The sequence below is a fragment of the Prinia subflava genome, chromosome 11, assembly GCF_021018805.1.
Source record: "Prinia subflava isolate CZ2003 ecotype Zambia chromosome 11, Cam_Psub_1.2, whole genome shotgun sequence".
Lineage (NCBI taxonomy): Eukaryota > Metazoa > Chordata > Aves > Passeriformes > Cisticolidae > Prinia > Prinia subflava.
Window position 1 is genome coordinate 13,892,531 of NC_086257.1, and position 60,948 is coordinate 13,953,478.

The 60,948-nt window shown below is 38.1% G+C and overlaps 1 protein-coding gene across 4 annotated transcripts; it reads right to left on the reverse strand.

Moving 5' to 3' along the window:
• Positions 1-10,525: 10,525 nt before the first annotated feature.
• On the reverse strand, positions 10,526-60,094 carry OPA1 (OPA1 mitochondrial dynamin like GTPase). Of its 4 annotated transcripts, XM_063408036.1 has the most exons (31): positions 59,937-60,094; positions 56,714-57,032; positions 56,314-56,410; positions 54,962-55,069; positions 53,682-53,735; positions 52,758-52,825; positions 47,990-48,088; positions 43,909-43,962; positions 43,555-43,659; positions 42,542-42,628; positions 41,565-41,678; positions 41,170-41,250; positions 40,728-40,802; positions 40,336-40,407; positions 40,104-40,203; positions 39,453-39,583; positions 38,864-38,936; positions 38,700-38,772; positions 37,823-37,938; positions 37,159-37,223; positions 36,491-36,567; positions 36,097-36,262; positions 35,429-35,581; positions 34,722-34,830; positions 34,003-34,082; positions 32,740-32,880; positions 31,306-31,422; positions 29,938-30,031; positions 29,509-29,619; positions 13,445-13,522; positions 10,526-12,923 (listed from the first exon to the last, which is right to left on the reverse strand). In XM_063408036.1, the coding sequence occupies exons 1-30, from the start codon at positions 59,963-59,965 to the stop codon at positions 13,458-13,460; spliced, it is 3,033 nt and encodes a 1,010-aa protein (XP_063264106.1). In that variant the 5' UTR covers positions 59,966-60,094; the 3' UTR covers positions 10,526-12,923; positions 13,445-13,457. The 4 variants fall into 4 exon arrangements, with proteins under 4 accessions (XP_063264106.1, XP_063264107.1, XP_063264108.1 ...); XM_063408037.1 differs by lacking the exon at positions 53,682-53,735; XM_063408038.1 differs by lacking the exon at positions 47,990-48,088.
• Between the last annotated feature and the right edge of the window lie 854 nt (positions 60,095-60,948).

The following is a 60,948-nucleotide window of genomic DNA, read 5'->3' on the forward strand; positions in this document are numbered from 1 at the left end:
CACAGCATATTTCAACCAGGAGGCATTTCCAGAGAAAAAGTCTGTAGCAAAGCAATAGTTTTAGAATTCTGACAAGCAAAAAAGCCACCCTTGTACTTCTTGTCAGCCACATGGGTTTGCACAATTAAAGCACAATAGTTTCTTCCAGGGCTTTGTTGAGCCTGGAACAGCCCTATGTGAGTGTGCACTGTGGCATACCATGCCCATTCTCTGCTCTCTGTGGGTCTGTCTGCCCAAGGCAGCTCCTCTGCTCCATGCAAACCTCTTTCTCCCTAAATATTGGAACAAAGTTGTAATTTGCTGAGTTTGAGTAGTGTTTCTAATAATGCTTAGGATTAGGTGTTAGTAAACTCCAGAAAAAACCCAGTTCAGGTCACAGTGAATTTTTTGTTCAGGTGAGTATTTCCTTAAATCAGAATGCACTTTTCATATTAGCATTTATTCTAAAATTATCAAGCCAAATGAACCTGACAAATTCTGGGAAAACTCTCCTACTGTATATGAACAAACATTTTGAGAGATAAAAGGCCTTATTCAGGGATTATTTTCATCCTAAAATCAACTGTGCAGGTAAAAACTGGTACAGCAAAAAGTTCTAGGCTCAATGCTTACAATACACTCTGAATATGGCTTAATGCACATTTCCACTTTTTCTGAGGTGGAGTTGATGGAGGCTACTTAAAGATTGCTTTGCTCTTTTCCATTATAAATTCTGATTAGCAGGGGCTGAAAGAACCATTACCAACATGTAACTGTTCAAAATAAAATTTCTTCTGCTGGTTGGTTGGTTCCAGTTGATTCCTTTGCTGTTGTTGAATATAGAGTAGAAAGGCTGAGAATCTCTGGAGCTTCTTTCCTTAGGAACTGGACTCCAGGAAGTCTAGTTCTCAAATATCTTCTTAACTAAAAATTTGCCTTTTTGGGGTTAAGACATAGTTTTGTATAATTTTGAGGAATACATTTGAAGACAACAGTTTCTGAAGGAGCAGAGTTAATGAACTGACACCACTCCACAGGGGTACTCCCCTGTCATACACATATATGGAGTTTTTGAAGGCGGGCACAACCCAACCTGTGAAATAAATAAGACAAGTATTTCAAATGGCAATATAAAATGTTCTTGCCTTTGTTTAATACAGAACCAGCTGTCCATCTGTACAGGAATGGTAGTTTGTTACGGCGTCATAAGTCCAACTGCAAAGCCTCAGCAGGGTGGAGAGCTGCTGCCAGCTGTATTTGGCCAGATGAGTTCCTGCCGGGAGGGAAGCTGGACGATGCTGCCTCACACAGAATCCAACTTATTCATCAGAAGGCTGCCATTCCCCTTCCCACATGAACTCTCTACTGTCTTTACTGAAGTATCAGGCTGCCCTTTCTCCCTCTGCTTCCTTCACCCACAAGCTCTGGCTGAGCCTTTCTGGGAAACTGCTTCCTTCAGAAGGGAAGCCAAGATCTGCAAGTTAGTTGCCTCATTACTAGCATAGAATGCAGATAGGTGTATGCCATCTAAAAGCAAAAATCACATAAGCTGAGCGTATTGCATTAAAATGAGCTTTAAACTTGTGAAAAACTCAGGCACCAGAACTGGGTAGTAGCTGGGAAATCAGTTTCTGCTGTATCAAGCTTTGGCTGGCTCTGCCAGAACTGCAGCCACTTCTGCCATCCACATTTGCAGGTGGCCACAAAAATACTGCAGCTTTATGGGATGGTCAGACTCATCTCTCTCACAGGGCTGACGGCTGCTTTCTTTGTCTACTTCACAGCTATTGGTGGGGGGAAAAAAGTACTTGCTTTTGCAAAAGCAAGAAACAGGTCTGACTTCTCCCTCCTAGCTGGGATTTCAGTCAAGGCAGCACAGTGAAGGCCTTGTTCTTTCCTGAAAGTTCAAGACAGTTTTGTTTAAGGGAAATAGAGGCTTCACCAGCTGCTTTTTGGTAAAAGGAGCCTTATAGACAATAGGTGAATCATACGCAAAAGCAGTCACTTGACATCGGCCACAAAAGCTTCCAACCTCATGATCAACGAACCTCTGAACTAATATAGGAAGAATTACGATGGCATTTTCCTGGAGCGTGCAGCTTTGTCTCTCGCTTGTTGCTGGGAACACAATCACAATCCCATAGCTCATTCCCTTCACTCAGCTCTGAGTGACCCAAGATGAGCCTGAAACGTAAAATGGTCATAGGACTTGTCCTGTCTCAGCAGCTGGTAGTGAAATCCATGCTGGCCTCTTTCTTTTTTCTGTGGCCATTAATTTCTTTTTAGCATGTGATTGCATTAACCTCAAAGGCAAAGCTGTTGTTTTCTTTCTGAGGCAGAAAGGAATAGGAAGCACCAGTAGATCAACCCCAAAAGGCAATAAACAGCATATTCTGTCACTATCTATATCTCCATCAAGGATATAAAAAGCTGTGGATTAATTTTTTAATACTTCTATGGAGGGCACCAATCCTCCAAGCTGGTTGGCACCAGTCTAGAGAGCAGGATACAACTGGTTGTAAAAGCTCTTTCTAGCAGATTCACTTCCAATCACTGTTTGGGCTAATGTTTCATATGTAATATTGTAACTACAGATGTGCAGCTACACACTTTTCAAACAGATTCAGTGTGATATAGGCTACCATTATAGCTTGCAAGCTGGTCTAAATAAAGATTCCATGCACTTCACACGCAAAACAAACAAGGTGAAAGTGAAGATGTGAAGCAAAGGAAAGGCAGATCTGTTTTAATCTTCACCCTTGACCTAAATATGAAACAAATAACAAAGCTGTAGGAAAAAAACATAACCATTGTCAATGACACCATTCTTATGGGGCATGTCCCCACGGAATCACACTCAGCTGAATCACTCCAGTCTGATCCACAGGGGTCACTCACAGCACAAACGAGTGAACCTCAGATGCTGCCAAAGCAGAAGGGAGAGACCATGGATTGATGCTGTGGGTGCTGGGACACAAATCACCCTGGACTTTCACAGGAGTCATGGAGAGGTTTAATTTGGGAAAGAAGAAGGGAGAGGCAAGGAGCAGTGCTCTGCTCAGGTAACAGGATGTGTATGACAGATTTTTTTCAGCTGCATTTTGGCTCATTACTCTTTTGTCTCTTCTGACATGCTCTCCTGGAAAAGAAAGAATTGACAATGGACTTGCAACATAGCATTTCCTTTCCAGTGGGGCTAGTGTTAACTGTACCAATCCAGAGTGATTTTTTTTTCTGTCAAGTATTACTTTTCAGATTCTTGAAGCCTAGTCTGGGCTCCTCAACATAGACCTGCAATATAATAAAGGAGGGTGGTACAGATAGCTTTCAAAAAGAGAAAAGAGCTCCTTCAACAGCAGTCATGCTGTCACTCGCCAGTGTTTTCAGGAAGAGCGTGGATTGTTTCAATATCAGTTTGAAGTAACCATGGCAGAGACAGATGTTTGGTTTTAGAGAGCCGGCAGTAAGTTTATATTGTCAGAGCAAACACTTGGGACTCCAGAGCACAACATCCCTTCTTGTTTACCAAGTGTGTTATGCCAGAATCAGATGTGAAGATGCACTTCATGGTAACAAAAGAGGACAATGCTTTTATCCTACAATTGTCAACAGTGTTACAGTGCTGAAGACTTTAGTTCAATATTTGCCAAGCAGTAAAATGAGCAATGCCTGTCAGTTTGTTGACCTAGATGCATCAGTTACCAGAAAAACTATATTGAGCAGATAGGAGTTCAGTTTCAATTATTTGGGACCAAATTCCAGCCACAGAACTATTAGTTGCATTCAAATTAACAGAAAAAACTGTTGAAGTATTGTTCGGATGCTGTCATGGGGATACAACAAATGAACACCCCTTAGGCTGAGACACTTTGAGAGCAAGTTTGTAACAACAGTTTTGTCAGATCCAGGCATACAGCTCCTCCAGACTGAACTTCCAAGAGGGATTTAAAATGATGTAGCCATCCTTCCTGGAAAGACTGAAAACCTTAAAAAACCTGTTACTTTTGCCTTAATGCAGAATAACCACCATGGCTTCATGGAGAGATGTCCTGCAAGCATTAGGCTACAGCAAATGTTGACATGAGGGTACATTTTCACCAAACCATAATTCTGCAATCATCTGCCTCAGCAGAGCCAGTAAGGCTTGAGCTGACTATCCCTGCTGGGAGGCTGATGGGCCTGGAAAAGTGCCTGTCATATATCAGGGCACATATAGGGAGGATTTGTACTCCAGTTTCACCGAGTCCTGGAAAAGTGGCACAGGCCTGAGGCTGACAGCAGTCCAAATATCTAGTGCTTGCATTCCCTGCAACACCTCCCACTGCCAAATCACTGATCTATAGCTGCAATCCATGTACAAGAGGGTCACAAACCAGCAGAATGGGCTGACACTTTCCTGCAGAGAAAAAGCACGCAACAATCCTTAGTTAAAGCAAAGATCTAGCATGGTCTCCTCTGTTTACCGCAGGCACTGTTTCAGGCTTCAAAGGGATGACAACACTTACACTTCAGCTAAAGAGCTGACAATCATCCCTACCCCACCAGGCTGAACATGCAACTTCACGCCTGCAGGTAAAAGCTGTCAGAATCAGGACAGGATCAGCATTTGTGAGACTCCCTCTTCACCTACATCACAGTGAGACAAATTTACAAAAACTTGATGGATGAAATCTGCTATAGAATATGCCTCTGTGCTGCACTCGAGACAAGCTGGCAAAATACTTTTGCCCATCTTGCCCAAGGAGTGTCCCTTTCACAGAGCATCCCCTGCCACTCACTGGCCTGGAACAGTGTCCTGCATCAGTCACACACTGCAACTTCTTCCAGCTTCCAACACACGGGGTGTTTACTGACTAGCAAGCACACCAAAACAGGCATGACAAATACCCAGTATATTAAAGGCAGAGGCCCACAGTTGGCTCCAACCCATGCTTTTCTAAGACAATGCACATATGTCACAGAGATTCCTCTCCAGCTTATCCAAGCTCTCAGAAAGGCTTTTCATTAAGTTTTAAAAGAGGCCTTGGATGCTAAGATACCATTCTGCTTTCTTAAGTAATGTCACAAGACTTCTGGTTTGGCCACACAGTTGCTTTTTAGAAATGAAAAGGAGATTCCGTGCTTCTGCTTGGGACAAGTGGCAAAACCACTGCAATCTTTTTTTATAAAGAATGGAGGCAAAAAAAAAGAGGAGAAAAAAAGGATCAGGAACTGAGTTCAGTCACTCTGGGAACTCAGCCTTTATGTACTGTTTACCAAAAGGATGAGCTGGGGAAAGGGGTGAGGGGCAATAGTGTGCATTAGGTCTCACCTGCTGATTCTCAGGAGTCATGAATATTCTCATAATCCCCATCTCTTGGCCCAACAGGCTACAGGCCCTTTCATCAGAGATCTTGATTTCAGTGAGGATCTGGGAGCTGCTCTAAGCTTCAGCAAGTGGTATTAATATTCCCTTGTTTCCAATGAAAACAGCCTCTTGCCATGAACTCACTCTCCAATGTTCCTTCTCTGTCACTCATCTACTAATGGCATTTGTCTTTCAGACTAGATTAGATAAATTCTGTTTTAGGCTAGGCAGAGATCAGTCAGAAAGTCACGATTTCTGAGGCAGTCAGCATGTTTTGTTTTTTTCTTGCATAATTATGCATATGTAATGTGTTGAGATACAGGTATATTTATAAAATGTGATACACGCCTGTAGCTGAAACCAAGACAGCAAAAACAAAAGTGAAAAGGGATATGAGCAGTAGTAGGCTGAGAAATTCTACCATATATTTTCAAGACAGATTATTGTAAGCACCTGATCTGACTTTTAGCATCTCACAGGCCAGAGAATGTCACCTGGTGAGGGTGTAATTTGCATGCCCACAGGGCAGAGAAGGACAGGGAAGGAGGTTGTGCTGGCAGGGAAATCAAACAGGGTGTGCAAAACCATCCAGAAATTAACCTCACCAGAAAACCTATGGCTAGCTGTTCTTCCATAAGCTTTATGGAATTCAGATTTTTCAGGCACTGGGCAGTGGAAAATTATTTTCTTTTTCTGTCAAGGGATGTGCTATTTCCTCCAGCTGAAGGAATGGACTTTGCATAAACTGACAGTAGAAAAAAGAACAGTTTTAAAGGGATGCCCTTATTCTCCTTATAGCAAGAGTTTCCAGTGGTAACAAGTCTTGGATAATAAAAGAAACACTGAATAGCTTAAAAATTGTTTTCTTGCAAAAAGCTCTAATTTATCAGAACTTCCACATAAAATACTAACCTTCTGACCATTGGTGAGAGCAGAGCTACAATAAGAACAAAAGGGATAACATCGTCTTCCTTGTTATTGTTGTTGGATCAAAAAAAATTAGTTATTTGTATGTATTTTTGAAGGGCCTTATACAGGTAATATTCCTGCTGGTCTTGCTTGTGAGATAGTAAGAAAGGCCTACACAAAGCTATACATCTGCAATACTGGAATCTTGTGAAACATGAAATGTTCTAGCAAGAAATCCAGGAAGGGGGGCAGAGAAGCTATTCTATTTGGATTAAAAATTTAGTCCATAATTAGTCCCAAATTACAAAATACGTTTGCACATGCAAATAACTTTCAATTTAGGTGGGTTTGGGATTACAACTTTTAGATGAACTCATTGTCCCCCTGAGATATATAAACATAGCACAGAGGAATCACAAATGAAGCATGAGCAGAGTTTGTTTTGGGGATGCCACAAATCTGTGCAGGATGTGGAAGTTTGCTTTTCAAACTTAATACTACTTACTCCATAACATGTCATTATTATTAGTCTATAACTGTATGCAGAAAACATGTTATTATGCATAGGCATCTGTGATAGGTAACATCCTTTATGCTTGCACTTTCAAGCTAGTCTACCAAGAGAAAATCATCAGTATCTACATTTTTTAAGGCAATGTGGGGTATGACCAGTCTCATTCATCCATTTTATGCCTGTGTCTTTTGTTTGGCCAAACTTTGTTTGGCCTGATCTTACAGATTTGTCCCAAAGTCTGTTTTGGCCTTCAGCAAAGGATACTTGCAACACAAAGTGATGGGTGCAGATGATAAACAGGCCTCTCACCAGGTTTGTGCTGGGCTAGGCAGATGGAGACTCGAACTGGACACTTCAGACATGGCAAACTTACCGTGTACAATTAAGACTTGGAGAGAGCAGTAATTTTGCAGGGCCAGAAGCTGTGCTTCAATGACATTGTGGGTCCCTTCCAACACAGGATAAACTATGATTCTATAATTTGTGTTCTGTTTGAAACCTTTGGAATCCATTACTCAGGAGGTATGAACAGTCCTCCAAACATTATGACATTGACAGTGCAGAACACAAATTTATGACTCTGCAGGACAGCTGTAGAGGTATTCCCACCTCACGTTTTGTTACTGGTCACATTCCTCTGGTCTTCTTTCTATAAACATATCTTCAAGGATGCAGAGCTCAGGAAACTCTGGTGTGAAAAGTCTCACTGCTCCCAAGATTCAGTCCTGGCACGGAGGAAAGCTTTGCCTTCCTTACCATCAAAGACATGATCCAAGATCCATCCCTAAAACAAACCTGATTTTGTTCAAGAAGTGCTGCCCAATTTCAGACATCAGTCTAAAATACTCCTATGAAAGCCACTGGTGTTTGGTGTGTGCTGTAGTCAGCTTTTGCCTCAGCCTCACCTCCTTTCCAACTAAAACACATAACACCAGGCTGTTCAAAGGTCATTCTTTGTTTGCTTCTTGACTGCTCTTAAGACAGATGTTCCAAGGCACAACAGAGGATATAAACACGTGCATACTGGGGGAAAAAAAGGTGTCCAGGTGTTTAAGCAATGCCAAATGTGAAAGAATTCCAATTCACTGCCTTCTCCTTTAATCTGGCAATTCCAAGGGACCAAGCGTGTCACGACTTGTACCCAGCGCACTTTCCGCTCGGGTGAGTTCAGACAAGGTCTGCATTAACTCCCCAACCTGCGAGAAAATTATTTGAAACAAAAGGTTCAGATATGTCCTTTTCCCTCCAACAAGCCTGGAAACAAATGGTACAGGAACAAGGTCAGAAAGGAATCATCCGCCTACCATACCACTGAATTCATTTACCTACCTCAGAGCCCATTCAAGGAAAGGGGTGGGATGGGGAACAAGGAATGATATAAAGCAGAATGAAGCTCTGGGGTCGCTCGCTACATTACAAGATTTGACAGGCCTTTGCCAGCCTTCAGCTTCTTTGTGTCTTTAGCATAATAGAGAAACACAAACTGAGCAGCCTGTGATCTGGGGGTTGCACTATTAGATGGAGCAAACCCTTTGCAAATGCTAATAGTATTGTAGCATCCTGTCAGGCAGCAACACAAAAAAGGATGTTGATTTTCACATGAACCAGAACAGAGTCATTGTAAGGAAGGCTGCAATAAATGTTCTATCTCTAAACATCAAAAGCTACAGGCAATTGGCTTGTGGACATGAGGCAAACACTGCTTCCAGTGTTCCTAGATATAGGGGACATACTGTTACCTTAATACTTATTTCATGAGGCTGGCAAAGAGAGGGCAGTTGCTTGAAACGGCAGTGAAAATGGTCTTCAGTTATGATTTCTGTAGTGGAATCATATCTAGATCTAAAGAGGCTTTTGTTGTGCAATTTACTGTTTTCCAGCAGTCTGGAAGAGATGATCCTTTATGAAACATGAACGTGCAGATTCAGTCCAAGGTAGAGTTAGTATCACTTCCAGATTTTAAGGTTGGTAGTAACAGAGCACAAAGATGCTTGTCCTCTGCAGCTCTAACAATGTGGCAGCTGTCAGTCCTGTCCAGTAATGCTCACACAGGTGCTTCCTGAAAAAGTCTCTAAAATGTTATAGCGGATGTAACACTCAAGCTTCTATTCTAAAACCTACATAAAACACCCTTTTAATTCAAACTTCACATCTTCCCCTATATTAGTAATGGTATAAGGCAAGGCGTTACTGCACCACACACCTTCAAAAAGTTTGTTGTTGTCCTTTGGGTAAAAACCTGAACAAAGCTCACCTTGCTGGTTGTCACTACCCATGGATAGTTTAGAAAGCCATTTTAAAGTCATATTGGGAAAACACCATTGCTCTGGAAGTCCTCTTGGAGCCTACAGACTCCCAAGAGCAGGAAATAAACAGACTTCTATTAGCGTTCTGCAACACAAACACAACAAACGTTTGCAGCTATGTGCAATAAACTGCCTTTCAGCAGATAGGACTAGAAATATTTCTGGAACTGGCATTGGAAGAGCACCTAAAGCCAATTCCAAGAAACTTGAAAGAGTCAATTTCAGAACTGTTTCTAGAACAATTTGTGAGAGGTTTGCTCTAGAACTCTTTCACCAGTGCTTTCAGAACTACCTCCTGGATCACTACTAGTCAAAACTAAATCATGTCTCTGACTTTCAACACTTCTTACAGAACAAAAGCCTGGATAATTTCACCTTCTGATGTGCTGAAGCACTGAGGTGATGGCAGATGCAAGAAAGATTTGTTTACACAGAAATACGCATGGGTTTTCCATTCCAGCACCACAGTATAAACATCCATTACAATCTCTGTACCATTTCTACTTCTTCCCATCCTTTCTATATAGTATTTTATATTAAAAAATTCCTGGCAACAGCCATATGCTGTGAAAGATCTGTGATAACAGCCATCTAGAAGTCACAGCACTTGTGACACTACAGCTTTAGGCGTTATCTGACTGTGTAGGACCTATCTTGCAAAGGTTTTACAATGCATTTCATTTATCTTACTGAATAAAAACTAGCAAGTGACTGATCATGGTCTATAAAGATTACTCCAAGGGAAGATGGATTACTGAAGTAATTAAAAATTAGAACAGGATCCAAGAATTTTAAACTGACATTTTAAAAGAAAAAAAGTTCCTTGGATATGTTTTTTTCAGATAGCCATGAATGTTAAGTTCTTGTGAGGGTATCCCCACAGACCTCTCCAGTACCAAATCCCACTGAGAACAAAGAGTTCTGGCTGATTCAAGGAGTCCTGGATGAGGCTTAGAGATTGCAACGTTTTGACATTTCAAGTAATGAAATCTCTTGCATCTTTTTCAATACACTTGTTAAGAATTACTAAGCTACATTTAAGATACATAAAGATTTGCTAAAACTTTAGCCTTTTGAACTATGTCATGACTCAGCTTATGTTCAAAAATATACTCAGCAAAGAACCAGATTCATGTGGCTTTGATGGTGAAAGAGCACACCAGTGCATTTGAAATAACCAAGAACTTCATTGATGTATTCACCCTCTATGTTTGGTTTTTACACTTCTAAACATTTCCACCATTTTAATTTCTCTCATAGTGTGATAACTTAGGATGAGGTTACTAGTAACCACTGAGAAGGAATAATTCTTGGCATTTGAAAAGACACCATTTGTATCTTTTTCATGAAAAAGTGTCAGAATACCTCTTGGCCATTAGTATTTAAACCCTGGCCCATAAATTTTATAAAAACCAGAAATAACTTAGCATATCTACACAATAGTAATGAACATACTTTGGAAATGAAGTATCCATTTATGAAACAACAACGTTATGAAACATAATTCCAGTCCCTAAGCTCAAAAAGTTACAGAAATTACAGATTACTCATTGCTCCTTACAATAAATTGCCATATCCAGAACCTGAAGGTAGCCTATGGAATACAGAAAAATATAGTGAACTGCTGCAAAGCAGTTTGGAATAACATACTCTTCAGTACCACATGCATTTTAGGCAGTTCAAACAATTGTTTTCTGTCTCAAAACTGTTGCAATATTCAGCACATCGTTCTTACGCTGCTTGACATAAGATCTTTGTCTAAATGCCTTACATAAATGGAACATTAATTTATATACTAAAGATAACAGTTGCTACAGACACCACTAACCTGGTGCTGACACAGCTATTCTGAATCAGACATTTTGATATTATTAACATATACTGCTATCATTAAAGTACACTTGTTCACAGCTTAAAAAAATGAGAAAAAGAAGGTCAAAGTGACTTCTTAGTTAGGTGCAAAAGCACCGTGTTCAAAACCCACATTTTATTTTTCCTTCAGTTACATTTTTATTCAATAAATACCTAGTTTCCATGGAATACATCATGCTAAGTCTTAGATGAGCAGCACAGAGAAGTTGGAACTAAACCCATAGGAACATCACACTAAAAGAAATTAACACTGGGCCACTGGATGCGATATTCTGCAACATTTACATTACACAGAAGTTTCAAACAGTGATCTCTAGGTAAATGCAAAAGTTCTTGTTTGTTTCTTCGTTTGGTTTTTTTTACAAAGTATAGATTTATTTCACTTGCTATACACAAAGGTGTCTGCCTTCAAAATTGTGCAAACTTACATTTCTGAAGATATCTTCAGAGGATGGTCATGACAAGCCATTTTTTCATTTTTCAGTTCTCCAACACTCATTTTCAGGAATTAAACAGAAAATCTCCAAACATTCAATTAGATCGCCCTGTAATGTTTAACTTTTCAACATAATTTTAAGCTCTATGCTAGCTTTTTGTCCACGTGGCTGAATATTTTATGTCCAAACATTTGGGGAACATCTTTTCAAACTTTGTGTTGTTTCCTCTGGGGCAAAGCAAAATAGTATCTGTTGGAAACATTCAGATTCCTCTCTTTTCATTTCTACATATCAAAATCAATTGCCTTCTCACAATGGAAAATAAATCTAGGTCAGTTTTTCAAGGTACATAATCAGACAACTGCAACACAAACTGTTTCAGGCCTAACACCTTCTTCCACACAAGTATTCAGAAGTGTACCCAGATCATTTGTGGCAAATTGTTGGCAGAGAAATGTGGTGGTGATTAACCACCAGGCACCTATGATAGAGAGCTTGTATCATGCTTAAATTTCTCAGAAGTAACATTTCTACAGCAAAACTGAAAGGTAGTTTTCAGTGCCTTACTGATTTTACTGAATTACAGACATGAAGTGGGTGCGGAAGGACCTTGTGCATAACATACTTATAGAAGTGATTTTGGTCTTACAGTAGCTATTAGTAAAAATTAAATTAATTACATTTTTCCTTTTTTAGTTAGGAAGTTGGAGAAGTTTTAAATGTACATTCTATCTTTTTACATTTCACATGTATTCCACCAGGTTATTCTGCACCTATGGTAAAACGTGGAGTTAACAGGGAAATCTGAGTCTGTGCAATCCCAGAAATGAAATGTAATCGGCTGACATTCAAGAGTAACAACATATATCAGGAAAGAACAGGTATGAGGAGCAGCTGCTGACATCATCTCCTGAGCCTAAACCTTTTAGGGTGTCATTGAATAGCAGTCTGTGCTTTCAGTTGAAAGAACTATGAGAATTGTTTGGCTGACATCTCTCAATAGTTTAGGAATTTAACTAATTCCACCACTTCCTCTCAGGTTCTCAATACAATGCTTTTAAATCTGTACCAAGTGATCAGCAAATGCTTCAACACAGAGCATAACAAATAAAAATGGCATTACTTAGAAGGGCATTTTAATGTACATACAAATACTAAAACATTATGCCAAACTCCCAGCATCATCTGCAGGCAAGAAAATGACAACAGATAAAATCATTTTATGAATCTGATCCAGCTCTACCATACAACACACATATTAAAAATAAAAAACTTTTTTCCCTTTCAGGAAAAAAACCCTTAAATGTACAACTTCAGCAAGCTCCCAAGCTATCTCATTAATACACAAATCAGATTCTTCTGTGCATGTAGCTTCAAAAATTAAACGAGCAGGTGGATTTTAACTGAACTCTTCAATCCCTCAAGACATTATTTTCTTTCTCCTTCAACATTTCAGGATGCTCCCCAAGAGACAGGAAAGACAATGGGACACAAAAGCCATTTCAATTCAGTCCTTGTGCAAGGTATCCTGGAGAAGGCTGCATTCTTATGTAAAGTTGCTGTTGAAACAGAATGATAATTATTTTAAAATATGTACAAATGCATGATGACATTTGGGATTATGGATTTGAGAATTAATAGAGATGAGATTTGGAAATTACCTGCATGCAAATATTATTGCTAACAGTAAACAGTGTATTTAAGAAAAACAAAAGAACCAAAATGCTTTCATAGAAAAGTGTTCCACTAATTTTGATTCCAGCTAGTTATGCTTTCTTCTCTTAATACAGATAAAGATATTGAACTGAGAGTCATCAAATAGCCTACAGTGATCCACAATACTTAAATAACTGGTCAGTAATTGTATTTTTACTAAGTTTCATATCTGCTTGTAGTGTAAAAGCAGCAAGTATCATTCTTCAGATCAGAAGCAAGAAGCAGCAGCAGCCAGACAATTGAATAAAATGAACAGGAATTTTCACAAAGTCTTTATGAAAACATGCATTTAAATGAGAAGGATAATTTTACATAGAGCAATGAGATAACTGTAGCAATCTCTTTATGATCAAAACATGATTACCTGCTGGAACAATCTACTTTTCTTGATGGAGGGCTTCTATGAAGGCTTCAAGTTTCTCCTGGATTTCCCGAACTTTTTCTGGTGGAAATAAAAAGATCCTTGTTCAAATACCTATTACTATTAAGTACCTGAAGACAGGTACTGAAAAAAAAAAACCCTCCACATAAAAACAATGAACAAAAACATGCAAATACACAAAAATTAATGCTAATGTAATCAATATTACCCTAAGCATTTTTTTCTCAATTACAGAGGTTTACAACATTTTTCTAAATCAGAAAAATACGGAACCCTATCCTGTTTGAAGAACTCCTACAGATACATTTTATGATTGTCCTGCTAATTTAATAATTCAAAAATTTCCTGAAAGAATCCAATACTAGAAATGTATTTCAAAAAACTGAAATTTCCATCTGATCACACACAGCAGAGCTACTGTATACTTGTTACATGCAGGGAGTTGTTAGGTTTTAAATAATGCCCACTAGCCCCTTTCTTCTTTAACCAAATGTCCTTATTCTCCACAGCAAGTGTAACAAACACCACTAATCATTCTAAATAAAGTTGAAAGCTTGTGCCCTTTCACCCAGGAGAATTTCAGGGAGCCACATGTCAGTATTCAAGACACCTCTTCCAAAGGGCACACACGATGTTAAGAATGTTTAGAACTTGCATTCTATTTTCTTCCATTTCAGTAGAAACCAGATGGATGTGCAAGAATCTCATTTTATATAAAATCTCAATCTGGGAGTTCACTTCCCTACCAAAACACAACTTGACCACAAATACAAATAGTTATTAGGAATAAAAAGGCAAAATTGATTGTGAAAAATTCAGGGGTTTAGGCATTTTCCCACTTTTTTCTCAATTCCATATGACACTTGTCATCATATAACCTATTTGATTTATTAAACTGCTTATGAAGCAAGATTTAGAACACAGTTGGAACCCAAAGCCTGTGAGATTTCCTACTTCTCTCTCACCACATCCTCATTTGAAGCTCCTTCTGTGTGTGATCGCAGGCATGAAAAACACACACTTCAGAAATACGAAAGAACAGGGGGAGAGCAATAGGATAGACAAAATTAAGTTACATGAGCATAAACACAGACAAATATTTTTTCCAAGCTAAAAATAGTACTGGATTAAAACCATATGTTCCCTTCTCTGAGATACAGGGTTTGTGTTTTAAAAAAAAATTTTATGTTTTCTTCTCTTTATCAATACCATATGTTATCAACTTTGCTGAGTTGAAGTTCCAGCAGAACAAAAAGAAAAATAAAACAATCAGCTTTAAATGGTATATGTAAGCATAAGCAGTAAAAATGACCCACAAAGAGAACACTAATGTAGCTACGGGAACTGCAAGTTTAATCTAACAAGATGACAATACCACAAACAAACATAAAATCCATTTTAGAGTAATAGTAATAATAACAACTGTATGAACTCCTGCAGTCCTGTTCTAACAGAAGTAGAGAACTTTAGTTAGCATTTGAAATAATGCTGCATGGGTATGAAGAAACCTCAGCTTCTATCTTTATCTTGCAATTCTTAGGTGATGAAGGGTAAGCCACTGACACTTTCACACTGTAGAGTGCCGTTCCTCAGGGGTGCTTATCTACAAACAGAAGTACAGTGAAGTTGAATCACACTCCAAATCCTAAAGAAAACACCAAAGAAGCTCCTTGAATTTCAGCCTCTTTTTTTTTTTTAAGTACTTTAATATTAAATTAGGATTACAGTCAGTGTGAGGGCAAAAGCTGTACCTTGGAAATGTTCTACTATTTTGGACAGAATTAACATATTTTCTGACAACACCAAGCTGGATGGTGCTTTGACCAACCTGGTCAAGTGGAAGGTGCCCCTGACCTCAGCAGGGAAGTGGGAATGAGATGATCTTTACTGTCCCTTCCAATCAAAAATATTCCATAATGATTCTGGGTTTAGAAATTATTGATCCTGGACCCTGCTCTCCAAAATGAACAGCAGTTGCCTGTGATAACTGGGGATGAGATCTCATGACCCAGATGATCTCTTTATGTTGTGCTTTCAGTGGTACCTTTTTTCCTAGTTGCAACTTTTTCCCAAATGTGTTCTTTTTATTGATCAAGCCATTAGACCCAGGGAAAGCAGGCAGATTTAGCAGTATTAAATGCAAGTATTTTCCTTTCTCAACCTCTTGCTAATGAAATATTCCAGCTCTGAAAATTAATAGCATCAGCAAAAACCTGTAATTATTATTTTACCCTTAAAAAAAGGTTTGTGCCAACAAATCTATTCTAATTTTCTGATTAAGGCATATTAAAATAACAGGATAGCAAATATGTATTCCACCAGAATATACTGGATCAGCTGTGTTTGCTCAGAGAACATAGTATACTAAAATTGACTGCATAGTATGAGCACTTTATTAGTTTTTATACTTGGACTGAATTGAAATGATTACTTAACTGTAATAATTATAAGGTCTTGAGGTAATTTAATACTTTGAAATAATATGCTGGCTATTCTTAAAAAAGAACAGCTACATTGAGTGCCAAATAGCTGCAATTATTCATGCTATGCCCTGCATTTTTAGCCCTAGTAAAGGTTTTTGCAGCAGCAGATCCCAGGCAACCTGTAACACTCTCCTGCAAGTCCATTCTGTACAGCACAGAGAAGCAGTCTGCTCAATTGGTTCACTTTTGAAATAGGCTGAGGGCAGAGTTATGCATTTACACAACACTCATCTTCATAAACGAGTAAATGGAAGTGCTGGGTAGAATTCTAATAGAGGAATGCAATTGCAGGCCCTGCAGCTCTGGGGCAGCTGGCTGCAGTTTCATCAGCACTGTGTGACTTCCTTCATGTGTGGAACAACCACTCACTCTCACAATTCAAGAATCAGATGCCACCTAACTTTAGGGGAGTTCTTTCCTCTGTGAAATGCACAAGCTCTGTCCCCACATTTGTAAGGTTTTGACTGACACTTAGATCAAACTATCAGGCGTTTGCACTGTAAATTTCAGTACAATCTGTTTTGAGGAAGGTTTATCAACATGCCAAACACAGCAAATCATCTGGGTTTCAGGTAAGAATACTTATTGCAGCAGTAAATTTAGGGGTAGACAAAAAGTGACCTGTTGCTCTATGTCTTGTGATACTGTGTTTTTCCATGGATAAGTAAAACACAGATTAAAAGTGTTCAGCTTGCTAGCAAATTATTTCTGTAACTGGTTGAACTACCCAAGCTCTTTTATACAATGCTCCCATGTCACAAAAGGGACTTTACAAAGTGCTACACTCTTATTATAAGGTACCATATAAGTTTTAATGCACATATTGCTTACACTGGATTCTTGAAAGATTATGTGCTCTTTGCTAGCTCTAATGCAGACCTGAATTTACAAATAAGCAGTTCTTCCAGCACCCATTAAACACTGATCAAAAATCAAATTAAATCAATGAAGAATAACTGTAACTAAACCCTTGTTTCCATCTTAGAACAGTAAAATTCACAGGCCTAGCAGCCATGAATGGTTATTCTATTTCCCATTTACCCCATGTTTACCTAAAAGATAAGCTGGTTCATACATCAACTCATTATGCCTCTTGATCTGGTCATGAATATTCCCATAATCCTCCCTCCACATCCCATAAAACTTCACTGTCAGAATGAGGAAATTCTTTATTCAGATGTCTTGAGATTCTTATTCATGCTCAGTCTCTCCTTATCTCCATATGAAATGATATTGCTACCCACTCATTTTCTTTTCATTAATCCCGTGATCCCAAATCTAAAAGGCTCAAACCAGACTAATTGAACTGTAATGAGGATTTGGAATACACTATGAATGCAGAAAGACACAGGCACAGATAAAGTTTGCTTTTCCTAGTATCATAAGCTGGTCAGAAGGGAACTCCCTGAAACATTCAGTCTTACAAGAAAGGTTTGCTTTCTGATTTCTGCCTGAGATACCCAAGCTTAGCTAGCAATAAACAGTGCTAAAATGAAACAGCTGAAGCAAGTTATCAAGCAAATCTCCTGAGGTAAGGCCAAATAATCCCAAATAATATCAAACACAAATTACAAAAACAAAGTATATTACTGATTTATTCTAAACACACTCCTAGAGGCAAGAAAAGGTTTTATTGTATTTCCCAGCTGTGTTAATTGATTTACTAAGAGATGTGGCCTTTGTCCACAAAACCTGTCTTGCTTATAGTTCTAAATTTATTTTGAGACATTCAAATACATCTTTACCTGTAAAGAACCAATGATGGAAGCACAGAATTTTAAAGATGTTCATGTCTGTCTGTGCCAGAGTACATGAGTACTTTGGGCCAATCAAAAAGTTTTCCTTTCCCAATTACAAATGTGGACATATGATATCAAATTTCAATTGCAGCAACAAAACAAATTTTAAAAACTTTTTGGACATAAATCCATCTTTATTTTGTACTTTGATGAAACCTACAGTTTGAAATGACCACAAAAAATGTGTTAATATCTTATTATAAATCCTCCTGTTGTACATTAAAGTGACTTCTATCTCCAACTAATGTTTACATGGCTTTGATATTTGAAAGCTCATGGTTGTTGCTCCTTTGCTCTGGATTGTGTTTAGACTTGAGTTCTCCCCTTCCCCCTTTTTCCTTTTTTTTCCTCATCTTCCTGCCTTTTTTAATCCCTTCCTTGCCTATAAACATTCTCACTGCTTGCTGTGCTACTTCTATGTTATGGTTAGTTAACCACAGAGGCAGAAATTCGGAATTTACTGCTGTGAATGCATCATCTTTCCTCTAGTAAAAAGGAAAGTCCTGTCAGTCAGAATTCATCACAAAGCCCAAAAACATGCCATTAAAACTAGAGATGTCAATCCAAAGTTTTCTATTGAAAGCTGATTTTTACCTTAGGGCTACCTAAGACACAAACTCCACAGTTGTATACAAGCCCTGTGAACAGTCAGGTGGAGAAGAGGGGGTTGGGAATCATCTCTTTGGAGTTCAGCCTTTTGTGCCACATTCCATGATTTCCTAAGGGCCTTGCAAAAGGCCTATGCAAAAGCTTTACTTCTTGTTAAAATGGTATGAGACAGCACACTCCCAGGCACTCCAAATAATGCCCTGGAAAGCAGACTTTCCAGCCACAGTTACCTGCAGCAACATGCTTACTCATGCTTTGTGCAAACACTGCCATAATAATTCCCTGATCACTGCAAGGTCATGTGCTGCTGAATTTTAGAAAATCCTTTCAAACTACCTATCACATTTTTTGCCAGTTTCCTCTTGCTCACACACCACGTTTTCCTCTGGGTAAGGCTGAGAGGAAAGTTAAAGTTTAAAGGGGGGGGGAAGGAAAAAAAGGCAAAACCACCCAGGCTGCCCTTAAAGAGACAGAACATCATTTGTCAGCTGCAAAGACAGATTTATAAGTAGAGGGCCCCCTCTGTTCCTTTAAGGCTGCAAAACAGATGGGAAGTGAATGGACAGTCAAAGGGTCAAGAAAACACATGGGAGGTGCTGCTTGTATGCTGTATGTATGTTCCCAGCAAAAGAAAGAGGTCAAGATTGTAACTGCATGGCTGGGTGCTGGAAAGGCCTTTTCTTTAAGCTGTTACAAAGACAAACGCTGTTCTTCATCCTGCTGTCAAACCACTATAAATATTGTTTGTCAAGAGAGTTTCAGCAGCTAAAAGTTTTTTTTTAAAAAAAGGCTGAGCAGGAGGATGAATCATGTGAATGATTCTTAAACAATTAGCTCATTAGTGTAATAAAAGCACTGCAGAATCCTGAAAAGTTTAAATGGAATTTATAATAGTTCATATAGTAAATCCATGAATCATTAAGACTCTACAGCTTTTAAAATGCAAGCTTGCAGAATGTAACTGGCATGGTCATCAGTTACCAGGAGTTAGACTGAATGAAGATGCCAACTGATGCTACACTGTAGTAGCTGTCCTTCAATGTTATGTTCCTTATATGTGTTGCAGTCTATCACGACATTTGAATCTGCATCCAGTTTTATCTCCTTTTGCATGGCCATAACAGGAGAAAACATCAAGGAGCCTTTTTACCAGCAAGATACAGTTTTGTTTTCCCTGTTGTAGGCAACTGCACATCTTAAACAGGAACAGATCACCTCCAAATTGTACATTTAGCCTGATGTAGAAGCATAACAAAATTAAGAAAAAGATCTTATGAAAAAACCCCAAGTCACAGCTGCAATCACTGAAGTTACTCTGTTGCAAGTATCACTATCATATTAATTATTAATCCCTTCACAGCACACCTGAGTAAAGCTGTCAGCTGCCTGTATGAAACAGTATTACCTTTATTTCAAACTAAAGATAACCAGGCAGCAGCAGAAGACAGCTTGTCTGAAAACAGTTACTTTTGCAAGCTACTGAGCACAGCAACAATATTTTAGCATTACTACCAAAATGATCTTTAGCCCCAGAAATGGGAAGTATGTATTGTGCTGTTGAAATAGTAGATTACTAATCAATATCTTGATCTATAGCTGCTCCAGATTCACTGGCAAGAACTCTCAGTTTAACAGAACAGTTCTGGCCACACGTTTGCCCCTGTTTGGTGGAACAGAAGAGAAGCTGTCTGTGCTTCTTGGAACAATCCCTGGGGCTCCTCAGGCTAGTAAGCATGAAATCCTTCTGTCTCTGGCAGAGCATTTCAGACCTGAGCTATGGGGCTGAAGTAAAACTGTCAATTATACAGACTACTGACTTTATGCAACAGACATTTCCATGAGCTATTCATCAGTCCTGCTTGTCTACAGAAAGGAAACCAAATATTACCAAACTGTGATGTGACGTCACAAAGTATTTCTACACTGTCATTGAGTCTAGCCTAACGTACCAGTGATCATTACCCTGTGTTAAGTTGCAAGTTTATGAGAGTCACAAGGTCTGCAATATCAAGGCAAGACTTGGGCATCTTTCAGTCCTCTGTCTCCATCTCAGATTTTTTAATTAAAACTGCTCTAATAACTCAGTCTTTCAACAGAACTTAGCTGTGTTTTTTACTGGACAGCTGGAGGGAGCTTAGTAGAAGAATGACAAGGCAACCTAATAAAACAAACTCATACTTTCAATCAGACTTAGGGATATAGGAAGATTGAACTTCCAAATCAAAACTGATAAACTAGAATGAATGAGAATGTGGTGATGCTCATTATTTTGTGTGCAAACAGTGAAATGCATGGAGGCAAACCAGAAATACTACCCAATGATTCATCCAGTGATGTAACAGAAGATTAACTTTTCCTTATGCAGAAAGGACATACACAGCGATGAAGATACACTACTTATGTAAAGGCTACTGTAACTTTAAGTCTATAAAACTATAGAAAGACTTGAACATAAAAAATAACTGATATATGTTGTTTCTCCACCCAAAAGAAAGCATACTCAGTAATTAGTTAGATAATGAAATAATATGTCATCAGGACTATTTAAGTTAAAGGCTCTCTAGAATATGGCAGAAAATGAAATGGTGATTAGATGAATTTTTAGATCATAAAATGTTTAATAGTCAAAAACTTAAGTCACCATATCCAAATGGTTCTATTATTTTTTCTTTGCTATCATTCCTATGGGCAAAGTGGAGCCTACTACAATTGACAATGTGCAACATACATGACACTGACCTCTCCAGCTTTTGGAAATGGGAATGTTACATTCCACAGCTCCACACTACTTTAGAACAAAAGCATATATTGACCCATGTACAAGCCTGTAATTTATACCAATAGTAAATATCTCCATGATAAGTAAATCTCTGCATGATAAGTACTTAAATTTTGATTAATAAGTACCTCACAAGGTACTTATTTAAAAAGAAAATAGCATCCAATTAGATATATTGATCCTTGCATCATTCAGAAAATTTTAGCAAAAAAATAAATTCAGCAGACACCACAATGACCCTCAAGTACAAGAGACATGGGTCTAGAGTAAGATTAATAGGCATTAAACATGTCATTATTCATGTAGCAGTTTATCACTATTTTTCAATGTCAACTTTAAGTGATAGGCTTCTTTTAGTCAGTGACAAATGTGGTGAACTTTGTAAGGATCCATTTTAGGACCTGGACATCAGTGCCTAACTCTTCATCAATAACCAAGAAATCACAGCAGACAGGCTTTGGTCATCTGGGATTCTTAAGTTAAGTAAACCATCACTCCATCACAGGATGTCTACAAGTGATGTATGTTCTCCCTTGAGGATTACTTCCCTCTGTGAGATGATGCAGCTTTCTAAAGCACTTTCTGCCATGACACAAAGCAGGAACTACCTTATCTGCACTTTGACACACAGACCATCCTACACATTCCTCTGGTTTTTATTCATTAGTTTCATGCTGCTGCCCAAAACTCAAGAGGAAAAAAAAAAAAAAAGAATCTGAACACTTGAACATTTAACTAGTGTCTTTCACATCAAAGCATACTTGTTTGGGTCGATTTCTTAAATTATCTACATGGAATTAAAAACATGACAGTCATGCAAAAAGAATTAATTTGCATTCTGACAGGAAGTTTGCAAGTCTATTGTGAGATACTGCTTTGGTTCAAAATTAGGGGAAATTGAAGACACGACCATACAGACTGACTCCAAGCACAGTCCCCCAGCTGCCTGCACCATGGAGCACCAGGAGCTGCACAGAGCTCAGAGGGAGCACAGGAGTCACGCTGCCACCAGCACACTGGTGACACCAGCACAAGCTTGAACTCATTAAGAAACAGACAGCCCACATTCTGTGACTGATTGAGATCTGGGCAGAAATGAATGTGCTCTAAATGACAAGCAGCTTCTGATAAGATACAGGCCATGCTAACGTCCTCAGGGAAGCTGCTGGCAGGGGACTGTGGAGATAGCAGCTACCCTGCAAATGCTTAGCAGAAGTTGGAGATGTGTTTGGTGATTCCCAGAGGGAAATGTCTGCTCTGCATCTGTCTGGGTAGAAGGCCACACCATCTTCCTGGTATAATACTCTGCCAGCCCAGGGTGAGATGAGTGAGTGCTCCTCACGGCTATGACCAGGACCATATGAAAGGAGAATGAGAGGAAAGCGAGACTGCTGACACCTCTGGAATTGTCTTACAACTACAAAGTAACTGTATTTTTACTTAAGTAGCTTCTAAAACTCCAGTATTTAGGCACTGAGAAGAAATAAGAGCACAAAATAACACTAATTCTTCAGATTCTAATAAAATTACTCCTCCATTTGCATTTCCTAAGATGCTTTCCTCCTTCCTATATCTGTCTTTGAGCAGCAGGGGTGACATTTGGGTAATACCATCAAATATCTTGAAAATTATACCTTCTTTCTGTATCTTGTAAACACTGAAAACCACACTGGTTTTGATTTAAGGACTACTAACCACTGGCTTTTGAGCTATTTTGTCTGCCTATAGTTTCTGTGGGAAAATTACCTATGATCTGCTTATCTCAGAGATCTTTCCCCCTACAGCTGAGCTTTGCCCCTATGAAACACCATGACCTTTTAAAAAAAAGTTAAAGCTCATAATAGAAGAGCAAATGGAAGCAAAGGCTTTAGAAAGCCAAGTCAAAGCCTGATTTTAAGGAGCACATGTAATCAACAATGTCATGAAAGATAGAGGTCAAATCAAAACCCAATTGGCAGTCATCTGAAGGAACTGAAATTTAATTAGGCTACAGTAATGACCACAGTATAGATTACTTTTACACAACATTTTTGTTCTGCAGCTAACAGCAATGAAAGAAAAAATGTAACCACAGAGCAAGTAATTATATGCAAAGTACTCTTCACAGACTTTATCCCCAACTTTGCATAAATGCATAACAAAAAAGGGGACTCACTTGGATTAAAACCAGTTTGTTACATAGAAAAGACACAACAGAACCCACTCAGCTTAGCCAGATCACAGGAACTCCAGGTCCTGAGTCAGCAACTTGCATACGGAAGTGCCAACCTTAGCTTTCTAACTCCATTAAAATGGCAAGTTTATTATATGCCTATATGATATTAAATCATTCATGCTCCAAGTTGGCAAATGGCTTACATTCAACAAGAGAAAAAGTAAATAAAAAATTTAATGCTGTGACTTCAAAGCAATGACTTTAGATATTAAACTTGAAAGTATTTTACTGTAACTCTGGTTTGTTTAGTTTTTATGTTTTAGTCTTTACAAGACAATAATTAAGTTCTGCAAACTATTACATTTCATAGCTTACAAACATATGACAGAATTGAAACAAATGACCCTAAGCTGCATTTTCTTCATGTGAGGGCCTACTCCTGAAATGTTTCAAAAGCTTTTGTGCAGAACGAAGTCTCAGCTAGCCCATGACACCTGTACAGGTGTCAGCATTACTCACAAATGAACTTGGAGGCTGATCCATTCACATTCATACCCAGCAATTTCAGGATCGAGTTTCCACAGGCATTCCCACCTCCTGCCAATGACTCTCCCGTGCACATGGTTTTACTTATAATTTGGTGAAGAACTGAGTTTTCTTTTCCAGCTTGTGAGGACACAGGATATTGGATGAATAGTATGCTGACCTAGGAAAGATGCTTTGTATGTACTATGTTTTGTTTATCTGTGGCTTTGCAACATTCATAGTTTTGCTGTCCAAAAGGACTAAAAGGAGAAGAAATAAATGAAGACAGGACATATGTATTTCTTTTGGGTCTGTGAGATTTCAAGTCTAGTGAATTGAATGGCAAAGCTCCTGCTGCCTGCCTGAAGCTTGGATTCACTTAAAGCATTCAAAATCTACGTGCACCACCTAGCACACTCTAGATGCTACTGCAATAGAGAGAAATGGCACTTAGCTTTAGGGTAAGACACTGGAAGATCCACTTCCTTTCTGATTAAAGGATTCAGTTCCTAACAGCTTTTTCTTAATAAAGCTTACTAAACTAGTACTTTCCATGCAGTTGCTACCCAGAAATGTGCAGCTGAGAAAAAAAAAAAATGACCGTCCTTTACAATCTTCATAAATTACATGGCATATACAAAAAAGCAGAAAATCCCGAGGGGGAGGGGAAAACAAGAGGGACAAGGACAGGCAAGTGTATCCTCCTCCCGGCGGCGGGAGGGGACCCGCGGTAGGAGCGGAGCCGCCGCTCAGCCCCGCGCCCCGTCCGCGGCCGCTCAGCGCCACCGCGCGTCCCGCACCGACACCGGCACCGGCTCTGCCGGAGCTCGGCAATGCCCTGCCCTGCCCCGGGGACACACAGGGCACGGCCGGAGCTCGGCAATGCCCTGCCCTGCCCTGCCCCGGGGACAGACACGGCACGGCCGGAGCTCGGCAATGCCCTGCCCTACCCCGGGGACAGACACGGCACGGCCGGAGCTCGGCAATGCCCTGCCCTACCCCGGGGACAGACACGGCACGGCCGGAGCTCGGCAATGCCCTGCCCTGCCCTGCCCCGGGGGACAGACACGGCACGGCCGGAGCTCGGCAATGCCCTGCCCTGCCCTGCCCCGGGGGACAGACACGGCACGGCCGGAGCTCGGCAATGCCCTGCCCTGCCCCGGGGGAGAGACACGGCACGGCCGGAGCTCGGCAATGCCCTGCCCTACCCCGGGGACAGACACGGCACGGCCGGAGCTCGGCAATGCCCTGCCCTGCCCTGCCCCGGGGACAGACACGGCACGTCCAGCACTGAGCGATCCTGCAACAGCGAGGTAGCTCCGGAAGCGTCTTACTGGGAACTCAACATTTTCACCAATTACCATGTTATAAATATTCTACAGAAAGCTAAGATTTATCCACACGCTATCAGGTATTTCTGCTGAAATGACTAGTCTGGCATTTGTGTTCAAAATAAAACAGCAAAAAATGCATTATTCATGCTGAAATTGAAGTCTTCCAACTATGTATTATTTTCTTAAAAAAAATGTATTGCCCAAGACTGAAGAAAATAATTAAAAAGATACAGTTCTAGGAAAGGTGTGACTTCAAATAATTGTCTTCTATAAATAATCAACCAAGCTGCCATTTTAAAATACATGTAACATGTAAAACCTTCAGTAACTTCAGAGGCAGCCTGCATTCAGTATCATTCACTTTGGAAAGTTAAACACAAATACAGGAGAAAACAGTAAGTAACCAGACAGATAGCAAATTACTCTTGTTTCTGAACCCTCATAATAAAAAACAATAAACATCTCTCTTAACTATACGACAACAGCTTTAAAATATGACAAGAAAAGGAAAATATTACGGCTGTTACTCTTCACACAAGAACTTGGGAGTTGTAGCAGATAGACCACTGCAGCATCTGCTCACTGGTCAGTAACAGGCAAAAGAGAATTACTGTAAAAAGACCTCAATAAAACCCAGAAAGCATGATAACACAAGTGTATAAATCCATAATGTAGATACATCTCAAATATTTTGTGCAAGGTCTGCTCTTTCACCTCAAAAAGGGTTTAGTGGAACTAAGAAAGAGGAAAAGGCTGATTGAAACCAGGAAACAATGTCCATGCAAAGAGCAACTACACCATGAGAACTTTTCAAGTCAGAAAAAAGAACATCAAGTGCAGGTAGCATACACATCTGTGAAGTCATGAATGGCAAAAAAATGAATAGAAAAAGATTACTGAATGTTTTTCACAGTGCAAGTACTAAGGAAAACCAAATGAAACTGGCAGGTGGCTCAGAAACAAACAAAAGGAAGTACTTTTTCTCACAATGTGTAGTTGAACCCTGGAACTAATTGCCACAGGATGTTGCAGATGCCAAAGTTTACATGAGTTCAAAAAGCAATTAGAGAAATTCACAGGAGGAAAAAAAAATCCATGAATGCCTATTAATCACAAAGATATTACCTCAGGACTAGGAAATCTTGGAACCACAGATTGTGGGCTGCTGTGAGAGCGCAACAGGCAAGTACTACTGTATGCTTATGCTGTTCCCACACCTGCTCACTGCCAGGACACTGGCACACATCAACCACAGGATATCTTTCAGTACAAACATTCTTACAGAGTGATTGCATTTCAGAACATTTTTGAAGTAAATTTTCCCCATTCAGCTATTCATATTCTCCTCTGCCCCATTTTGTACCTTGTGATCCTTTCTTCCAAAAGGACTCTAATCCTAGAGCTTCTTTATTTCCATAAACTTATTAACCATTCACTGGTACAAGTATCAGGACAACATTTATGTTAAGGAGTACATTTACATTACATTTAATGTATATTTTTGAAGAAAAAGCAACATTCAGGACATAAAAAAATAGTACTTTCTTTCAAAGATCTGTTTACACTCTTTAAAATACCTATAATAAAACTTGAGATATGATTCAAGGCAAGATTCAGGGCATATATGTCATCTAAGGAATATTCTTATATAGGATTAAAGTACCATTCAAGGCTGTAGAACACAGACAACAAAACCTGCTGAAGTAGGCTCTGAGTCCTATGTGAGCTCTCATCACGAGACTTGGTCACCCATGTTAGTAATAGCCATTAACCAATATCTTGAATAAACAATAAACACTATCAGTGCTTTAGCATTAAAAGACTGATTCAACAGCAGAGAGACAGTGTTCCCATATAATCAGCGTCAAGAGGAGCCATCCGAACCTCAGGTATATAAATAATTTACTTTTGCAAGTAGAGTTTTAATCAGGAAGTGAATCCCAGCCCCATATTTACAAATTTAGACTGGAAATTGGAAGTCTATTTGTAACCACCAGAAGAATGAACATGTTTTCCGTGTCAATAGTGAGCCCCAACAAGTAACTGATTTGAAGACAGAGTTCAAGATATTCGAATCAACTGGGTTATATAAACACAGCTGCATGGAATAGAGAGAGTGGACTTTGTGATTCAGGAGATCACTTCCCTTCCTAATTAAAATACCAATACTTTATGAATGTGTGTCACAGGAGTCAGGATTTTTTCCTTTAGGAGAGTCCTGAACTTTACTATGTGCTACAAGAAGGAAATTATAGCCATCTGAGAGTTCAGTGCTCTATGCTATCAAAATCTGTCTCAGGGGTAAAAAAACCCTTCTGCACCACAGAAAAGCATTCTATTCACCAAGGGAAAGGCAGAGAAACCCCCTTTTTCTGTCATATTCCCATAAAAATCACTAAGCAATAAAAACATGCAGAAAGAACACAGCTAATTTGAGCACAGAGCTAAGCAGTGGTAGTTTTAAAATCTTCCCACAGGTACATGTCATCATACATTGTTTTGTACTGAGTAACAATTATTTCTTTAGAATAATGTGTGTGAGATCTGTGACCTCCTGAATCTAAAGAAATACAGTGCAGTGACATGTTTTTGCTACACGGTAATTTATGAAATGCAAACGACACACTTGAAGCATTTATGCCAGTGCACTGACACCTCAGGTTATGAACACACACAGGCTGCTCCTACAGGTCTAGTTTTAGTTTACAAAATAATGACCTCAGCTGCCACTGCTTTGAAATGGGAGCCTACTACTGAGGCTGAGGAAAAGCAAAATTGACAATGCAAAAATCCTAAGTCAATTTCAGTGCAAAATAAAGACACGTTAATTTAAACATCATGGGCATGTTAGGGTTTTTAAATTTTGTTTTAAAATATGGAATACTTGAGGATAAATCAAAATCACCAGGGTTCACTCTATACCAGTGTTTGCACAGGAAAAAAGCCAAAAAAAATCAGCATCCAGCACCAAAGCAATAAAGCAACCAGCACTGCTTTAAAAGGAGATCTTCCTCAATAGAAGTCTGCATCCTACTATGCAGGTCCCCTTGTTTTACCTCAACACTTACATAGAGAAGAGGAGAACTTCTTATGCTGCAAAACATGTTCTACCGACTCTAAAAGACCATTTACATGAAGGTTGATACAGGATTTCAAAAACAACACAGGAGAAAAATTATATGTCTATCATGAAAATTATACAGCCATAGCACCTGTTTCAGAGATCAGTCAGGAAAACCCAGGCAATTTGCCCTAAATCACCAAAACTCCTACTCACAATTCCAAAATATTGTTACATTTTCTAAAAGACAACAAATGCAATTGACTGTGATTTCAATAACAATACTTCCAATAAGACAGTATTGTCAGTGTAGCCAAACCAGCACTATGAAAAATAAATCCTTAGATTTTGAATTTATTATAAGCAAAATGTTTACTTTATATTACATTTTGGATGTAAAAAATGAAAAATATGATTCATACTTAGGTAACTAACAGCTGTTCCAGGCTTCCCTGTCCCACTGAACTCTGGGTATAAGCACTTTCCTAATTACTTGGCTTATTAAAAGAAGAAACGCTGATCACAATATCCATTTATTCTGAATTAAATATTCCAAGTCATATTTTAAGACAAAAATTAGTTTCTGTATCAAACACAAAATATAGGTCTAAGAAAAATGGTCACCTGCGATGTGAACATGCAGGTATTTATGTAACTACAGGAACTTCATTTATCACTAGCTTTTTTTCCTCTTCCCTTTTGCACAGCACTGTTTTTTCCCCTCCCAGGTGCACAGCTCGGGTTTAAGTGGAAGTCTCACAGAACAGCAGAATGCTGCCAAAAAGACAATGGTATGTGTGCAAGACAAGGTCCATCAGCTAAAAGTCAGTGTGAACCCTACTGGATATGCAGGCAGACAACAGGAGACAACCTCAACCTGAACTGTCATCTTAAAAACTTTCACTGTGTAAAATTTTATTATATTAATCATAAAACCCTAATGGGTTTTGAGCACTTTTTGAGTTACCCAAAGCGTTAAACAACTGTAATCCCTCTGGAAGGGGACTCTCCCTTTAAAGAGTATTCTGTTTTAACTACATTTTTTCAATATCTATATTGAAATGAACTTACATCTAGTGTAAATTATATTATCACACTATACTTCCCATATCCATCTTAGAATCAGTATGATCAAACCATATTTAAGAAAAAATCTGTATGATGTTAAATAAAAATCTGTATGATATTAAATTAATGCCAGCACATGAACAACCCACATCACACTGAATATTCTCATGGACAGTGGTCAGAATTTGCTTCATTTCAAGCTCATTCCAAAACACTGCATAGTGGGTACTTACTGAGATCCTCTGCAAGCTGAACTCTCTTGCCAGTTAGGAGCGTCACCTTTTTTTCATTGTCTTCAGCAAAATCTTCAAGCACTTCCTTTACATTCTTCTCCAAGCGCCTTACTGTAAAAAAACAAAACAACAAAGCAACCCAAAAAAAGTGAGTGGTAACACTTTTGCAACTCCAATGACCCAAGGACAAAATTTTGGGGAGGTCTGTTGGAGACACAGTATATGTTATCATACTTATTAACCTGATAGGAGAAAAGGCAAACTTCTGAACACAGAAGCCCCTTCTTTGGGCCTTTAACAATGGAAATTCTTTGAGAAAGATTGTTAAATTTCAAAGGGCATTTTCTCTTTCAGTAGAATTATAATGGGATGGCTTTTTTAGGAGGAGACAATTTTTTGTTCCAAACCCCTCCACTGACTGAGCCTTACCTTCAGTGTTAGTGAGCTGCTGCCTCAGTGTATTTGCTGTAATCGCCAGCATTCGCTGTATTCTCCAGAAGAGGACGATGTCATTACATTCGAGCTGGAACGACAGAACCCGTGGTGTCAGACCTCTGATGTCCAGTGAACATCCCACACACACAAGAATCTCCTGACACTTTTAGCAGTAACTGTAACCCATGTATATATATCCAGATCTTCACAAAAATCCCACAGAATTACTGGGGTAGGTAACAAGGAAACACAGCAAAAATCCTTCACAAGAACCACATCAGCCTTATTTAATGCACCGTATCACCTCCCTGTCTGCTATTTTCAACAGAAAGAGCTGTTTCATGGGAAACCATGGAAAAACAATTTGCACACACTTTATGCAGCCTGGGGAGTGTAACCTAATGCTCACTGGAACAACATTGTTCATTGCAAATATACAGAGAGACAACAGCTGAGCTCCAGGCTGTGCCTCCCTGCATGACAAATGCTCCTGAAGACAGGGCTGGGCCAAGGGCTCTATTTGTTAACAACAGAAGAGACAGTTTCTACACCTGCAAGGATGGCAGGAGGGAGCATTAAGTTCACATTAGAACACCTTAAAAAAGACAGGAACATGATTGGGAGTTTAAGTTTCATGAAGAGGCAGCTCTCTATATGGTGATCTCATTCTCTCATCTCTTACAGGCAAAGGTATTTCTAAAGTAACAAAGATTTCTGGCTTCATGGCTCATTAAGAGAAAAAGTGAGGAGCTCTATCTTTCCAGCAATTTCTCTTTGATTTAAAATATAATGGTAAGTAAATAATGTATTCTTTGTGTGACTTGATGCATGCTGTCATTTACTGCACAAGTTTGGGTTCACAAAACTGGAAAGTTATTTATAAAGACCTGTTTGAAAACTCCATAGCCGTTCATTTTCTTTCCCCACTGAGCATACATGGTTCTAAGCTTTAACTACAAACATTTACTGACTACTGTTTTCCTATAAATCCATAGGGATGTTTTCTGATTTTTTTTGTATAAATGAAGTAAATAACTATCAATGAATGGGAAAGCAGGAGAAACGCTATCAACACTGGTTGATACACTACTGTCATGTACACTACTGGTTTTAACTGTGCATTTTCAATACACATCGATTAGAAACAGATGTTTAGGTCATGGCTGATACCTAGTGGTCATTTTACATCATTGCCACCAGGATGGCATTTTATCCATTATAAGCCTCATGTAAAACGTGTCTGAGATCACCAGCTATCTGGTCAGGCTACTTTGAAGTATTTTTAGATTTCTTTTTCAACTGAAATAGAAATATTAAGGCAAAACACCAGTGTAGATGAAGAACATCTGTTTTTCAATTTACCTCCGAGTCCACAAAATGCCTCTGATAATAATAGAAGCCTCTTCGACATAGATTGCAGTGGTTCAAAGCAGACTTCAGGAAGTATCTTCTATAAATTTGGTGCCATGTGTCTTTAATCTAGGAAAAGAATATTTAGATTTGACTAAATAAATAAATACATGCACTCACAATCGTGCTTAGATTAATGATTGCATTTTATTTTAAAATGTAACTCCAAATTCCACTGCTGCTATCATGTAACGTTTGTCTAAATATTTCTTAGCAATTTGTCTGCAACTGGGATATGATTAATGTGTTAGTTACACTTGGCAAACACTACAGATGACTTGTCAATTTAAAAACCTACTTTTCCATGCACATAACTGAATGCTAAAAAACACTGTCTGCAGCCAAAACACGTTTAAATTAAATACTATGAAACATTCTTTACATTAACACTGAGAACAATTTTTGAGTTGTACCCACTAATTTACCAATTAAACCAGATTAAAGTTTAGAGAAATATTTAATAGGTCTTACGTAAACAAACATAATGTTTCTTGATTAGGCTTATTATGTTTCATTCTTCAAAATTAAATATGTGTATCAAGATGCCTGTCTGGAAAACCCATAAAATATAATTAAGAAAACCACTTGCTTAGCTAGGAAAAAACCTCAGTTTGCACTCAACCTCCTTATGCAGAGGATGGGGGTCACTACTATGACTATATAAAAAATGGTAAGTGCTGTACAGGAAAGGAGTAGCAGATATTACAAAAATTCCTCTTCCTATAAGAAGTGCAGGTATTAATGGTGCAAAGGTAGCCGAAGTTACTGCAAAAATAAATCACTGCTATAGGAAATCTACATCTATTACTTATTAATGTCTGAATTCTCATTTATTTCAAATATCACATTTAATTAGATAAGAGGTCTAATTACCCTTAAGGACCTTTCATTGCAACGAGATATGTCCTTTTCCAGAACATTTCAAATGTACAATACATTCCCTTGGGATGCTCTAAAAAAATCCTGCCTTTTTCTAACTATTTTTAAAAAAATGTCTCATTTCATTGTACCAATGAACTGCAAACTTCATATATAGCCACACTGAAAGTTTTAAGAAACCGTATTTTTTTACTGTAACTTGCTCAAAAAGGCCTTGATTTCATCTGAACAGTAATTTCTAACAAGCTTTGTTACAATGCAGGCAAGAAAATCTGCTCAGCAGATTTTGATTCCAGTCTGAACTGACAGATCCAAAGTGCTGCACAGCCTTTGTCTGCCAGCCAACCCAAGTGTGTGAATTGCGTGCAAGCAGCCACTTAGTGATTCCTTTGGAAACATCTGCATTACAAACTCAGCATTCACATGGAGCCTTTTCTTGGCCATCTAGAAAACACTCAAGTGTTCACAGGGGGCTTCCATGTGTCTTGTTACAATTCTGCATCTCACCAGGCATGGATCCACTGCTACTCCTTTTGCTTCCAGATTCTTTCTGACAGTCGTCACTTCATCATTTGCCAGATAAGCTGGATGATCTTCATTGCACTTGATTAATTTCTCAAGTTCATTTTTTGTTTCATTACGAATGTTCTAGGATAGGAACGATTAGTTGGAATTAATTATTAAAGACTCAGAGATCATCAGCATCACCTCAATAAACACTTTATTTGCTTAATAAGCAAGGGTAGAAAAAACCTCTGACACTACTAACTATTACTTTTAAGTTACTTCAAAAGGAATTTATGTAAAGACATATCAAATCATTTGATCATTTTTAACAGATAATTCACTGTCAATTTATTTTTTTTCTTTTCGTTATACACAGAAATGCAGAACAAGAATAGAAATGTGGAAAAAAATCTAGGTATTAGCCCCCTTTCCCCTACATGAATATCTGCTACCAGGGTTCACTTCATATACCCATATATTCATATACCACTTGTGACTCTGATGATAGTTGTAATTTTTGCCTATTAGCTAGCAGGAACTCTCCATGGATTCACACCTTTAGGCTGCTGTTCATAAAAATCAATTAATACAGGCTGAAGTCACTACCTTGCTCCAATAGCTGACTGTAAAACTCCTTTCTGTGAAACAATTACTTCCTACTCTATACTTTTAAATTCTGCTTACTTCTTTAAAGTATGAATCAGTTTGAGAAACATCTAGAAAAGTAATATAAAAAGCCCATCATCTCACAAAAGGTGTAATTAAAATCCAAAGGAAATTTCCAAAAGCTATGAGCAAATGAGAGGAGATGTTATGAATATGGTCAATCAGAAGATACAACTGTGATTACAATGTGAGTGGTAATGCTATCACATACTAATTAAATCCAAATAGAGCATGACAGGAAACTGCATGTGACTTCTGTTTAGAAAGCAGGCATGAAAAGTATAGAAGAGAATAGTCCAGTTTCCACCTGCTTTCACTGATTTCTTTCTACTTCAAGAACTTCAATACACAGGTCAATGGCATAATAGCAAAGATGTAATTGAGTTGAAAAATGGAAAATAGTTTACAAGTCACTCTGTAGATGGAATATGGAAAAAGCATACAAAATTCTCCATACTATTTCAAACAATGACAAGTGAGGTTTTTTGTAGTCGTCTAAATACTGTGGAGACAATTGGTAGTTTTGAAAATTTATTGAGTAATAACCAAAGTTTTATAAAGCAGACTATAAATTCTATATAATTTTTTTCCTTTTACCTGTTCTTTGGTGCGGCCTACCCAGTGCAACCATCTTTTTTTCCAGTTTGGACCCACCATATCTTCAATAACAGATTCAGCTGAAAAAAGAAGTATGATATCAACTATCAAACAAAATATATGCAACCAGCCAAATTTATACTTTTTACAAAATTAAGTACATGAACAAGAATGAACATTTTGTGTTGAAGAACATAAAATACACCACACTAAGTTGTCAGGTGTCTTTTACTTCAAGCAATGCTTGATGAGTTTTACTAAAATTTAAAAATTACTTCCAACCAGTAGAGACTTCAAGAAGTATATAAAAAATACAGTATCCCTCTACTGATACCCCCCCCGCCTTTCTGGTTTCAAATTCTGCATTTTAAAAACCTCAAATCTTAACTTGGCTGCAACTTGTATCAAAACTGATTATGCTAGAAACTATAAACATAGCAACTATTTTCTCTCAATTTATCCTCCTTTCCTACATGTGCATTTAGACCAGTTTTGAGTCTGTAGATGTCTACTACTTCTCATTAAGTTGGCTCATTTTAAGAGCGAGAGCTTTTGAGGCTGTATTTTGCTAACTATTTCTATTAGTATCAGTTCCATTGCAAGCAGTCACCACTGTGTCAGCTGGGCTGATACAAAGGCTGCATTTCAGTGAGGTGAACTAGATCAAGACTGGCTCAGATTAAGAAGGGAAGAAGGGTGGAATACATGACACCACTCACTGTCTTTCAGGCGGCTTTGGAGCGTCTCTTCCATGAAATGAATGGCTGCATCCCACTGCTGCTTATCAGATATTGATCGATCTTCTAAAGCATTGTGCTGGATCACCCGCTGAAATACAGAATGTCACTTCAGCATGCAGTAAATCATTTATTCAGGATTTAATTAATAACCCTTTCCTAGTATGCTATTCATTTTTTAATGTCTGCTAAAACAGATTATATTGGGCGCACACAAGATATTCAAGAGGCACTTTTCAAAGCACTGCCAAAATTATTTCTGTGTGCCTCTCTTTTCTACAGCCTGCATAAATAATGGAAAAAAGAAAAAGCAAAAGATATGAAATCCCTCTGGATTACGGAATCTATAAAGATGGAAATGAAATGATGTTATTTTATGTGGGTACACTGAACAGAGCAAATAAGTTGATGCCCAACAATTCTCACCAGGCTGCCCCTGTGCAGCCAGTGGATTATGGAGGACATTCATGAACCAACCAAAACAGTTTTATTAGATACTATTTAGGGCAATACCTAATAAAAGATAATAATGACAAGGAACTGAGTAACACTGACTTAAAACATTATATAAAAAGGATGAGACGGACACAACAACAGTCATTTTATGATTACAGCAGAAGAGTGCAAAAATACTGATTATTCAACTCTAATAAAAACACTTCAAGGCAGAAAAACCCACTACATTATACCAGGCTATCCTCTGCTCTCTCATTCCATTTATGTCGCTTAAAAGTTTCTTCTTTGACAGCTTGCTTCAGTTTATCAAAGATATCATCATGCTCTTTTCCTTTTTTTTCTGTTATGAAACGGGAAAATTCTTCTTGCAAAGTCTCCCATGCCACCTGGAAAATTAGCAAACAATTCCTCCTGAAATGGACCATTATACCATGCACTAGCTGAGAAAGGTACATTTATTACAATTCTTCCAAGTAGGAAAATCTGGAGACTTTCCAAAAAAATCATCCAATCATAAATCACTGACTTTTCCTTTGCTACCTTATCCACTACTAGTAAAAGCAACACTAAATTTTGCTTCATTGTATTGTAGCAAGCAGAATTCTGTTAAATTTGCATAAATCTATTACATGTGAATATAACTACTTGAGGGGTTTGTTAACCTTGCAAAAATAGTTTTGTGTTTTTTTCTTTAATAGGCAAAATTCACCAGAAGAGCAAAATACAATGTTTCTGCTCCATGGTTCTGGAACTCAAGATCTTGCCATCCTTTTCTGACATGTAAGCTAGTTAAAAGAACTGCAGTCAGCAATTCAAACATCACCTTCCTTCTCTGGAGTTATGCTTTCATTTTAAATTGTAATTAAGTTTTTTTTTTTAATTTAACTAACTAAATTCTCACCTCTACTGCTTTATTAGGCAGTTGCTTGTCAGTCCACTGTTTCAGTTTGATGTCCACAGTGGTGTTAAACGTCCCTGAGTTTGCAGTCTGTGCTGCTGGCAGGTATATGTTCTCAATCACATGAGTAGATACTCTTTCCCATAAAGTTTTCTCAAGCATCTCCTCCCTAAAATGAGAGTTATAACACATGTGATGGTTTCCAGTACACAAATGACTAACAGGTGCCCATTCAATTTGTTAGGAACACAGAAAACAAGACTACAGATCACAGGAATATTATACATTGTCCAAGAAAAACAGTTTCTTACTTATATGTGAAAATGTTGTTTACTAGAACTCTATTTTAAAGGTAAACTTCTTCTAGTAAATTAAAAAAAAGAAAAAATTACCATACCAGTGCTTTGGTGTGACCTGAGTCAAACTTATGACTTCATCAAGAATCTCATTCTTTGCTTTCTCAAACAGTTCGTTCTGTGCAAAAGGAAATAATAAGAGTAAGCACAGTTTGATCATGTTTCCATACAAAAGGTAAAAAAATCCAAAACCTTTTTCTTAAGGCCTTTAAGCCTCAAATGATACCTCCTGGTCATGTTCTGAACAATGTGTATGTGCATATCATCAGCTACCCTGGTTTACCATACATCTTCCCCCCTCATCTCTTGCATGCCTTTGTCCAGGCATGCCATTTCAATATTCAGGATCTCTATAAAACAATTAGAAAATGAGATCCCAATTGTTCTGTTACTCTTAAAGACCAGGGAATGTACCTTCTCTTTGCCAGTTCTGCTATGATCACAAAGAAACACTGACCTGTCCCTGGGGGCAAGCTAGGTCAGGTAACTGTATACTAGAAGAGTGAAGGACTTAAGTGCTCAAGTATCACAATTCTGAAGAAGAGTATTTCTTTCCTCTACGATAATTTACACCATCCTAACATTCTGAAATGTCAGTACTTTAAGTTAACTTTAAGAAACCTTTACAAAAGAAATTAAAAGGCATAAATTTTAGTTCAAAATCTTCAATGCTTTGTAGCACACCAATGAAAGCAGAAGTGTGATTTACCCTGTCAAGCTCTCGCAACCGGGGGTAATTGTTCTTCCATTCCGTCTCAAGATTGAAACGTGTGGCTGCAAAAATCAGAAACAGGGTCTTGTTTTTTTAAATTGTCCATATGCACTTCATGATTACTTTAAAAGTTCAGGTCTTAAAACTGCCACAAATTTTGCTTATGAAAAATTCTCCAAGAACTTTAAGCATGTCTAAAAATGAGCAGAATTCTTTTCTGTCTATGCCAAGATACTCGGTCTACAAATTGCAGAATTCATGCTTTTAAAAAGCAAAGTAGAGTCATTCAGCTTCCAGCTCTGCACTTTCATTCAACTTTCAGCTCTGTCCTGGCTGACCAGATGGTACCTTTCTATAGGAAGTCATTTTAAACATCTTAGAAAAACTGTGTTTTGCCCACAAAAAACTCTAACTAGATTTTTGCTCTTCATACTTATTTACTCCTTTAGTTTTAGAGCAAGTGGTACTTTGCAAAATAAATTACTTTTTTAGTTTTTTCTAGAAATTACCTGGGGCAGTTATCAATTAATGGGAAATGCTGATCATATAAAATGTATGAAATTGCCAAAGCATGCTGGCAGAACAGTATTATATGCACATAGAAGAAATAACTGTTTAACAGCAAGTTGCTACTTCCCTTGCTTTTTGAAAACATGTTTACCTTTAAAAGCATCTGCCTGCTGCTCCACAGACTCTCTCACCATTTTCCAAAAGCAGTCTGACACAGCAAGACTTAAGTTCTTGGTTGTTACCTGATGTGCTTTTAGCATACTTGTCCTGTAAAGAAAGACAGCTAGAGGAAGTTCTCTGCACACCCGTGCTCTCAGGCCACCATTTTCTCCTCTCTAGAATAAAGCTTTGCTTCTCAGAGCAGAAAATAACATGTAACTGTGTACCTAACCCAAATTCCAGGCTCTTCCTCTAAACTAGTCAGTGAGGATCATGACCAAAGCAAGGGGAAAAAGCCCCAAAACAAAACAGAGGAACAAAACCCCCCACCCTAAATAAGTTTTAATTCTAGAGGTTGCAGTGCAGATACTACAGCCCCAAAGATCATATACTGTACTTTCCTGAGGACTACCAGCCTGTGAAATCAAAACTCCACTCAGTGAGCTTCCCTCAGAACACACAGACTAACCCTTTGACTACAACATGGTCACACCAAGACAACTGACGTTTAGAGGCACTAAAACTCACTTTTGGGCTGGATTCACTCCTCTCAGTCCTAAGTGCTTACACATAGGCTGAAACTTAGTTCTTGTAGAGTCAATGAAGAGACATAAAAACATTGGAATAGTGACCCAGAACTGCAGTGGAATCAACTGCTGCCTGAAGATGCCTGTTGGTCTCTACTGACTTACAGTAAGCATTACAAAACCAGGATAAATTGGTCACCTCAACATGATACTTAATTTAAGCATATTAAATCTCAATTAGTGTTTCCACATTGAAATCCTTTTAAATTCAACATGAAAAACTGATGCTAGCATTTACCAACACAGGCTCATTTTAATAGAAAGAATAAAACAGCAACATACTTTAACAGCTTTGAATTTTGAAAAAATTCCTCTTCATATTCTTTAATAGATTCAATGCTTTCACTGCTGTTTCCTGCAGAAAGAAAAGAGTGCTGCAACAGTTCCATTTAGACAACTTTCTAGGCTACCAAGGACAAAATGAGCAGAGCTAGAGCTCTCTTTACCTTTTCCAGTAACAACTGCAAAATAACCCAAAGCTTTCATTGGGAAGAGTTTGCCTTCAATAATTTGCTGGATCTATGGAAATAAAGGATTAAATAATGTCATTAACTTTGCACAGAGACATTCTTTCCTTCAGCACAGTTTTGAGGCCACATGTAGTTGTATCTATGCATGGACTACAGCAGGAAGCAGTTTGTCATGGGACTGTGAGCTCTACTGAGATTGAAAACAACACAAAAAAAATAAAGGCATAAATCTGATAAGGCATAACACAGCAGAACACAAAACACAATAAAAATGCCCATCCCAGAATATCCTTAAGCCCTTCTGGGAAATGGAACTTGCTCAGGTCACATGCACAAAAGGAATCAGTATTATAACAAGCTGAGACTGAAGTCACACAGCTGATCACTAAATCAAGGCCTGAGAGCGATTAAAACAACCACCAAAAAATCATCATACTGAATACAGAAATAAACACTCAAAACCATCCAGAATAGGCAGGTAAGGTCCAATATCTCTGAGAGCATCTCAAGTGTTTTATCATGTGTGACTTCAGCCAGCACAATGTGAGAAAGAGTTTCAACTCACCCTGTTTGGACTAGCCACATTTTTCTCTGCAAGATCAACCTTAGTCAAAACAAATATTGTCCTTTTTCCTTGGGGATCCATTTGGCTGACTAAGTCTGTGACAATACTGCGTTCTGCATCCACTGACCCATCTAAAATAAATACAAAGTTTATTTTAGGGACTATGTAATCTAACACACAGTAGCCATCAAGTAAGTTTCATGTTAAAAATTTAACCCAGTAAAATTAGACTTATGTTCCATTTTTGGATATACATAGTGAAAAAATTGCTTTGTTCCCAGAATCAAAACAAACCAGTCTGTTATAGTTCTTAAGTTCTGAGTAAGTTCCAGCTTACTCAAAATATTTAATATTATATTATATTCAATATTATTGCATGCTACCTCCAAAAACACTTTTGTGGAAAACTTGAATTTTATTATCACCACCATCCTTTTTTGATGCTAAAAAAACTCCTTTGCTTTTGAAAAAGTTGCTTTTCACCACAGATTATGCTGATTGCCTTAACTTATAAACAGACATTCCACAGTATGCTCTTTTGTGCACTACACAAATTATCACATAAGGAAGAATACTATCAGAACAGACTCCAGAGTAACATAAGAACCACGATTAGAAATAAAAATGGGTCATTGTTTAGACTTTTAGTACCTTGAATACAGAGGATGATGGCATTAGGATTCTGCATGTAGGCCTTGCTGATGCTGAAGATAGTTTCCTTTGTATCTGGAGCCATACCCGATGTCACAGTCTTTAATATGCACATGGAGATAAATAAAGAACAAGAGAAAAAACATGTTAAAAATCCTCCAGCTGCTAATGTTCTCACCAGTAACACCAACTCATTTCCATGTCTTCATTTTTTAAATTACTGCATACTTACACTAATGACTCCAGGTAAATCAACCAATACCATTCTCTGCAAACCAGGACCTTTCACACTTAAAGAGATGGTCTGTGAAATAAAATTGAAATTAGAGGTTTATACACCACCTACTTTAAATGTAGTTACATAGACAAACACACATATATATAACTATATGAACACATATTTACACACGTATGTTTTAATCAGCAACAACCTGTCCTTTTAAATAGAAAGTAAAACTTTTAAGGGAAATTGTTGTATAAAACTGATTTTAACAGTCCAAATACACTTTGTAAACTGCAAAATATGAAGCATATCCAAACTGGATTCACAATCTCCTATTTGAAGAATACTTACAAAACAATACACGTACAGATATCTGCCATTAAATATTTGACAGGTCTTACCTCGGTGCTAACAGTGCACCCTTCTTTCACACTATTTCTCATTCTGATTTCTATTTCATTTCTCAAAGCTGCAAGCTGTTACAAGAAAATCAAAATATCAAACACAAAATCTTAGTAACTGTGATAGAAGAGAAATTACCTACACAGAAAAACACTTTTAGTTAGGGAATGCATGTTTAGTAAGTCTGGTAAATGGGGAGGGCACCAAATGCCAGATTACCTAAAAGACAGATCCCTTCATCCTTCAAAAAGTGTCTTGGCACTCTACATTTTATCCACTTCACTGCCAGCTAAAGAGATAATCTAATAACAAATACAATGCCTTGCCCCACTAAACATCTTTCACTCTAATTAAACAGGGGCTTAGAGATCAGAGAGACACAAAATTGTTCAGAGAATCAGTAGAAGTCTCATTAACTTCCAGTCACTTTATTATACTTACATCCTCCTCTTTGGTCAGATCAAACTCCCGAGAGCTGTCTTTGAATAAAGCCACATGGTGGGGACCTTCACTAAGGGTTACCTAAATGTCAAAAGCTTTAATGAGAAAGTATAGCAAATCTAACATAGAGAAACATGAGAAGTACATGGCACATGTACACTTCCCTAAACACAATTATATGTAATGTTTATTTAGCACGAAATTACTAAATGGTACTGCTGCTACTCAGACAGTACACATGGATCATAAACAGACCTGCAGAGCTTTCATCATTGGCTGAAACAACTCCCTTGTTAAGAGGTCATTTTATAGACCTATGTATGCTTCAAGCAATGTCATGATCAGAGGGAGAACAACACAGCAAATGCTGATTCAGAGATGATGATGTTTCTTACCTTGACAGGGGAACGTGTCATCATCTCCCCAGAGCCTCGAGGGAATATGCGGGCCTGAGCGATCATTTCTAACACGCTGGTTTTTCCTGCACTTTGGTCTCCAACCACCACCACCTGAAGTGAAAGTTCAAACAGCCATTGGCATTTGGAAGGACATTTTGGAAGTTTAGACAAAAGCTGATGAGGAGGACATACATCTGTATCAACACCTGCTGTATTCTGCTTGATAATAAATGCATTGGTTTGAAGATGGAATCTTTGAATAAATACTGACTTGTCAAGCAAAAAAATTGACTTGTGCTTAAGACAGCACAGTCCATGAAGCACCCTGCCAGGGCATCTAGTGAAGAGAGGGAGGGCTTGTAGCCCTCATTGCAGGCAGCTCCTCTCTTCTTGTACAAAGTCCTTTCAGCAGGCAAAACACTACTCATCTGGTAGATGCTGCTTCTGCCAGGAAAGAGCTGAATCCTGAGTTTTTCCATCTTAGCAGCTTCCTACATGCTACAGGTACTTGTGAAAGCAGGAAGTGTTCCTGGCTCTCTCCCACACCAGCAGACAGGCTAACTTCTTCCCAAATCCTCCCCCCAACAGCAGCACTGCTGTGGGGAGATGGACAGGGCACCTTACTCACTCAGCTCCAGTCACACGCACTGGGAAACAAAAAGCACCTGACAAAGCCAAGGAGGATGGGGCACATGGACTGAAACCATTTAAAGTGAAAAGCGGAACACAGCAGCAGGAATTGAATCCAGATAGGGTTTATATAAAAGCCAAAATAGGTTTAGCCTGGTTAAATTGGTTATTTTCAAAACTATCTTATTGCTTTTAAAATAAAAGACATGTCTTAAGCAAAAAGATGGAGTTACAAGAAAATAGCCTAGCACTAACTCTGGATTATTCTGGAATATAATTAAATGCTCTATTTCATTGTAAAACTGGTGTTTTAGTAAAAATCATTGAATTTGTAATCTACTTACTCGAGGTAGGTGATCTTGAGTGTTGTAACTGGCATCATAATCAGACAGGATGTCAAGCACTTCAGAATACATATCAATCAAGGACTTCTACAAAAAAAATACAGAGAGAAAACACAGTCAAATAAAAGAACAAAGCTTTCAGACCTTTTCTTACAGTTTTCTCCTGTAAACTTGTGTAAAAATATTTTTACTTTCTCCTGATGATTTGAAACCACAGCTGTCTATACAGCAGCACAGATCTTTGTTCTGTGAAATGCAGTACCAAGTAAAGTCACTCCTTGACTCCTGTTCATGAAGGAGGAAAATAAGAGCTCCTATGTACAGCATAGAAGAGAAACTTTGAGTGCAAACTTTGGAGCTTTAAAGTTAAGCCAAATTGAGTTTCTTCCATTAAACATCTGGACTTATTTGATGACCAATAAACATTCACAAGGATCTAGAGTTATGAACCTTATTCTGCACAATTAAGATTCATCTTTCAGTTGCCAGAGGAAAGAGCAAGATCCATATTGGTTAACAGATGACACAGAGAAACAGAAAACATCCATTTTTAGAATACTCAAGATGTTGGCAGACAAAAACAAAAGCCAGTCTCACTGGATTTATACAGTCATTAAAAGATGTTCCCTGACCCCATAACTTACTCCTACCACACTCAATGAGACTCATGACAAAACACAAAGGTATCAGACTGTGTGCAGGAACAGTTGGAAGGAAGATTATCCAAAAATACAGTGAAGCTACATGAAAAAACCAAGCCACATTTCTCAATTGCTTAGATAAGTTATTTAGTTGCACATGGTCATCCCTTTGTTTTTTTAATTGTAGCCACTTCCAAAAGTTATATAGTTAAAAAATAAAGGATGTCTAAAAGTCTTGATGACTCAAAAAATTAACAGAGATATCTTAAAACAAATGTTACAAGTTTATATATGAATTAACAAATGCAATTTAGAATAGCATAGAAGAAAATATGGCATAATTATATTTCAATGTGGTTTTGTAACACATACCTTTAACTTCCTCTGATGAATTCCCTTGTCATCTCTTTGCAGTACCAGTTTCCTTAACTCTTTGTTCTCCTTCTCTAATCGCTCAAGCATTCTTTGGTATTTGAGCTATAAAAAGTTGTACAAACATATTTGTGTAATTATGGACATAGTAGGTTCACATATGCAGGTTCACACATGCAAAGTTCTACATATGAAAAACTTATAATCCTTCAGATAGGTCTTTCAAAAATATAGAAACCTGCATTTTTACCAAATGCACTGCATTTTACCAAATATACTTTAGGTGTGCTTTTGTCAAGTAAATCTGAGTCTGCTACACACAAATCACTACTTAAGGCATGAAAAAAAAGTCACCTGAGTGCGTAGAAGTTCTTCTTGAAGTTGATCGATCTTCTCTTTGTCAGAAACCTACAAAGCAAAATAATCACGGCTACCATCACTTGTTTAATTTAAGCACTGTAAGTAACCAAATTAAGAACTGAAAGCTTCATTCCACGTAAGAAAAGTGACTTGACATGCATTTTACAGCAAGTAAAATTCTTCACTTAGCATTTGAAATTTAAAGCTGATGGAAAGCCCCATCTGCAACAGGAGGTTCACATCAGAGAATTGTCTGAATTTCAGTACATGCAAATGTAAAAAATTAACCCTTCAAGACTTAATACTGGGAAAGTGGGCTTAAGGAAAAGCAGCTTCATGTGGCACTAAGATTTCTGGCCACAGAACTAAATGTGGTTTTAGTGGTCAAATTCTCACAATCTTGTATATTCATTTTCTGAATTAGCACCATCTTAATGTGATGAAATCACTGAGCACCTGCTTGCTACAGAAAATACATTCAGATGAGTATTCACTATTTATGAATATTCCTAAGCATTCTTATTTCACATTTGTTTATCAGAATTCTAAATGTGCTGCACAACTTCATACATTTTAGATAGGCAAGACAGTCTTGAAGGGTTATTTCAAAATTATTTAAATTACATTAAAACTAGAAAAATTAGGATCTTATAGTACAAGAGATCTTGAGGTTCAAGGCATTAATGTAATAAGATCAAGTCCTAAGAAACATTCTAAGCCAAATGTTCCTAAAATGTCTTTATCAAGATGCAGTAAACAGTTGTTTTAAACAAACCCCTTTTAGTAACACAAAGACAAAAAGCATAAATGGTGGAATACAGATTCTTATGACATAAATATTTACAAACAACAAGATCTAATGATTGATTGATGAAATATTCAATTTAGAAAAAAATGACAACCTAAACAATTACTGAGTGTGTCAATATTTAAGTAAAGTTCACGTGATAAAGCCCATGTGACATCTACAGCTCAAGCTGGCTTCAGATGAGGAAGAGCATATTATCTAATACGCAGAGGACAGCTGTTATTTAGACATAAATTAATTCCATTACTAAAACTTTACAACAGTTGTTACAGACTAAACAAGAAAAACCTACAATTATTCATAGTGATCAACATCATTTAGCTGTTAAGCCTGAAGAACCATGTCTGCACTTTATAGAAAGAAATCCAAACTGACATTTCCATCTTATTCCAGTTTTTTCTTTCATAAAGAGCAAAGACAAAATCTTGTAAATTAACTTTTCATTGCTGTTAATTAGTTCAGTGGTACAGCAGAAGTACATCAGAAATAGGGTTAGCTGAACAGAGGACTTGATGCATGCAGCCACAAGGTGTGTGTATATGTAAATAAACATTTACATATGCACACACCTCCAACATCTCAGAGATATAAGGGGAAAATAAAAACAGGAAGGCAAAGAGAATCATGTGCAGAGGGAAAAGAAGCAAGAAAATTTAGGAAAGGAAAGGAAAACAAAGTGTTTCCATGTGCTGCAGACTTTCAAAGGAGATAAGACTTTCCGGCTCTCTGCTGTTCTCAAAGAACCTGTGGTGCCATGATGCACCTCTGAAGTGCCTCCCTACAGAAACCTCCAGCCACGAGCCCCATCTGTGCGGGCTGATGCTTCTGTTCAACACAGAAAGCCAAAATATTGCACAGACTCAAGCTGCAAGATCTGAAGCAAAGAAATATCTAGCACTAGATGATTAATTCTAACAAGGATGTTAGGTAAGTTGTGTCAAACCCAACAAACAGCTCTAGAATGATGTCTTTGCCTCAGTGCTTGGTACAGGTGTGATTTCAATCCTAGTATATATAGTATTTTCAATACGTGGTCCATAATATTGCTAGAAATTTTTAAGTTGCCAATAAAAGCTAAAGCTAATATATCAATTTGAAATACTAACAGTCACATAAGACTGATTTCTGATTTCTATCCTCCCTCCCAAAAAAAATCAACTATTAAAGTATGTTTATATAGGCACATGAGTATTTGTTTAATCCAGTTCAACATGGTTTGTAATTCAAGATTCCTCCCTCTTTGCCCACTGCCACCATGAAGAATTATGAGAAAAGACTACTGGAGACTTATTTTCAATCAAAGGCCCTTGCACACAGCTATCTGTTCACTAAGATGCCCAAAAGCTCCTTATAGAGTTACATATTTTGCACAGCAGTTGTTTTTCAACAGCCTTTGTCACATATTGCATAAAAAAAATTCTGTGCATCTGAAACTCAACAGGCTGTCCCCCCAAAAAAAAATCAACAGGAGAGAATTAAAATTTTGTTTTTACTATCATCACCTGATTGTGAGATGGTTTTTACTTTACTCAATTTACAACTTCAGTAGATTTAATACTGAGTAAATAAATTAAAATAGAAAAATATGCAAATGAATTGGGCAACAAAACTTTCAAGAACAGAAATAAAATTACCATGTTTTCTTACAGACATGCAAGCAAGCCAGCTCAGTTAATAAATAAAAAAGGTTAGTTTATGCCCTGTCAGAAGGGCCTGCATGACTCATTTCAATGACAGTCAGAATTTGTTCCTCCAAAGGAGAATGCAGATCAGTTATTGGATTCTTTGACCCGTATTCTCGTATCAAGGTATTAAAGAAAATAGTTTACCATCTCTTTCAAACTGATTCTAGTGTTTGTCACAGTAACATAAAGGTTAGTGTGACAAACAAGACTTATTCCTTGCCATAAGGCATGTATGCCAAATAGCACATTGAATGCTAAGTGAAAACTTTCTATATGCAAAGGAAGGTAGACCTTCAATCCTCTGCAAACACAGAGTACCTGCCATGGAGGGCAGGATAGCATTTACAATGACAGCCCTTGCAGTTTCTTCACAGCTTGGGAATTGTGGAATTAGTTGCAACAAAGTAGAATCTCAATCAGAAACAAATGTATCAAGCTCATTTTTCTTCCTGATTGTGTTTATTAGGACAGTAATTTTTTATATATCAAATATTGTGTTGTTTTTCCAGCAATTTTTACAAGTACATTTTATTATTATTTCAATCTACTATTCCATACTCCAGCCCTCTCAATAAACTGTATACAATCTGACAAGAGAGCTTGTAACTCTAAACTATATAAAATAATAGGGCAAGAAAGTAAAACATTGAAGTACTACTATACTTTCAGAGAACACTGATTTTCCTCTGTTGATGGACTAAAAAGCATGACAATTACAGCTATGCAAATATGTCTACAAGTTTAATTCACATTTTGTGCATTCCTCTCTCTGTGAGATTTATCTTCAGATGTACAAAATATCAAGGTCTGTACTCAGGGCTCAATTCCAAAGCTGTTGAAAATTACAACTAATCAGAAAGCTTCTAAGGAGACACAAAAGCAGCCAACAAAGCAATGTGGTCAAGAATTACAGATTACAACAGATCAGACAACTAAAATATCTCAAGAGAAATTTCCAAACAGCTATATAATAATTAATAAAATGATCAGAGCTTAAATTAAATAAGTAAAGAGAAGTGCAGATGTTCAACAAGCACAACAAATCAGTAAAAATCCACTTAAAGATGGAAAACAGACAAGGGACTACTACTGATAAATATACAGTAGATACTGTTATTACCAGCAGTATTCAATTGTCTGTGCAAAATCATTACTAAGGAGCTGCTGTCATTTTCAGATTGGCAACAGTATGAAGCAGGGAAAGAAAGTTCCTGAGATACAGTCCCTGTAAATAGCTCCACTTTTACAAGACAGAGCTACCATGAACAAGCAACAGTAAACAGATCTGACATTAATTCATGTAATTTCTTTAAATGCATTTTTAGTGTATGAACTTTAAATAACAATTTTTATAGAGACAAAGGTAATACAATTTCAAAGTGACACAAAATACCTGTTTTGCTTTTAACATCATGCTTTAAATGCAATTTAGTTAAACTGAAACAGGACTACACATCCGTAGCGAAGTTGGCCAATTATTTGCATCCACAATTTAATTAGTTAGATTTCTCTAGCTCAAATGCAGAGAGCTGAAGTATTTGATTAGAGTGAATGCAGAACATATCGTCCCTTAAGCCATCACCTTTCGCTTCTGCTGGGAAGAGAAGCCAGCGGCTCTGCGCGCTTCCTCTTCGTGCTGCTGGATTTGCTGTTGTAACAGAATGAGCTCCCCAAGCAGGCCCTGCCATGAGTTTATAATAAAAAGGAGAGGAAAAATTCGGGGTGTAAGGAGAACAGAGTTAAACCAAAAGGCATGACAAAGACAGATGAAAAACAGGTATGAACGGATCAGTTCAAACAAACATGAAATTTCATCAGCAAGATCTCTTGCTAGCTGGAGTGGATAGAGCCAGCAGAACCACGCAATTTGCAAATCCAGGTAGATCAAGGCAACCAACATTTAGTTACATTTTACAATTATATTCAACTTTAACTAAGCATCTAAATATTTAAAAAATTCTATCTATAACTATCCCAGCTTTAAAATATTATCAAACTGTTCAATTTAGCTGTTTTAGTAAAAGTTCTTTAGGATTTTTTTGCTTTGCTTTTATTCCTAGCAAAATACAGACAGTTTATAAAAAGATGCTTTTTGCCTGCTACTTAACTTTCTCAAACTAGTAGAAGAAAAATAGTTTGTTGAGCATAAAAAAAAAAGAAAAAGGTTCCTCTCCACTTCTGTAACACACTGCAGTTTAAATTCATGCTGCCATGACCCTTCCTGATCATTCCAAAAACCCCTAAAACTTGATGCTTATTCTTTTACTCATTCAGCATTTCCACAAAGCTTCTCTTCTCTTATTCTTCTCTTCTCCCTTCCAACCAAACAATCCCATAATGGTGAGCTATCTTGCAAAATTGGTTGAGAAGCATCTACCAGAAATTTATGAATTGTTTATTTCAGAGAATGCAGAGAAGAATATTAATTAACTATTTAAATAAAGCTCTTTAAAAATATATTACATCTTCTAAGAAAACATTCAGTGAAATGAAATGTTTCAAAAACGTACTTCAGGAATCAAAACATGCTCTGAAACAGAACTTTGGTGTAAGAATTCAAGACATGCATCATCAAGGTATACATTTGTTGCATGAAATACACAGGCATGTACACATAAGGATAAACAACACAAGAAAATAGATCAAAGGAGAGACACGATCAAATGATAAACATTTGTTAAACAGTGATTTGTATAATTTGAAGCACAGAAAAATCTCCCCATTTTACTGAACCATTTTCAGATTTAATAAATGCTTCAGATACCAGACCAGCAAATGCACTAGAACTGTGCCAGGAACTCAGGCAAAAGATTTCATTACTACACAGCAGCAAGGAGAGGAAGTCTCATGGCTACATTTAGTATTAGAAGAACAGTAATAATATTTTGGCATTTTACACACAAGGAAACTCTCAGTATGATCCAACACATTCCCTTTAAACATTATTCTATGGGACCAAAAATACAAGAAAAAAAACCACTGAACAAAATCTGCCATGAAGGCCTTTCAGCATTTAAACAGGAAATGTAACAGAAGTCTGAAGTCACCAAATCTAACTATTTAACAAGCAATTCCTTGCAAAGACAACTGGTACATGTCACTCTTATTCCACAATAAAGTATGAAAAGAATCCTTTCCAAATACAGTCACATAGTTTAATAAAATATTCAAATAAAAAAACTATGTCATTTTAAAAGCTTCTCTGTAACGTTTTCTTCTTTGTATATATCAAACAATACTGTTATTAATATTATTTCCTTTCCTTCTTAGTTTACTGTTTTAGATTAAAAAATAAATTAACATTAAAAAACTAAGAACTTGAAATAGCATAGAACTATACACACAGCACCCTGGCTGGCATAAACCAAGACACAAACAAAAATATTTACACCTCACTGGACACTATCACTGCACGTCCCCTCCACCAAAATCAATCTGTTCTTTAAAGAATTTTTGCTAGAAAAATTCACATCAATCAATTAATGCAATTTCAAAAATAAGTCCTTTAAAACCATTACATTACTCTTTTCCTTGTCAAAGAAACAATATAAAGGACAGGGAATAACCGGAGTTAACAGAGTACAGTAGTTGACATATTGGGACAAACCCTGACATTGTTACTGTGCACTCTTTAAACTCACAACCCCTATTATCTTATTTTAGAAGTTAATATACTGTACTTCAGCTGAATATGACTCTAATGTAAAAGGATTCCTTAATCACAAGGGAGTGAAAATTTTAAGGTAGGTAAAGAGATCAATTTCTGAGAATTTGAATAAATGTAACAATTTTATCCAGAGTACCTACAACATGAAACTGGAAATTACGTTGGGAATATAATAGCACTCCTAATAAAACAGAGAAAACAATGGAAACTTTATTGCGTAAGTTACAAGGAAGAATGAAACAAAACAGAATGTTTAAAAAAAAATCTGATTAAGTGACAGTCCTTCCTCAAGCCTCTTTTCCACTCTCCAGCAGTAGCTGCAGCCAAGGGCTGTGGAGTGTTGTGCTGCTCCTCACACCAACTGAAGGCGACCCCGTGCAGGCTGAGCGAGACAATCACAGCCTGCAACTGCTCCCGGGGCAGCAGCGTCCGCCAGGCATGAGGGGGCACCAAGGAACCAGAGCAGGGAAAGGACTCTGAGACCCACATCAACACCTGAGTCACAGCTTACAATCCAACTCCATCACAGACATAACCACTACACGTGTTCTTCAATGTTAAAGGCCAAACTTTGGAATTTGTTTGCTTTAAGAGGAAACTATCTGTTAAAGAAACTTTTAATGCAGACACACAATAGTGCAAGATAACCTAAGAAGGTAACACAGCTGCTTCAAGCAGAAGCCTCAACTAGTTCCTCATCTGCCATACAATATATTAATTTCACTATAGTTTTTATAATTCTCTTCACTCTTCTTTCCCCTGGAACAAAACTTCATATTTAATCCAGGTAAAAAGAGATTTAAACATAACATATTTAAACTACTTATCTGAACACTTCAATAATTTTAATTTAATTCTCTTTTGATTCTCTTTTAAAAATATTGTACTTTTTGGATTAAATGAGAGATTATGAGATAAACACATTTGCTGACAAGAAGCAGTACAGCTCAATTTGGTGCTCAGGACATCTTTCACTCTCTTAAAGTTACTTGGCAAACCAACTGGTTTCTCACTCATTCTACTCAAAGCTTTAGGAGACCTGTCTGAGGATCACATCCAATAACAATTCTTCAGAAAATTTCTCCAAACAAATAATTTCTAGATTTATCAATTACTAATCTCTTCACAATAAAACAAAGAAAACCAGCTCATCAGGCACATTTAATATCATACTACAGCACCCATACAATCACTTTATGAACCCATACAATCACAATTCTTGAACTAGCATTGGTTGGCAGTGGTAAGCATTGAATGTAAAAGGCCATCTTATCCATTGTCTTGAAAATAATAATTTTGCCTGCCAATAAACTTGGTGATTATGCTGTGTTAGGTATTCATATGTGCCTAGTTTGAAACATTCTGACCAAATTGATCATACTAATTAGCAAATTAATAGTTTCTTATCAGATATAATTATTAGATCAGACACAATTTTCTTAATCATATTGATTTAATCTGGTGATACTTTCCACACCACAGTCAAAGGTAAAATGCAGATGTCACTGCATCCAAAACAAGCACAGGATTGTAACAAGTTTTAATGATATTACTGGTATTCAGTAAAAGTGTCAGTTACTTCAATTAACAGAGACAATAAACTAAGATGGCCACTTCCTCACAAATCAATAGTAAGGTGTTCTTTATGTTTTACACAGTGAAACTTGTGCTAAGCAATCACTCTGGAGAAAAATATAAACAGTTTACAGACAAAGGAGAAATAATAAGCTAGGTTAATCCTCATGTAAAAATCCATCACTGTTCTACAGGGGGGGAAATAGTTGTAAGATCTGAGTTTTGTACATGTTTCACTATATATAACCATGCAGAATTAGTGTAGAATAAATGTATACATGCCTGCATATACAGAAAAGTTGTTTATGGAAAAGCCCCAGTTATAGTTCAGAAAGTTTCAGTTCAAAAATAGCTATATGATAATTTACAAATTCCCTGATATATATTGTTTTCCTTACACTTTTGTAAAACAATTTTTAAAAATAAACACAGGAAAAATAAGCCTTAAAAGAATGAGCAACATGATAATTTAGGAATTTAACAGAAATGTTCATGAAAATAAAAATAAACTTTGCCATCTTGACGTCAAGAAAAAAAGTGCTAAAAACTTTAAGTTATCAAAATACAGTAACATTATTTTCCAGAGAATAGTAACAAAAATATGATGCATGCTTTATCTAGATAAAGAACGTAAAAACCAGACTACTTTAAGAAATGGAAATTCTTTTAGGCAGAAATTCTTAAGGAAGAATCACAACTTTGACAATGTCAACAGAAACGAGGTTGCAAGCAGAAATGCCTAAAAACAAATATAAACAGCTAAACTAATTTCAGTACTAAGTTATAAACTCAAGTGCCATGGAAACCATGCCCTGAAAAATTGCAAATGCACAAACAATACCTAAAATCACATTCATATTACAGACCAATTTTCTTGATAATGCAATTACTAAACATTTTCATGTCTGCCTTGTATTTCCTTACACCAAAATGTTATCACTGCACTACTTTTATATACAAAAACCAGTAATGCATACTGAACTAATTTTCAACAATAAGTTCTTTTCAAGCTGCTCCAAATAAACTTCTGCAATGGGCTACTGATGCACTTCCAAACAATAAATACTTGTTTATAAAGACATTTTCAGGTTTGCAAGTGAGTAATTACCTTCTTGAACTGTTTGTCATTGTCATATCCCTGGTCAGTAGCCCGGAATGCTGTTTCTCCTGGAGAACCTAGGACACAATTACAGAAACTAATAATAAGATGCAAAAGGCACTTAAAATTCTCAAACTACACCTACTAGAAAATTACAGCTTCAACCCCAATGAGTTAGTAACTCAACAATCTTTGAAGTTCCTATAAAAAAATCCATCTTGTGAAACTGAAGAAGAAAATCAGTTTAAAACTCATCTGAAAAATGTGCATCTAGTTTATGACTCAGATTAGTTATATCACAAGGGAGAAGGCAGCTTCAGTTAGACTTTTAAAAGTTCTCAAAATATTGCAGAATTAATTTTTGAGAAAGACAGAAGGATAATACAAGATCCACTGATGTTACTGTAATGAGAAAAAAAAATCTTTCCTATTGTAATGACAGGTTTTCAAAAGAAGCTTCTGGAACAAGCCTGAAATAAAAAGCATCTGCTTAGGACTGTGGCAGAGATATATAAACCATTCATCTATTCATTCTCACAGGGTAAGACCTAGGTCAGGAAAAGGTTCCTCACCCAGAGGGTGGCTGGGCACTAGAACAGGCTCCCCAGGGAAGTGGTCACAGCACCAAGCCTGGCAGAGCTCAAAAAGCTTTTGGACATCTCTCTCAGGCACATGGTGGCATTTTTAGGATATCCATGAAAAGGGCCAGGACTTGGACTTGGTGATCCTGATGGGTCCCTTCTAACTCAGCCTTTTCTGCAATTCTGTGATTCCATGAAGTATTTTTTAGAAAGTTGGGAAGTATTTGTAAATCAATATTAAGTTGATGTAAACAGTTGTATTTACATTGATATTCACTCCTTAGTATAGTAGTGCTTCAACAGTTTGCTGTAAAAAGGCAGGTTAAGGGCAGGAAAAAGGGCTTTTACACACCTAACAACAGAAGTAGATCAGAAGCTCCTATGACTTCACTAACCAAATTGTAACCTGTGAAAAATCAGCAGAAGAGGGGAAATAAAAATTATAAACACAAAACAAAATGCAGAATAAAGATGAGGGATCTTTGTTTCATTTGGAGGACCACACAATCATAAATGGCCACTATGCCAGTGTGAGTATGATAACAAGTAATAGGCGACACCTCACTATCAGTCAATATCAATAGAATTTTAAACTGTTAAAATTTTAAACAGCCAAAATACATAGGAGATTGTAATCTACTTGTCACTCTGCTGAACGTGGCCTCTACTAAGATTCTTGCTGTGTTTGTAAGATTAATACATTAGTTCTGCCACTGGCACTATTTTAAAGAAACAAACAAAAAAAAAAAGAATTTCTTACACACACTGATATAAAAATATTTTCAAACATACTTAGAACAACGATATAACCCCTCACACATAGAATCTTTCATGAATACAAATTTATGTGGTTTGATAATTACTGAAGTATATAATACCAATAATCTTGCAGTTTATTATAAGAATGAATGAAGTTTTGAGCTGTGTTCATTAACAAGTCAGATACGATGCTCAAATCTAATTGTTCTCAGTTTTAAAAAGCCTAGTGATAGAACATTTAAGTGTCAAAGCCTGAAAACCATTAAGCCTGCTATTGCCTGGATACATGGAATAGACAAACCATCGTGGTGGCTTTTCTGAAGGATTTAAAACTCTTACCTGCTCCTTTGAAACACTGCCCCACCTAATCTAAATCTCCAAGTAAGTTTTCCTCGGTCCATGACCAGATGGAAAACACCATTCAACACAGAAGATTTTGTTATATCTTTGTAATAAATCTCCTATTTCACGTGCTTGCAACATTAAGAACCTTCGCTCCCACTCTTTTCTCCTATAATAGCTGTGATACAGCGACACTGTATGCCTCTGTACAGTGACACTCTCACCAAGTTCTAGCTAGACACATCCAGCTTCTCTGACTCACTGCAGAATTGAGCTTTCAAGCTGTAAGAGTTATTCAAGAATTCTAGTTTCATACTCAATTTCACATTTTAGTTCTCTGCACTTGCTACTAGAATTCTCGCTTTTAAAAATACACACTTACCTGTCCACAACTTTCGGAAAAGATATTCAATGCAAACACAAAAATTTCCAGGATCTGCTTTGTTTCAGCGTCTAAGGACATACCTATACCCTCATCATGAAATATGTTCAGCTTTTGAAATTAAAACTTAGCTGAAAAGTTGTTCTCACCAGGAGAAAGAAATCCTTTCAGTGAAGCAAGGCTCTCTCCAATCTTGTCAAAGTCAGGCAGAAGTTTGGCAAGGTCATCTGCATCAGGGAGGGCTTTTAGAAGTTTTTCTAGGAAAACAGTACAACAGTTAGTGACTCAGGCCTTTTTCTATTATTTTTGTGAATAAAAATATCTTAGCTATAAAACCTAAAAACTGTTTCAGGATATGGCTTTTTAAAATTATCTTAAAAATTATGAAGGAGTTTCTTTCCACATGCACCTCCCCCCACTACTGTTGGGAAAGACTATCACATCTGAAAAACCACTTGCTTTTTTAGACTTTGAACTTACTGATAAGTTGGCTGCTTCAGGTACTTTATAATTGCTAAAAACTTATTGCTGCATTTTACCACATTTCATACATTATTCTTTCACATACTTCGTAGAGGATGTTTTAAAATTATATGAAACTGTAACTGTAATCATATCTTGAATCTTTTTAAGAAAAGCTTAGCTTTCAATTTCATAAACAAGCCAATTGTGTGATCCTTAAAGGTAAAAATCATTAGTTTTAAATTACTATAAAAATGTAGTGTCCAGTTACAGCAAGAACAAGAAAAACTTGTATCCATTTTCAATCTCTGCATTTATCTATAAGTTCCCTCCCAATCCAAACCATTCTACAATTCTATGCAGTAAAATCTTCGTAGCGATGATTAAAAAATAAACCAAAAAACCCCACCATGTTTCTACCCTGCATATAAAATACAAGTCAGTGCTTGATTTTCAGATTTCTGTCTTTCATCTAAAAACACACAAAAGCCTCTACTGCAACCTGAAGGCTCAGGAAAGCAAGTCTCTGTTTTTCATTTTCTTTTCTTCTGTATCTTCAAGATAATTTTGTAGATAGGCAGGTTCACTATTCTGCATTTTCTACTGGTCTTTTACTCATACATATTTTTTACTGATCTATTTATATCTTCACCTGTAAGTCATTCATATAGAAAGAAAGAACTTTCTGCATAATACTACCAGAACTTGTGTGAGTCCCTTTGATCATGCTTTCATGCATGATCATGCAACTTTCATGCAACTCTGCTTTCACTAATGGGATTATATGGCTTTATGAAATGACCAAGAAGATTCTCAAATAAAAAGAAGCATTAGGGAATATCCATGCTAAACAGAGCTTATTTTCTTCTTACAAACACACTGATACAAATGCCTTGGTGAAACACATTAAACTCCAAAAATAAAAGTCCATTCAAATTACATTTGAAAAGCTACTCCCAGAGCGAGGCCCTGAGGACCTCACTCCTGTGTTTAAAGTTTTACACATGGCAGTCTTTAGACAGAGTAACATTTGTGATACCGATGTCAACAAGTTCATCAAGCTCCCAAATGAAGTCAGGCACAATCCACTTATAATCCTCGAGATCTGGCATCATGTCCTTCCACTGCTCATATGTCTGACAGAGAAAGGAAAAAAATCATGGTAGAAATGGAAAAAGAAATTGTACACAGAGAAGTGTATGAGCAACTACTATCTGCACATAAAACATAACCCACCATCCTTAGATAGGGGCAGTACTTTGATCTTTTAAGATCTATAGTCGTTTTCTAAACAAAGTTTTACATGTTCACTCATCTTTATTATCATCAGTTCACCAAGCAATGGCATCTTGTATTTTTGTGGCTATATCAAGAACTTGTGTTTTGCAGGATATAATAACAAAGACAAAATGCATTAAGTAGATTCCAGAGATAAATACCTTTTTAGCTGTGTAGCCACCTCCTACTGCAGATCCTAAGATGAGATAGCGAACTTTGAGGAGCCTGGAGGCCAATCTGGCCAGCCAAAAGTTCCTGTGGGACTGGTATCCATGTTTTACATTTAAAAGTTTTGTTTTGTGAAGGGGAAGACGATTCAGAGAGGAGAACTGCTGAATGGATATCCTTAGTGGAGGTCTCTGGAACTTTGAACTTGGATAGCAGGGATGATGTATGCTTCGGGAAACAAGATGCAGGTTTTGAAGCTGTGATTTTCTCTTTATTCCATTGCTGCTATTTGCTAGACTCCGGCAGATGACACTAAAAGAAAGAAATAAAAACTTTCACTGATTTCTTCAACATACCATTAACTCAAACACCTCTTTAGAAGTAATCCACGTTATATTTTAGCTGGTTACAGATAATCTTGTTACATCACCCTGAATGCACAATTTCCAGCTACTACTGCTATGCTTATAAATAAAAAGCTGCAAACATAATTAATGGGTATAGTACTTTTAGTGATTACAGACACAAAACCTTAACAACAAATTCTGAAGTCTGTTATGGATTATACTGAACTTTCACACTGCAATAAGGCAAGTAACATGTGTGTGGTAAAGCATTGTTTGGGTTAAGAGTCCATAGAAGACTTACAACGTATAAGAACACAGTTTGGCCTGTCTTATTCTCTAAATGAACTTTTAGAGACCATTAGGTTAGTACTGGATTTTCAAACTTTAAAGAAACCCAATATATACAAGAAAATTCTTTGTCGAATACATTTGTCCTATTTTGGCCAAGCAAATTCTCCTCTGGAATCGAAGCATGTGCTAAATAACATCTTTCAGTTCCTTTCACTTGCTGTAGTTCTAGAATTACAAGATTATGGTTTTGTCTGGGGTCATGCATAGAAAAGATCAGTTCTGGAGAGAGCTGCACCATGTGCATTGATGCTTTCATGAAGGAATTCAGACTTAAGAGGGAAAAGCCTGGAAGATTTGATGCTGAAAGCACAGCTCAGCCATGAAAATCACTTGTTAAAACACAGGAGCCTTATCAATCCTGCCTATGTTAGGCAAACACATGACCTGGAATAAAACTTGTGTACTTTGATTACACTATCTGCACACTGCAACAGTTTGAGGTAATTCTGCTAGTTTAGGGAAAAGACAGCTGGTCTGAAAAAAGTAATTTCCTCTGTAATTTTTTTGATGTACCATCTCATCAGAATGGTTAATATTATGTCATTTAGTAAATGCAAAATATGTGTGAAGTTACAGGCTTGAAATTTTAAAAAATGAAATGAAACCATGTCCTTTGATGCTTTTTTCAGGGTTTTCAATATTATCAAGTGCATTTATTTCCAAAGAGGACAAAAAAAAAGTGCTACATATCACTGAAATGGTAAATTATTAATCCCATAATTCTAAAACATTTAAAATTAACAGATTTTAACAAGAACAGGTGAATCATACTTAGTGGAAAATATTACAGCACTTTCTAAAAACATGTTCTATGATCTATACAGTTCTTTGCCTCAAGATTTTCAATGTACTAGAGATGATAGGCACATTCTGCATGTCCAAAGCAGAGAAAGACTTTGTCAGAAAAAGGACTTTTAATCCAGAAACTGAGCTTGTGGAAGATAAGTTAAAAATCAGAATTCAGACATTTTTCTGTCTTAAAGACCAATTTTGCTGATGCTAAGTTCTGCTTAGATCTGCTCTGCAAGTCCTTGCTCCTAAGTCACCATGGCTGTGAAGGACACCCTTTGCTGCCATTCTAAACTATCTCTGCAAGGCTTTGGGAATAAGAAACTTAGAACCTAGAAGGAACACAACAATCCCTAAAGCAGTGAAGCATTTCTCTTCCTGGACACAGAATTACAACAGGCTCAGAAATAAACTAAAAACAGAACCTATACAAAAGTGCCTCCACACTTGAAATGTTTTATTTCCCAGTTTTGAAGGCAGGTTTTCAAATCAGGGTGTGATAAGCCTGTATGAAGCATGCCAAGGACTGGGCTGTTCATTATTTTGTTTTGCAGACATTAGCATTTCACAGATATTTGTTATTTTCAGTAGAGACCATGTGGTAGCACATATTATGGCAGTCCCTTCTCATTACTCGCCTTTTGTTTAGCCCATTACCTGGGCTAAAGGCATTTTGTGCAATATTGTGTAACTTTCTTCTCTGTGATTTTTCTTTTGCAACACATTGCATTTTATAGCATTCAGCCTGAAAGAAAAAACTGAAGGAAAAATTGAATTCCATTACAGTGTTCTGGCAAACCCTCGATCTACAGCTTCCTTTTGAGTGTTATTGCATATTTCAAACTCAACTGCTTTACTTGTACATTTGAAATCTTACAACTCATTAAAACCCCCACTACTCCTCCATTACACCAAAACTTCCATCTCCTATTTCTTCTCTCCTCCTGCTGCGAAGTCTCCTGATGAATACTGACCAGAAAATCACCTTGAGACCTTCAATGAAAAGCACAGCAAGATTGAGAAGGATGGCAAAACAATGCTTTTAAATGAAGTCCTTAATGAGTTTCAAATTTCAAGCCTCTGCAGCGCTGGTTTTAACAGTAATAAGAACTATCCCTTCCAGACACGAGTAGCTCTGCACTGAGATTACAAATGTCTTGTGAAACGCAGTGGCCTCTTATGCCTGTGACAACAAAGCAAATGTAACCCAACAAAAAGCACGGTGGTATTTTCTTTCTCATTCAGCATTAAACAATGCTTATTTTCCTACTGTTGCTCCCAAACAAGAGTTGGAACTAGATGAACTTCATGTTCCCCTTCCAACCCCAACCATTCCATGACTCTATGAAATTTGCCAAGGAACATCGTGCTATTATCCACCATTCACTGTCACTGCTGCAGCCTGGAATGGTGCAGTAGAACGGTGGAAACGGGACGCCAGGCAGCTGCTGGGAGAGACAACGCCGGAACACGAAAGCGGCCCGAGCTCCCCAGAGCGAGAACGCGGGAGAAGCAGCTCCCTTCCACATGCACTGCCTCCCCCAGGTCCCGGAGAGCTGGAGGATGGGAAACTGCCCGCCCGGGGGGTACCAGGCTGCCGCCGGCAGCAGCCTCAGGCCCAGCCCTGCGCCACTCACACCCGCACCTCGCACCCCAACCCGCTGTGCTGCTCCGCCTCCCCCGCGGGTGCCAGGCCCGCCTGCAGCCCGCCGGGGCCTGCCCCACTTACCAAGCCGCCGCCGCCCGCGTCCGCCACATCGTCAGGGCCGGAGGGAGCGGGAGCAGGCCGGAGGGAGCGGGAGCGGCCCGGGAGCCGCGGCCGGGCTGAGGGCAAGGGCAGCGGCAGCCGCTTCCGGGCACCGCGGTCCGCGCGGCCCGCCCCGCCGGAAACCGCGCCTCACGCGCGAAGGTTCCGGGCTCGGCGGCGGGGGAGCAGGGAGGGTTTAGCGTGAGCACCGCGGGGGCTGGCCGGCCGGGAGTGAGAATCGGGAAGAGATGGGAGTGCCACGGGTGGAGCGGGGATCCTGCACCGGGAGCGGGGATCACTCACCGGCAGCGGGGATCCCTCACCGGCAGCGGGGATCCCTCACCGGCAGCGGGGATCCCTCACCGGCAGCGGGGATCCCGCACGGGAGCGGGGATCCCTCACGCGTGGAGCGGGGATCCCGCACCGGGAGCGGAGATCCCGCACCGGCAGCGGGGATCCCTCACGCGTGGATCGGGGATCCCGCACCGGCAGCGGGGATCCCTCACGCGTGGATCGGGGATCCCGCACCGGCAGCGGGGATCCCTCACGCGTGGATCGGGGATCCCGCACCGGCAGCGGGGATCCCGCACCGGCAGCGGGGATCCCGCACCGGCAGCGGGGATCCCTCACCGGGAGCGGGGATCCCCGCAGCGGATCATGGACCTCTCACACCGGGGTCCTGGATTCCAGCACCAGGATCATGGATCCCTCACGCTTGGATCAGGGATGCCCTCACTGGGATCATGGATCCCTCACACCGCGGTCCTGGATCCCCGCACCGGGCTCTGTGCCCCTCTCTCACCCCTGTGATCCCCCGGAGCTCGTCCCTGTGCCCCTGCCTCCTCTCAGGCACCGGCCCGGCAGGGTGGAGGGGGCGCTGAGCTGAAGCCCAGCCCGGATGGTGCTCCCGGGCTCTTCCACACTGTTGCAGATAAGATTCTGATAACAGCTGTTGTTGTGGCTGGGGAGTGCATGACATGGGTGGCTGGAAAGC

What these genes read in the sequence shown, in the direction of transcription:
- OPA1 (XM_063408036.1), bottom strand. Translation starts at nt 59,965, where the DNA reads ATGTGGCGGACGCGGGCGGCGGCGGCTTG. An exon ending in TGATGAACTTGTTGACATCG is followed by an intron (nt 55,070 to 56,313) that starts GTATCACAAATG and finishes CTGTTTTCCTAG; the next exon opens with AAAAACTTCTAAAAGCCCTC. An exon ending in TGCCTAATAAAGCAGTAGAG is followed by an intron (nt 35,582 to 36,096) that starts GTGAGAATTTAG and finishes CTAATTTTCCAG; the next exon opens with GTGGCATGGGAGACTTTGCA.